The 56,205-nt window shown below is 41.1% G+C and overlaps 4 protein-coding genes and 1 long non-coding RNA gene across 6 annotated transcripts; 2 read left to right on the top strand and 3 right to left on the bottom strand.

Annotated features, from left to right (window-relative positions):
- The first annotated feature begins 11,289 nt into the window (after nt 1-11,289).
- Nucleotides 11,290-13,013, top strand: LOC129853153 (octapeptide-repeat protein T2-like). Its single transcript, XM_055918889.1, has 2 exons — nt 11,290-11,407; nt 11,703-13,013. Exons 1-2 carry the CDS (start codon nt 11,325-11,327, stop codon nt 12,514-12,516), a joined length of 897 nt encoding a protein of 298 aa, XP_055774864.1. The 5' UTR covers nt 11,290-11,324; the 3' UTR covers nt 12,517-13,013.
- A 23,502-nt stretch (nt 13,014-36,515) lies between these two features.
- LOC129853152 (uncharacterized) lies at nt 36,516-43,305 on the top strand. 2 transcript variants are annotated; one of them, XR_008759087.1, is made up of 4 exons: nt 36,516-36,871; nt 38,581-38,627; nt 38,780-39,066; nt 43,168-43,305. It is a non-coding gene; the product is annotated as an uncharacterized LOC129853152 (long non-coding RNA). The 2 variants fall into 2 exon arrangements; XR_008759086.1 differs by having other exon boundaries at nt 36,519-38,627.
- LOC129853150 (uncharacterized) lies at nt 38,615-40,521 on the bottom strand. The gene is made up of 2 exons (XM_055918887.1): nt 39,764-40,521; nt 38,615-39,266 (listed from the first exon to the last, which is right to left on the bottom strand). Exons 1-2 carry the CDS (start codon nt 40,347-40,349, stop codon nt 38,755-38,757), a joined length of 1,098 nt encoding a protein of 365 aa, XP_055774862.1. The 5' UTR covers nt 40,350-40,521; the 3' UTR covers nt 38,615-38,754.
- LOC129853151 (translation initiation factor IF-2-like) lies at nt 40,546-43,233 on the bottom strand. The gene is made up of 2 exons (XM_055918888.1): nt 43,149-43,233; nt 40,546-42,853 (listed from the first exon to the last, which is right to left on the bottom strand). Exons 1-2 carry the CDS (start codon nt 43,229-43,231, stop codon nt 42,124-42,126), a joined length of 813 nt encoding a protein of 270 aa, XP_055774863.1. The 5' UTR covers nt 43,232-43,233; the 3' UTR covers nt 40,546-42,123.
- Nucleotides 43,306-51,473: 8,168 nt separating the features above from the next.
- LOC129853149 (trichohyalin-like) lies at nt 51,474-55,695 on the bottom strand. The gene is made up of 3 exons (XM_055918886.1): nt 53,091-55,695; nt 51,697-52,198; nt 51,474-51,545 (listed from the first exon to the last, which is right to left on the bottom strand). The coding sequence occupies exons 1-3, from the start codon at nt 55,693-55,695 to the stop codon at nt 51,521-51,523; spliced, it is 3,132 nt and encodes a 1,043-aa protein (XP_055774861.1). The 3' UTR covers nt 51,474-51,520.
- Nucleotides 55,696-56,205: the final 510 nt, after the last annotated feature.

Below are 56,205 nucleotides of genomic sequence, written 5' to 3'. Positions count from 1 at the left end.
AAGAGAGGGAATTAAAATTTGTCTTCTGACAAATTTTATCCTTTAGTTTTGTGTTTTTTATATACTTTTATGTCACGTCTCTTGTGAGACGTGAAGAGAGGGATTTGTAAGAAATTGTAATAGAGACTGGAAACTAGTAATAACTACATTTCAACATAAGCCATATTTTATACAAAAATACACATACTCCTCATTTCTCTTGGACATATGCTGGACTTATTAAGACACCAACTACAGACACACATAATTCTTGAAACTATCTCTTTCCCGGACGATTCAATAGGAATCAGACAGAAAGAGCCTTGCTGCAAGATTTTACTAAGATATCTTTACATGTGATTAAACGGCCTTATTATAAAATTATCCACCTCGTCCTATTGTCTCCTCTTGTTCTCCTGTCAACAGTAAACGTTTTACTAACAGACTTGGTAAGCAGAGGATGGTTAAAACATATTTGAATTCGGCCCAATAGAAAATCCATCGGACAGGAGACGAGAGGGAGAAAGATTCCAGAGGAGAGGTGACCTTTTCGAGGGAGAATCGCGATTCAACCCACCCAGGAAACTGATCAGAGAGCTCGATAATAAAGGGTGAGCAGATACCTGTTTAATCAAAATCTGTATATTGTATTATAGTCAATATCTAAATTCATTGATCAGTACTACTGTGGTGAGTGTGAATTGTTGCTAAATTTATGTGGAATTGTTTAGAATTTAAGGCATTGTGTACAGATATCTAAGTATTAATAGGTCAAAGACTTATTCACATAGTCTGACACTACGTGGTATGCTGATCGCGTAGGTGTACAGTGAAGGATAAGCTTTATAACGATTCACACAGTCGGGCCATATTTGACAGTCGATCAGATAGGGGTACCGTGAAGAATCCATAATTAATATAATACGATTCAAATAGTCGTGCAGTAGCTATATTTAGCTAGGTGTTACGTGAGAAAACTAATGTGATATTGCATGTGTAAGTTGTGTTGTAATTGTATGTGTAAGTTGTGTTGTCGCAATGTGGGGGATTGAACGTTCCACGAGACCGAATGCTACTAATTAGCTATATGCTAAGTTCAGGCTGCAGTTCATAGTGACCGCCGAGTCAGAATCTGTGGGCCGCGTTGAAGCAGCCATTTACGGCTGATGAGTTGACCTGGTTTTCCTCTCTTGTGCTGTTGGTAAATCCTTAAGGGTTAGAATTAATTTGAAAATTATTATAGAAGCGCGTGAATTACTAGTATATTGTCCCCAAAGGAAATTTCTGAAATGTTTTGGCAAAGTATTTAATTACTCGGAAAAAGTTCAAATTAATCGGAAAAGTTAAAAGAAATAATATCTTTCGAATTAAAGATCTTATAATTGCCATTCCAATTATATCAGGAGCGCCTGAATTCATTAGTATATTGTCCCCAAAGGAAACTTCTGAAATATTTTGCCAAAGTATTTAATTAATTAAATAAGCGAAAAGCAATAATATTTTTTTATTATAAGTACCTAAAACTGTCATTCCAATTATAACAGGAGCGCGTGAATATATTCGTATATTGTTTCAAAAAGATATAGCTGAAATATTGTTGGAAAACGAAAATAATTCATCGAATACACGGCAATAAAATTCTTTGTTCACGCGAGTCGGACACGAGACTGGGGGAGGTTAGAGGAAGAAAAATACATCGCTGGTTTCGATCAGTGACGGGCTAAAGTATACAAAGATAATAATAGACCCAGACATAGCTTAACGACAAAATGACCACGACTATCGTCCCCAAACACAAATTCAACAAATATTTAGATCAGAGAATGAAAGACAGAGCAGGCGGGAAATTACACTACAAACCCGTTAAAAGAATTTGGGAGGAAGTGAGGCTGAGATGGACTCAAGCAGGTTTCCTTAGTGGAGTCGCCCCATCAAAAGGGCAACTCCTCATTATGGAGAAAGAATTGGAGGAAGCAGTGAAGCAAGGGATAGAATGTGAAGTTGATAAGAATAAGAGTCACTTATTTAAAAAGGAAGGGACAAAGCAAAAGGAAAAAGGCAGAGGCTGAGATGAAAATAGGATTGTGGGCGATTGAAGAGATCAGAAGGGCACTCCCCTACGGAAAACCTGACACGTTGGGGGTGGGCACTGGAGCACCAACTGACACCAAAGAGGGCAGGCCCAACAATAATGACGCCCCACCTACCACCACAGCAACCCCATCGGCCCCCACCCATCTATACCCAGAACTGCCACAGGGAGAGAAAAAAGCACCACCTCCCTATTTTCAAAATCCATTCACTCAGCAATCACCTCCCCCTTTCCAGGGCATGTCTGACGAATATGCCCCATGGCCCTGAAGCTGCTCACCACTAACCTACACTCATCATTGACCTGGACTACTGAAGCATCAAAGGCTTTTGCACTCTTGAAAACAGATCTCTAAGTGGCAGTAGCCTTAACAGCACCTGACAAAAGAAAAACAAGTTCCATCTGGATGTTTCTGAAAAGGAAGGATTTACATCATCCATCCTTTTCCAGAGCCTAGAGGGGGAGAGTAGAGTGTTGAGGTATCACTCCTCCAAACTGGGCCACATTGAAGAAGGACAAACCACATGCTCCAGGTATGTGGCTGCAGTGGCAAAAGCTATTGGAAAAACAGCCCACATGATAATGTGCCATCCATTGAAAATCCACACCCACATGGGGTTGCAGCATATCTGATGAGCAATGGTTATACACAGATGGATGTCGCTATAGAGGAGAAGAAGGGAACATAGCAGCATACACAGTGGTGCAGCAGCTCCCGGATAGATCACATGTGACTTTGGAATCTGCCATCATCACACACCTGCATCAGCCCAGTTAGCTGAAATCATAGGGTTGACACAAGCTCTGGAAAGAGCTGAAGGGAAGACTGTGAACATCTACACCGACTCAGCTTATGCTCATGGAGCAGTCCATACGAATGGATCACGATGGCTGAGACGCAACGTCATCACCACAGGAAACCTTCCAATCAAACACAAGACACAGATGGAAAAACTGATTAAATCGGTCTCACTACCTGAGAAGGTGGCCATCATGAAGTGTAATGGACATCAACAACTGAAAAACAGAGTCAGCGAGGGAAATGATGCAGCTGACAAAGCAGCCAAGAAAGCTGGTGGATACACCCCGAGACAAATGGTACTACGGACCCAACCAGCTCGGACTGAGCTCACAAAGCAACACATAAAAGAACTCCAGTTCACAGCAGGACCCTATGAATACTCAGTATGGGGACAGAAAGAGGCCACCAAGGGAACTGATGAACTGTGGAGATGCCATGATGGCAGACTAGTGGCCCCAGCAAACCTATGTCCAGAACTAATATGAGAAGCTCATGGGCACACACACGAAGGCAAACTAAAGACTTTACAGAAGGTGTCCCACATCTGGTGGCACCCACACATGAAAGACATGACAGATTTATGTTGTGACGAGTGTAGCATTTGTGGTAGCCACAATCCAAAGAAACCATACCAAACGCCCATGGGCTCATACCCAGTCCCAAATGCTTGTTTTCAGGACATCAGCATAGATTACACAGATATGGGGAAAGACAATGTGACAAATGGAAAAAGGTACCTGTTAGTTATGGTAGACAGGTTCTCTAAATGGGTTGAGGCAATACCAACAGCAGGGGAGGATGCAAAATAGGTAATTAAGTGGCTGCAAACCGAACTCATGTGTATTGTTTAATGACAAACGCTCCATGTACCAATAGGGTCGGATGTGTAAATGTCAACTGATTAATGTGTATTGTTTAATGACAAACGCTCCATGTACGAATAGGGTCGGATGTGTAAATGTCAACTGATTAATGGATGTTGTTTAATGATGGGGTTAGTGTACAGGCCACAATCTCATAAGTCTCTTGGAACGCGCCAATCAAATGTATGTGCAGGTTTGAAGTTGATTTGGGTTGAAGTCCTGCCCCTGGCGTTGCTGGCCATGAGAGCCTCTCCAGGTGCAGGCACCCATCTCTCTCCTCATGAGACAATGGCTGGAGGAGTCATGCTGGGTTCACCAAGGGAGGGAGGTCATATGCCCGCCCTTGATGTACAACAAATTGTAATGTCTGATAATTGACGGAACTTTCTGCAGCTCTCTCCACACAGATTCACAAGGTCCAACGGGGAGCTGACGGGAGATCTGGCACCACTGAAGGTAAAAATTGGTGACTGGGTGGGGTGAAAGTCCACAAGAGAAAGTGGCTAGAACCCAGGTGGACTGGACTGTACGAAGTGAGGGAGGTTACTTCACACTCAGTCCAGGTCAAAGGTAAATCAGGCGCACCTTGGCACCACCTCACACATTGCACTCCAGCCCCAATCCCTTCTAGAACACTGACAGAAGTCAGAGCTGATTTAAACAGCTTACATTCGATTCCAAATGAAGACATTCCTGACTCAGGTGATGCGGATTCAAACTCCGCCTCCCCTGATAAAGGAACCTCGCCCAGTTAGAGGGATATTTCTCCCTCCCTGGGCAAGGCTAGGGATACCTGGCCCCTTATTTGTGATATTCCTACTGATATTTGGGGTGTCCCTGGGCACTTTCACATGGTTAATAGAATAACTATAACCGGATCCCCATGGATGCATGTCACGGACACTCTAGTCTAACTAGGTAATAATAGATTAAAAAAAAAAAAAAAAAAATTTTTTTAGAAAACAATAGTTAAAATAAGAAACTAACATGGCTCAAATTGAGAAGGTTGAATAAGAGTGGGTGGAGAGCTGTGCAGAGAATGGACAGAAGATGGCAGTATTGCAGCACCCAATGGTCTCCCAGCCGACTGGTTGAATGCTGGTGACATAATTTTGTTTTTTGGAGTAAACATTAAGGTTAAGGGTTTCCGTGTACCCAGAGATAAGATATCTTAAAAGAATACACTCATATGGGAATAGGAGTTTTACTTTCTGAGTTTTATTTAGGCAAGGGACTTTGAGAAGATAAAGGGTTCTTTTGGTATGTCTAGATATGGAACACGAATGTAGGTGTAACATTTTGACCTGTTTTCTGTTTTCATTGCATTTTCCGGCAACTTGATCACTCGCGGGGAAATGTAGTGAGAATAATGAGATTGTGTCATTTGGGATACTAGTTTTGAGGTAAATTGATTATAATAGAGTTTATAACTCTTGACCATAAGGTAAGCATTTGTATTGGCCATTAGAAGATAGAGATAGGTTAATTTAGGTTATGTTAGGACTTTAGAGATTGACACTATAAGACCTGTTGTTATTTTTAAATCCATGCAGATAAAGTCAAAACAGTGAGACACTTAGTTAATATTGTAAAGGAACACATAGTTGTTATTGACTATTATTAGAAAAAGGCAGACAGATGGGTCTACCCCGCACTGTTGAGACCTTGAAGGTTTGAGAGCAGAGTGGGGAGGGTGGACCAGGAAATGAGCAAGGTGGGCTGTGAAATAAGATAGGAGAGAAATGGGTTAACATATATAAGCAGCACAGATACATTTCAAAGTAGATAGGTCACTTGACAGAGAATTGGAAAAGAATAGATATGGATGTGCGCCCAGGGGAGAATTGGATATGCGGGGAATAGAAGGGACGTTCCTATAATATGATGTACTAGGTTATTATTTAGAGTAGGTAAGGTTGATACCTGGCCAGAGCCAGGTATCAAACGAAGGAGGGTACATTGTGGTCTAGGAAAGGATGGGGCCTATTGGATAATAAACGTATTTAAAATTAAAAAATTCTAGTTAACCAAACCTGTATGTCCAAGAGTTTATGCATTGCAGGTGAATTAAGGGAGAAGGTGAATCACTCGACCTGGGGGCATATCGCACTTGGAGGGTGAGACACACTGACACTGCCGAATGATCACAGAGTTAAGGAGAAGAACTGTTGCTAATAGAGCTCGGGGATCAACTCCTTAATGAAGAATTCCCTGCCCCCGACCTTTCCTCACTGTGTACGTTCATATAAGTGAAAGTGTGGCTTGATTTCTGGCTGATGATGTGTTCTCTGGGAGAGGATGGGGTTTTACAGGACTGCTTGTAGTCCTGAGCTGTCTGATCAGGATACGATGGGGATGTTACCATCGCAGTGCTGCCAGAACCACCACCAGTTCCAACGGACCAGGGTTCAGCCGGCCTCCTCCACCACTTCAAGACCAAGTCCCACGCCATCACTTAAGCTCTCCAATCTGGTACAGATAATAAACATAAAAGACATCTCAGATAGTGAACATTTGGGGACTGAAACTGTTTATGAGGAAAGAGAGAATATGTGGTTGGCCTACAAAACACTTAATAGAAAGGACTGTGTCGTATGTGGACATGCCAGACCTATTCTGGCTGCTCACCCATTTGTCCTAAGTAATGGGGAAGGTTGGATGTGCATATTGGAAAGTTCAAGCCAAATTTAACCCTGTGTAAAACTCTGAGTCTTGTGTTCCCAGAAGTCCCTCCCCAGAAGGTACCGTGGGGAGTTAAGGCATATGGGGGACATAACAGCTGTAACACTGGTACAGGTAGAGGTATAAACTATGGAAGGCTCCCTGCTACTACCTGCATCACTAATACCACTATTAACTAGAGGTGTTGCTGATGTATGGTGGATGTGTGGACCTGCCAGGCGGTTGACCCCATTTTTGAAAGGAAATTGTCGTTGCTCATGTGTTTTGGCCAGTCTGATACCACCATTGCCTATTATTATAGCTAATCAACTTCTGGGAGCTACACATGACACAGAGGCTTGGGACCAACCCAGGAGACGGCAGAAACGTGACGCTCCTTGGTCCGAGGGTACAGATAACATGCACACCAACCTGTTGGGGTCCCAATAGGGGTCCCCCACGAATTCCAGACATTAAACAGGAATGATGGCCTGTGGCATCTGATGCCCATCATTGGCCCAGCTATTGTTGATGCTAAACAAAAGGTCTGGATCAATTATATCTACTATAATTAATGATGATTTGTGAAACACACCCACACAGGACTTACAGGGATGGCTGAACAATTGGATGCTACCTCACAAACCAGTAGACACAATAGACTAACACTGGACATAAGTCTGGCCAACCAGGGAGGTGTATGTAAAATGATTGTAGAACAGTGTTGCACGTTTGTTCCTAACAATACTAGTCCGGATGGGAGCATTTCAAAAGCTCTGAGTGGGTTGGCAAGGTTATCAGTGGAGATGAAGGGTCTTGCAGGTGTGGAGGAGAGTGGACTGTTCCCCTGGCTGGGTGGTTGTTTTGATAAGTACACTGCAATGATGATTACTGGATTTCTGACACTAGTTGTGGTTTTTCATTTCTGTGTTGCCTGTATCATACCTTGTTTGAAGAAGTTTGTTACAGATGTGTAAGGGGCCTCTGGTATGATGCCGTTGCTTGATGCTCCAGTTGGAGAGGCTGATACGAAAACGAGCTTCCGCAGGAGAGTGGGCTGACAGAGGAGGACCCTTGGTTTGCTGTAGATGATGTTGTTGAATGAATAAAAAGTGATGTTTGTCCTCCCTGTTGTGAAGGTTTGAAGTTCCCGGGTGGCGACGAGCCCACCTGGTACAGGTTGTATAGAGGGATGGACCGGAGGGTTTAACATATTCTCGTTTTTTGGTTTACTAATGTGTGGTTGGCCACTCCAGGTGTAGTTATTGGAGTGGTCTCCTTTTTGGTCCTTGCTCAGTTACGACTCAACTTACATTGATGCTATTGGTGTCCCTAGGGGGTGCCAGATGAATATAAACTGGTGGACCAAGTGACAGCTGGGTTTGAATCTTCTGTCTGTTGGTGGTGTACAGTTAGTAAAAATGTGGACAGAATGAACTACATTCATCTTAATGTCCAGAAACTGGGCAATTGGACTCAACAAGGCTTCGAGGCGCTCCATGGACAATTGGCAGCTACGTCCCTGAAGGCATTTCAAAATAGAATCGCGGTTGATATGTTATTGGCTGAACGGGGGGGGGGGGGGGTGTCTGTGCAATGTTTGGTGAACAGTGTTGTACTTTCATTCCCAATAACACAGCTACGGATGGGAGTCTGACTGTAGCATTGGAGGGACTTCGTACCCTTAATGGTAAGATGAAACAGCATTCTGGAGTGGACACTACTATGTGGGACTCATGGATGGATGCTTTTGGTAAATATAAGACGCTGGTTTCCTCCATCCTAGTATCAATTTCTGTTTTTGCGGCCATTCTTGTACTTTGTGGATGCTGTTGCATTCCATGTGCGCGCACGCTTGCTAGCCGTGTTATAACTGCCGCCATAGACCCTAATCAGGAAAGGGCCCAAATGTTCCCATTGCTTGATGATGGGGAAGCTGGACCTGTCTATCTATTTGAGGACGAAGATACTTTTATGTCACGTCTCTTGTGAGACGTGAAGAGAGGGAATCAAAAATTTGTCTTCTGACAAATTTTATCCCATAGCTTTGTCTTTTTATACTTTTATGTCACGTCTCTTGTGAGACGTGAAGAGAGGGAATCAAAAATTTGTCTTCTGACAAATTTTATCCCATAGCTTTGTCTTTTTATACTTTTATGTCACGTCTCTTGTGAGACGTGAAGAGAGGGAATTAAAATTTGTCTTCTGACAAATTTTATCCTTTAGTTTTGTGTTTTTTATATACTTTTATGTCACGTCTCTTGTGAGACGTGAAGAGAGGGATTTGTAAGAAATTGTAATAGAGACTGGAAACTAGTAATAACTACATTTCAACATAAGCCATATTTTATACAAAAATACACATACTCCTCATTTCTCTTGGACATATGCTGGACTTATTAAGACACCAACTACAGACACACATAATTCCCCTCCCCCATAATAACCACAGAACACACCCAACACATGCTTGGAGCTCAGGACAAAGAACTATCTCAGGAACCAATGGAACGTGGACACCAGGCCTGTTCAGGACTACCCAAGACCCAGATCGACCAATCGGAAGGCCAGACTCGCAGATCTACCTACTTTGCTTGTTGTCTATATAATACTGTACGATTCTTGAAACTATCTCTTTCCCGGACGATTCAATAGGAATCAGACAGAAAGAGCCTTGCTGCAAGATTTTACTAAGATATCTTTACATGTGATTAAACGGCCTTATTATAAAATTATCCACCTCGTCCTATTGTCTCCTCTTGTTCTCCTGTCAACAGTAAACGTTTTACTAACAATAGTGAAGAAGGAAAAGATCCCACCTCTGACGCACAGCAGAGAGACATCGCTGCTGAGATTTCCCCTGGAGCAAGAGTCCCTCAAGAATTTATTAACAGTCATTGCGTTACAATAAATGTTCTCCCTAAACGCTTGTTGCATCGTAAACTATCCTCCCAGTCCCTTGGGAGTTCAGCGGATGGATGATGCGCCGCTGTCATTTACTTGGATGAGAAGTTGGACGAACGCTCCTCCAGCTCACGATACGCAATGGTGGAGAACTACAGTGTGGTGATGTGTCGTTCACGAACGAACGGCTCTTTTTGAACGGATCTTTTTGTTGTATGTCTGGAACCAAATTGCATCGGTGAAAGAGTCATTCATCTGGCTCTCTGATTTGCATACTGCTAGTACTGCTTGTTGAGCTCAGAACAACGTTTATCTGTAGATAAATTACAACATCACTATCTAAAGGGGGTGAATCCTCACTGCAGAAACAATAAATAGTGGGGAGAGCGGGTCAATCTGGTCCACGAGGATTTATTTCATGCTTAAAAACGAATTCTTCTTTTTTTAAAGCGCATTTCACGATCTGACTTAATGGTAGCCTACCTTTTGGCTTTTACTTTGAATATTTGTAATTTTTTCATTGTTCTATATTGATTCAAGCATTTTGAAGGAAGATCTGTTTATGAGCTAAATGAACCCGCTCTTTTACTTGAACGGAGCCAAATGTGCCTTCTCACCGAATAGACTCAGAAAGCCCATCACTACTACAGCGGAGAGATTAGATCCAAACAGAGCACCACACTCAACAGGCAGTTAGGGCGTTGGGATTTGACTGTCACAGGGACAAACTAATAAGAGGTTATAATTCATTGGAATAGGCGGTTCTTGAGGTAACGGTGGTCAATTGAAAACGGATCAACTGGATTCTTGTACCCCGGGGAACAGGCGTAGTCCAGCAGTTGGTGATGATGACATACTGAACAGTTCGACCTGGACAGTTGCACCAGAGTTGTGATTGTGTGTTTGTTTGTACAGTTATGGCTGTCCTGTTATTATTTTGTGTTCTCACTAAACACCCACATTTGTATTTGTGTGGGAAATGTTTGCAGGCTATGGTTGCTGTTTGTATTTAATTGAACTTTAGGCCCATACAAAGACAAATCACACAACATAGACTACCAAATAACCTTAGGCAAAAATACACGAAATAAAAGTAAAGTGGAAAATAGTTAAAAATGTCTTGATCAATTATGAGTATCTAAACATATCGACTTTTGGACACCGATGCGCAGGAGAACCCCTAGCTGTCAATCAAGCAGGCGCGGTGAACGGATTATGACGCTCAAGCGTTCCAAATGACGCAACAATACAGTTCCAGAACAGAGAAAGTTAATGCCGAAGATGTTATTCGGTTAAACACTAAAACTGCGCTTTGACAAGTGTGATTTGAGGTGAGTCAAATATTTACAAAAGTTTACAATACATTAACCATCCGCTAGCCTACTTAGCCTATAATTCTGTCATGGTAAGATACCACATGTGAACGTTAATGTATTTGAAATATGTTTTCTTTCTGACATTACCTAGCTAGCCTTATAAAACACAATTATTAATTATGGATTCGTTTTTTTCTGTTGCTATCAATCACTCTATCTGTATTTACTCTTCTGTCTGTCTGTCAGACTATCTGTCTGTCTGTGTACTGTCTAGCCAGCATATGCCAGAAAGATTCTTTCACATAGGCTCATATTCACAAAGTCTCATAGAAGGAGTGCTGATCAATGATCAGTTCTGTCTTTTAAATCAAACTGAATACGTTTTGATGGACAGGAGGGGACCTGATCCTAGATCAGCACTCCTACCCTGAAACACTTTGTGAACACAATCCAGGTGTACTGTGATTATGAAGTTGTGATGAGGTATTATTATATTAGTCGTGCTGATGCATGATGGGTTGTAGGCTAGAGTTTGAGTACCGTTGTCTGAAGGCTGTTTCTGAATTCACTGACCTGGTGAGTAAATGTTGTTTACAATGGCGCCATCTAGTGACAGAAACATAGAAACACACATTGTTGCTGAAAGAAGGCATCTCTTTATTTTCCAGAAATACAACTTGTAGACCTTTCCTGCAGTCTCTGAGGAGATGGACACCTCTTCTTCTTCTGGACGATCTCCGTCTCCTACTGGGACTGTCTTCTTACCCCCTCCTATCATGTGGAACAGTCTGTAAGTCATTCATCACATAACCTAGCTCTGGTCCAGGGCATTATGTGCGGCTTGCTGAAGGAAGGCTCAGTGTCTGCAAGCTGTACTTAACGCCCTGGACCAGAGCTACACATTACCCACCTCTGGCCATCATGGACAGTCAACTCATCACATTCACGTACTGTAAGTCACAGTTGAGTGAGTTGTGTGATTAAAGGCAGTTTGATTGATCAGAATTGTAATTATTATTGTAGTATTGTAGTAAATTGTCTGAGTTCACTTCCTAAATGATGTGTTGACATTCCTTCGCTCCCAGCTACAAGCAGGCAGAGATGGAGGTTCAGTTCCTGAGGGAAGAGAAGAAGACCTGTACAGAGAAGGAAGCCCACATGCTTGAGTTGAGGGGGAAGGATCGAACGATCCGAAATCAGAAGAAGGAGATGGACAGACTTCAAGTGTGCCTCTGGGAGGAGGAAAAGAAGAAGAGGAATGGTGGAACGGAGAAGGACGAGATGATTGAACAACTACAGTCTGAGACAGACCATCTCAGAGCCCTTTTGACAGATGAAAGGAGGAGAAGAGTAGAAAGGGGTATTATGAAAGAGTGGAAGGCTGAGATCCTGAGACTGAGGGAGGCAGAGAGCCAGAGGGAGGCAGAGAGACAGAGGGAAGCAGAGAGCCACAGGGAGGCAGAGATACAGAGGGAGGCAGAGAGACAGAGGGAGGCAGAGAGACAGAGGGAGGCAGAGAGCCACAGGGAGGCAGAGAGACAGAGGGAAGCAGAGAGCCACAGGGAGGCAGAGAGACAGAGGGAAGCAGAGAGCCACAGGGAGGCAGAGATACAGAGGGAGGCAGAGAGACAGAGGGAGGCAGAGAGACAGAGGGAGGCAGAGAGACAGAGAGAAGCAGAGAGACAGAAAGAAGCAGAGAGACAGAGGGAGGCAGAGAGAGCCACAGAATGGGAGGACAACCAGAGAAAAATGCGGGAGATCAACAGACTCAGAAAACTGCTGGAGCTGCTGATGGTGGACCTACAACTGGCCCACGTAAGACATGTCATTGTTATTATTAAAAGGCAGTGTATATTCACCCGGCTGAAAATGAATGGCAGTATGCTAACCCAATGTTAACTTTTATGCCTTTTTTAAACTTTAACCTTTACCTTAACCTCACTGAAACTATACCTAACCTTTACCATAACCCAACCCTAGGTCCTAAACCTAACCTTCATTTATCTCAACCCCTACGCCTTTCCTCTGCCGGTTGAATATCCACTTCCTTATTAACGTCATTACTGTTATTGTTGTTGATAACTGTATCTGTGCAGGTTGTAAATAGTTGCATTAGTGAAACATCATTTGTAGGAGTAATTTCTACAAGCATAAACATCAGAGGCAACATTGTTGTAACATCACACAAATTGCAATGGGAATTTCTCAAACCCCTAACTGAATGGGCAAGCTAGTTGTGTGTTTGTATTTGTACACATTTTGGACATAATTTATTACATAAAATGTCTCATAATTTTTTCAAACCATGTCAATACATTAACTGACAATGAATTGTCCAGATGAATTGATCAAAATGACTCTGCTATTGATGCTGTTTGATTCAATTACCTAGGTCTAAGTTGTATTTCTATGTATCATTCTCTGCAAATCCTTTGAAAGTATGTCTTGGTCAAAGATTATCACTAATTTAACCTTTTAAATTTAAGCAAGAGATAGAGAGATTGAGGCTATGGCAGAAAGTCATGGAAGATCAGCGACCAAGACTGGCCTGGAACAACAAACCTATTGAGACAGAAAGAGAGAGGGAAAGAGAAAGAGAAAGGGAGATGGAAAGGGAGAGAAAAACAGAATTGGAAAGACAAGAAATGAAGAAGAAAGTGAAACAGGCAGAAGAAACAATAAAAGCGTTAGAACGAGAGATTGAGAGATTGAAAGAGACTGAAAAGGAAGTCATATTTGAAAGAGAAAGAGACATGCGTATTGCAGAGAATGAGAAAGTCAAACTGGTTAACGAAAAGGTGAAAGAGTTAGAGAGAGAGGTTGAGAGACTGAACGAAGATATGACAACAAAAGAGATTCAATACAAAATCAAATTTGAAAGAGCAAAAGAAGCGTATAGAAGACAGAATGAGAGAGTGAAACAGGTTAACCAAAATGTACTAGTGTTAGACAGAGAAGTTGCGAGAATGAAAGAAGAGATTAGATTGAAAGAAGAGACTGAACCAGAGAGAACATTTGATAGAGACAGAGAGAGAGAAAATGATTGGAGACGAACTGAAGAGGAGATGAAAAATAGAGTGGAGAGCGAGACGGAGATGGAGACAGCCCTCATCAATGACAAAAAGAAGTCTGAATTGGAGGAAGTCTTCAAGAAAATCAAGGAACAGCTGATAGAATTCGAAAATATGGAAACAGACAAATATAAATGGAAACAGAACCAAATGGACATGGAGGAGAAGATGGAGGGTGAGAACAACAAACAGAAAGAGGTAGAAAGAAAGAGAATGGAGAAAATACCAAAACAGAGACAACAAGAAGATGAGAAGAAGAAAGAGATGGAGAGAGAAGAAGAAGAGAGACGCAAACAGAAGCAAATAGAGATGGAAGAGGAAGAACGTGAGAGGGAGAAAGAGAGACAGGGAGAGATCAAAAGGAAGAGAATGGAGAAGAGACAGAAAAATATGGAAAGAGAAGAAGAGAGACAGAGACAGATTGAAAGAGAGTATGAAGAAGAAAGATGTAAACAGAAGCAAATAGAGATGGAAGAGGAAGAACGAAAAGAAGAGAGACAGAGAGAGATTGAAAGAGAGAATGAAGAAGAAATATGTAAACAGAAGCAAATAGAGATGGAAGAGGAAGAACGAGAGAGGGAGAAAGAGAGACAGAGAGAGATCAAAAGGAAGAGAATGGAGAAGAGACAGAAAAATATGGAAAGAGAAGAAGAGAGACAGAGAGAGATTGAAAGAGAGAATGAAGAAGAAAGATGTAAACAGAAGCATATAGAGATGGAAGAGGAAGAACGAGAGAGGGAGAAAGAGAGACAGAGAGAGATTGAAAGAGAGTCTGAAGAAGAAATATGTAAACAGAAGCAAATAGAGATGGAAGAGGAAGAACGAGAGAGGGACAAAGAGAGACAGATAGAGATCAAAAGGAAGAGAATGGAGAAGAGACAGAAAAATATGGAAAGAGAAGAAGAGAGACAGAGAGAGATTGAAAGAGAGAATGAAGAAGAAAGATGTAAACAGAAGCACATAGAGATGGAAGAGGAAGAACGAGAAGAAGAGAGACAGAGAGAGATTGAAAGAGAGCATGAAGAAGAAAGATGTAAACAGAAGCAAATAGAGATGGAAGAGGAAGAACGAGAGAGGGAGAAAGAGAGACAGATAGAGATGGGAGAGAAAGAGAGACGACAACAACAAGAGGAGAGAAAGAGAACGTTTGAGAGAGATCAAGAAGAAGAAGATATATTGAAGCAGAAGCAAATTGACATGGAGAAGGAGGGAAGAGAGAAGGAGAACAAGAGACAGAGAGAGATAGAAGAGATACACAGAGGACAACAACAAGAGGAGAGACAGAAACAAATGGAGAAAGAGAAAGAAAGGGAGAAAGGCAATGAGAATCAGAGAGAGATGGAATTAAAAGATCAGCAACAGAAAGAGATGGAGAAAGAAAAGATGATTATGAGAGAGAGGGAGGAAGCAGGAAGAAGAAAGGAGGGGCAGAAAAATATTTTGGGGGAAATTGAGGGACAGAATGAACTGGAGATAGAACATGAGAGAGAGATGGAAGAAAAGCATGAAGTGATTAAGGAAGCAGAGGAAGAGTACAGGGAAAGAGAAGAGAGAGGAAAGGAAGTAAGCATGAAGAAACATGTAGTAGTTAATGTTAAAGCAAAAGCACGGGAAGTCTTCAATAGACGTAAAGAGAGGAGGTTAGAAGTGTTGAAGGGGGAACGAGAACACATAGAAAGAGGACAACAAATCAGGAGGGAGAAGGAGGAAAGACGGCTGGAGATGGAAAGAAAACAGGAGAGGGCAAGACAACAAGAGGAGCAGGATAAAAAACGAGACATTGAAATTGCTAGACAGAAAGAAATGTTCAGACTAAGAGAGGAGGAGAGACAGAGAGAGGAAGAGAGAGAGGAGGAGAGAAAGAGAGCCATTGAAGGCCATTTATCTTTAATCAGAGAGAGAGAGATATTAGAGGCAAACAGAAGAGAGGAGATGGTGGAAGAGGAAAGAAGGGAGATCCTTGAAAAGCACAAGAGGGGTGACTTAGAGGAGGAGGAGAAGGAAGAAGACAAGGAGGACATTCTCCCACCTGATAAAAGTATCCGAAGGAGAGCTGTGGGCTGGGTAAATAAGAAGTGGGAGGAGAGGAACCTCAAGAAGATCGAGAGAACCTATCAGAGAGAAGCTGAGGAGGGCTGTAAGATCGTCAACAAAGGTAAGACCTGTTTTCCCTCTGCTTTTATGACATCATCCTCTTTAGTCTCCTCTACACACATCAGTTCCACACCAGTCATCATGTTGCATCATTGTTTCAATATAAAACTACTGTCCAAAATGGTCAAGCTGATCTGTTATCAACTTAAATGTAATGTACACAGGGAATTCAGAATGGAAAACCCAACTGGATCTCCATGATCCTGGTCTAAAGTAGTGCATCATAGCCTTTTGGGGCCCTAAGAAACATTTTGTTCAGGTTTTTGACTACATTTCCTCCAAATCTACACTTTGCAATGAGGCGTAGAGAACATGTTGCAGTTTTTAAACCAGTTTGCTGCAATTCTACACATTTTCCCATGGGGTGGAGAGAAGAATTAGCAGATTTAAACCTAATTTCCTTAAATTCTACACATTTTCCCATGGGGTGGAGAGAAGAATTAGCAGATTTAAACCTAATTTCCCTCAATTCTACACATTTTCCCATGGGGTGGAGAGAAGAATTAGCAGATTTAAACCTAATTTCCTTCAATTCTACACATTTTGCCATGTGGTTGAAAGAAAATGTCGTCCCTTTTGAATCTATTTCCTTCAATTCTACACATTTTGCCATGACTTATGGCATGTTAAGATAATATCTGAATGAAAGTGACTAACAAAATCAATGGGGGCTCACTGTAGGTCAAGGCCCCTGGGTAATTCGACCCAAAACGTTTCTTTTGGGGGGTGGGGGGGGTCGGGGCACCCCTAGTTGCCATGGGACCCTAAGCAATCGCATATGCCTAGGGCCGGCCCTGGCACTATACAAAGAATAGGTGCCATTTGGGACTCATGTTAAACTTAGGGTCAGGTCAATTCGGGATGGGAATTATTTCACTTTATTGACAAATTCCATGCCTTGCTCAACTGAGAAGAGTAAAGAATCATTGAGATCCAACTGGGTTTTCTATTCCTAATTCCCTGTCCATTACATTTAAGTTGATACCAGATCCACTAAGTTTAATGTGAACTCTACTTCTTCTCCCCTCCCAGTCATCCCTGGACCCATAATGCTAACCATGACCCGGGCAGAGAGAGAGAGGGAGAAGAGGAAGGAGCTTTTGAAGGCTGAGGAGAAAAGGAAGAAGATGGAGGATTTTAATAAGCAGTTGAGAGAGCAGTCCCTGCTTAAAAAACAAACTCATCAGAAACTGATGGAGGAGAGGGAGAGGATGAAGGAAAAGTACCTGGAGCAGATGAATCTGGAGGCTGATGTTCAAATCAACACCCGGTGTCTAACCACCCAACACAGCCACGATTATCTGGAGACAACACAGCCCACTGGATCTGGAGATGGCCACCAGGAAAGGCCAAGGAGGCAACAGGCATGGGCAGAGAACCAGGAGGGGAGTTCAGAGAACCAGCAGGAGTGGCCGGAGAACCAGCAGGGGGGGCCAGACAGCCAGCACCTAGAAGCTCCAGAAGAGGCTGAAACATCAGAGCCAACCTCCAAGAACAAGAAAAGGCCAGGCATCTGGAAGAGAATTAAGATGGGGTAAAGAATGTTTAAACATCTATTCATGTTTTACACTGTTAATATATATGTTGTCACTTTAAAAAGTGACATTATCCAAATGTGAGGGTTTAGTGTACATGCAACACACATAGATACACACATGTAGATACTTACCTGTCTCTGATGTCTTACAGCATTCCTGACCTGCTGTCTGCCTAGAGCTGGAACTCGAAGAAGCCACAGTTCCACTGAGGTTACGTTGGTCATTAAAAGTGTCGCCCAATAATTCCTCCTCCTCTTTAAGTCATCAAGCCACATTTCCTCCACAAAACATTATCGTCTCCTCAAGCCAGCAAGTATCCTCTTTATCAGGCAACAAACCATCGAAGGTCAGTGACCCTCCTCCCCAGAGCAGAGGTTCTCATCTTTATCCTAATTAAATTAATCTCTGCTCACCACCTCTACTGTCCTAGAAAATATCCCCAAATGGACATGGTTTAAACAGAAGTCCTCCCCTCAGACCAGTGGCTCCACAAACCAGAGTTTCTCATCTTTATTAAAGTTGAACACAACTCTGATCATTTCCACCACCTCGCCTGTTAAGGGGAGGTCTGGGAGGAGGTCTGCAGGTAGCCTGGACCGGACCGGTAGCAGCTAAGTTGCTGGCTCCATCCCCAGGCAGAGATGCTCAAGTCAGGCCAGTGATGTTTGACAATGACAATTATTTGACATTGACAATTATTTCACCTAATTCTAACATTCTGTCATTAAGAGCACATGTTCGACTTAATAAAACACATTTTTCCCATCTCAAAAGTAACAAAATACATAGTATAGCAAGTGCCTATTAAGTGCCAAATCAAGTGACAGGGTTGACTGTAACAGAGTTGACTATTTCATTTAGAATCAACCATAGATCCCCATGTGACAGGGGGAATGGAATGCAAGCTTACCAAACAAATGTAAATTGTTTCAACATTTCTAGACTGTCTATCTATAGGTAACAGGGTTGATGTGTTATAATTCACCCAGTGGTGATTGCAGCATGTACATCTTTGTGGGGAAAACTCCCCCAAAATGTTTTAGATGAATGCCAGCAAAGCCACTACACAACACAACACTAAACAATACATTATTGCACTATAACTTTGACAAACGTTGCCCACAAACTGTTAGGGTCGACATAAAGCTGTCCCAACAGCAGAGCTTTCTTTTCAGCACCAAGGAATGAATCTTTTTTTAAAAACATAGCTGATATGGCTGACTTGCTTCAACAAATGTGGTTTCTACTGACACTTGAGGGGACAACGAGTGGATAACAGGCAATCCGTCATTTTGATTAAGACATTAATGAGAGAGCTAGGATGGACGTAGTCAATATATATAGTCTACATGTGCACCACCAAGTCAGAGCAGTAGGCTAAGTTATGAGAGGGGAAAGGCACAAAATTATTAGGGTGAGACACATGGGCTACTAACAGCTTACTACACAACATACACTTAGTATTACTTTCTTAGCTACAGTATACATATCTCCCTGGCATATTACATAATTTGTAGAGCAGCATAAAATACGTCTGTCTGTCATTCTCTAGATTTAAGACAACTGGGAACTCGGAAAAAAATGTATAATAATAATACAAGTCCATGGAAGGTCAGTTCCACAGTGTTCATTATTTGCCATAGAACTCATAGTCCCTTGTTGATTATCCCTTACATAACTTTATGAGCTGGATTTGCCTTTCTTTGCAACAGTGGAAGCTGCTGAGGAGGCGGTGACTCATAATAATGGTTGGAATGGAGTCAATGGAGTGGTATCAACCACATCAAAGATGGGGTTTCCATGTGTCTGAGACCACTCAATTGACCTCATTACAGACATTATTATGCGCTGTCCTCCCCTCATCAGCCTCCACTGCTTTGCAGTTAGTTTGTTCGTTTTCAGTTGTTAGCATTTAGCTAACAGCGTCTATGTGAATTTGGTATCAGTTTGTGCTAATTTGTTAGCATTCTGGTAATAGATGCCCATAGGTTTTTCTTGTGTTTTTAGCACCCCCTCATGTGCTATGCCGGTAATACTGTAAATCCCAGAATGAGAGAAGGATGGTATGACAATATGAAAATCTGGATATCGCCCAAGCCTAATCACCACAACTACCACACCTACCACACCTACGTACCACATCTACCACACCTACCTACCACAACTACCACACCTATCATCACCATACCCACCATATCTAGCATCACCACAACTACAAAACCCACCATCACCAAACTTACCTAACACAACTTCCACACCTACGTACCACAACTACCACACCTACCTACCAAAACTACCACACATACCTACCACAACTACCACACATACCTACCACAACTACCACATCAACCTACCACAACTATTACACCTACCATCAACACACCTACAATCCACAAATACCACACCTACCACAACTATCACCAAACCTACCATCACCACACCTACTATCACCATACCTACCAAACCTACCTACCACATCTACCACAACAACCTACCACAACTACCACAACTATCATCACCATACCTACCATATCTATCATCACCACACCTACCAAACTTACCTACCACACCTACCATCACCACAAGTAACATACCTGCCATCACCATATCTATCACACCTACCATCACCACACCTATGACACCTACCATCACCTCACCTACCATCATCACACCACACCCACCAAACCTACCTACCTACCACAACTACCTAACACAACAATCACACCCATCTACCACAACTATCACACCTACCTACCACAACTGTCACACATACATCACACCTACCATCACCAGACCTACTGTAATAAATACAATTTTAAATAACACAAGCATATTGCTATTACATTGTTATAATTAACTTCTTTCTAAAACAGGGTTTCTCACATACTCATAAGCAGAAACTGAGACCCACACACACCCAGAGACAGATGGCTGACACAGACCATTCATAAACACTGATAAGGCAGGAAAGGCCTTGATCAAGAGTGCTTGGGTCTGCATTTCACGAGATAATGAGACACACACATAACCAAGGACAGAGGGCTGACATAAACCTTTCATAAACACTGATTAAATAGGAACATCTGCGCACACACCTAATCTCCTGTTTTAGCTGAACATTTGGTAACAAAGAACTTTTGCTGTAAGACTCAGAAGGATGACGCCCAGCTCATCAGGACCAATCTGAGAAGACAACAACCTGATCAGGACCAACCAGAAAACCAGATCTACCAGACTCAACCTACTTTCTGTCCTGTATAAAATGTCTATGTATTTCTGTTATCTGGGCTCTGTCTGCAGGTTCCTTACGAGCTGAATGAACGAGTCCATGCACGCTTGTATCAGATATCTTTACCTCTGAATAAAACTACTTTTTATTATACGAATATCCACCCTGTCCAGAGTCTCTACTTCGTCTCAGTTCTCCAGTAAACTTGTGACATCAACAAATTGGTAGCAGAGGATGGTTTTCTTCTCTGAATTCGATCCATAAAAGTTGACAGAGAAAAGAGACAAGTGAGAGACGGATCAGAAAGGAAGGGTGACCGGTCCGACGGAGCAGCCGGGAATCCAGCTCGCCTCAGGAAACTGATCTAGACGGCCGTCAAAACAAAGGTAAGCAGTACCTGTTAAATCAAAAATCTGCATATTGTATAATAGGAAAATCCAAATTTAAAGATCAGAAGTACTGAGGTGGAGTATGGATTACTGTTAAATTTATGATAAATGTCTATTGTAAATGTAAAAGCAAACATGTAAAGATATCTGAGATATAGAGAGTCACATATTCGGGTAGAAGCCGTGAGAATCCAAGAAATTGTGTTATAATTGTAACTGACTTGATAAAAAGATTCAGATAGTCGGGTTGAGTGAGAATTCCGTGAGAATCCAAGTCTAGAAAAGGTTCCCCAGACTTAACAACATTTGATTGGTTAAAACACTTGGAAGTTACCTAGGGGGAATCAACAAAATAAAAATTAAAATACGAGTTCAGATAGCGGGCAATAGTTGACTTGGCACTTAACTAGATGCACTGTGAAGAACTTAACTTGCGATCAATGTATTAATGTTGTTATGTAATAAAATACAAATGTGGAAATGCTAATTTGAATGCTGTGTAAGATTGGCCTTTTCACGAGACTCACTAGTTGATAACTTTTGGGAGGACAGCTGAGGGTTCTTTTGGCCCGTGGTACAGCCGCCGAGCTGAAAACTGACTTGTATTTTTCCTCTATTGTGATGTTGGTATTTCCATAATTCCTAAAATTGAATTGATAATTGGTTCAGAAGAGCTTGGGTTTGTTAATATATTGTTCCGGAAGGGCGATTCAGACACCTTCTGGGAAAATATGTAACAAATCGAAAAACTGAAAAGCGATAATAACTATTGCAAAATAATTCTTAAAATTTTATTGACAATTGGTTCAGAAGCGCTTGGGTTTGTTAATATATTGTTCCGGAAGGGCGATTCCTGTTTTACTTTCTGAGTTTTATTTAGACAAGGGACTTTGTTAAGATAAAGGGTTCTTTTGGTATGTCTAGATATGGTATGGAACACGAATGTAGGTGTAACCTTTTTGACCTCTTTTCGTTGCATTTTCCTGTCAAAAATATATAACAAATCGAAAAACTGAAAAGCGATAATAACTATTGCAAAATAATTCTTAAAATTGAATTGACAATTGGTTCAGAAGCGCTTGGGTTTGTTAATATATTGTTCCGGAAGGGCGATTCCGACACCTTCTGGGAAAATATATAACAAATCGAAAAACTGATTAACAGTAATAACTGCTGTAAATAATTCTTTGTGTGCGAGGGTGAAGTGCAAGAGATAAGTCTGCACTTGCACCGAGAATTCATCTCGGGTTTTATACTCAGAGACGGGCTAAGTATACAAAGATAGTGGATAGATTACACACACATAGTACTTAATTTATAAGACAGAGAGGGTCTCGTGTAACGCGCCAATCAAACCCTTAAGGCTAAGATAGCTAAGGTATGTGCAGGTTCGAAGTTGATATGGGTTGAAGCCCTGCCTCTGGCGTTGATGGCCATGAGAGCCTCTCCAGGGGCAGGCACCCATCTCTCTCCTCATGAGATAATGACTGGTCCACCAAGAGAGGGAGGTCATATGCCCGCTCTTGATGTAATTATGTGAAACAACTGACGGAACTCTCTGTAGCATTCTCTACCCAGGTTCGCAAGGTCCGAGAGGGGAAGCTGCCAGGAGGCACGCCACCACTGAATGTAAAATGGTGACTGGGTGGGGTTAAAGTCCACAAGAGAAAGTGGCTGGAACCCAGGTGGACTGAACTGTACGAAGTGAAGGAGGTTACTTCACACTCAGTTCAGGTCAAAGGTAAATCAGGCGCACCTTGGCACCACCTCACACATTGTACTCTAGCTCCAATTCCTTACAGAAGTCAGAGCCGATTTGAGCGGCCTAAATCGATTCCAAATTAACTTCTTCAGAATACAGGGGGTGCTGTTTTCGCATTAGCATAATTGCCTCTACAGATTAAACTGCCTCTTATTCAATTATTGCTGTTACTATATGCATATAACCATATACCATTGGATAGAAAACAAGCTATGGTTTCTAAATCCGTTTCAATTTTGTCTCTGAGTGAAACACAGGTCATTTGACAGCACTTTCCCTGAGCCAGAAGAAGATTGCAAGATGTGTATGCTCGCTTCAACGCTCTGCCTATATATGGTCACGCCACCTATGACCCGAAACACACTTCATTCGTCTTCCTCTGGGTGTCAGGAAGACGTCAGAGGAGAAATTTTTTGTTTATCTTGTACTGACGTGAAATAAGACCTATTTCTTTAGCGTGACCGACAACTTCCGGTTTTCTGAAACGCGCGTTTTAGAGGTGCAATTGTCTTTTGTTATGCTGACGTTACGGATGAAAACTATCTCCGTCTCGAAGTTTGTTTGATACATGTGACCATATCATCGTAATGTATGTTTTTTCAATATAGTTTAATCAGATTATTTGAATTTTTTCGGGAGTTTTGCCGTGTTCCGTTCTGTGAGTTTTTTAACTTTGGACAGAATCGTGCCAGTCGACCAGTACCCAGGCTAAATGAAGAGGAAAAGTTGCCATTGTGAATGGATTGAACGACTCATCAGGACTAAGGACACCTTGATCAACATTCTGATGAAAGATCAGCAATAGTAAGACCCAATTTACGATGTTATTTCATATATCTGTCGTGCATGTGAACTGGTCGGGCGCGCCCAGCTGGTTCTGGCTGGCGTGGCTATGCTAAATTAGCGCTACATTTTGTTTTCGCTATAAAACATTTAATAAATCTGAAATATTGTTTGGATTCACCAGATGTTGGGCTTTCAATATCTGTACGCTGTGTATTTTTTCTGAAATGTTTTAAGACAAGTAATTAGTTATATAACGTTGGTCTCTGTAATTGTTCTAGCTGCATCAGCACTATATCAGATTGCAGCTGCAATGTAGAACTGTGATTTATACCTGAAAAATGCACATTTAAAAAAAAAAAACTATGCTATACCATAAATATGTTATCAGACTGTCATCTTATGAATTTGTTTGTTGGTTAGTGGCTATCAATATCTTAGTTTAGCCGAATTGGTGATAGCACCTGATGGAGTAAGAAACTGATGGAGTTAGAAAAGTGGTGTCTTTTGCTAACGTGGTTAGCTAATAGATTTACATATTTTGTCTTCCCTGTAAAACATTTAAAAAATCTGAAATGGTGGTTTTATTCACAAGATCTGTGTCTTTCATTGGGTGTCTTGGACTTGTGATTTAATGATATTTAGATGCTACTATTTAATTGTGAAGCTATGCTAGCGATGCTAATCAGTGTGGGGGGGGGGGGGGGGGGGGGTGCACCCGGACCCGGGTTAGGTACTCGGTAGAGGTTAAGACACTCCTGATTCAGGTGATGCGGCATCAAACTTCGCCTCCCCTGAAGAAGGAACCTCTCCCAGTTAGAGGGACATTTCTCCCTCCCTGGGGAAGGCTAGGGATATCTGGCCCCTTATTTGTGATATTCCTTCACACACTCATAACTCTTAGAGCTGTACAGAGAATGGACAGAAGATGGCAGTATTGCAGCACTCAACGGTCTCCCAGCAAAACGGAGAGCCTGTTTGAATGCTGGTGACAGAAAAAACTTAGAACCAATTCGGAGTAGAGAGAATACATTTAATAACTTATTTAGGTTAAATTTACAGACTAATGATATTATTGTTATGGATTGGCTGACATGCGATATAAATTTAGCGAAGTATATGGTAAGTTTACACTTTGGAATGGAAAGAGTTGAGAAGTTGATTTTACTTATACGATAGTTTTGCTGCTAAACTTAGTTGGAGTAACTAGATGTTTTGCCTAGAGGCATGAATAAGACAGTCATTTTTGGTATTATATTGGCTAGTTGCTGCGTTCTGAACACAGGTTGAGCGCTAGTAAACGCATATCTTTATTTGAACTATACTAATCTATTTGATAAAAGTACTAAACCTGTATATTTAACATTTGATAATGATTTATCGGGTGTGGCCGTATTAAATTATGCTAGAGAAAATTGGTTGTGTCATTTAGAGGGAAAATGTGTACATTATAGCTTTGAGATACTTTTCAAAAGTTGCTGAAAGTTATTGGTTTTTGATTTAGGTAACACCAGAGAATTCGAACAATAAGTAAACGTATTCTAAACGTGATCTGTTTTCATTATGGGGAACAAAGAACGACTCGCAACCTGGTATGGCTGGCATGAGAGTTTTTAAAGGGACAGTGTACGTTTATCACAGTTGTATGGATAGTACATGAAACATCGGGGAAATTTAAAACGAATGATTTAAGGGTATTATCATAATTATTAGGTTTTGTTTTTGTGGTAAACGTTTTGGGTTAAGGGGTTTTCCGTGTTCCGAGAGACAAGATAATATTAGGTGTTTTACTTTCTGAGTTTTATTTAGACAAGGGACTTTGTTAAGATAAAGGGTTCTTTTGGTATGTCTAGATATGGTATGGAACACGAATGTAGGTGTAACCTTTTTGACCTCTTTTCGTTGCATTTTCCTGTCAATCACGGGGGGATCAATCACGGGGGGATGTAGTGAGAATAATGAAATTGTGGTCATTTGGGAATACTAGTTTTGAGGTAAATTGATATAATAGAGTTTATAACTCTTGACCATAATTGTAGTTTTAACCACAGAGGAGTCAGGATTCTGTTTTTAAACATTGGCTATGACGGTTTTGAATGGGCTGTTATTGAATTGGTTTGAACAGGAGATATTTTAAGCCTATAGGGCATGGAAATAAAAGTGATAGAGAGCTTATTAGTAAAGAAAGGAATTTATATGGTTAGCATTTGTTTTGGCCATAAGAAGATAGAGATAGGTTTATTAAGGTTATGTAAGGACTTTAGAGATTGACACTATAAGACATGTTGTTAATTTTAAATCCATTTGGGATAGATAAAGTCAAAACAGTGAGACACTTAGTTAATATTGCAAAAGAACACATAGTTGTTATTGACTATTATTAGAAAAAGGCAGACAGATGGGTCTACCCCGCACTGTTGAGACCTTGAAGGTTTGAGAGTAGAGTGGGGAGGGTGGACCAGGAAATGAGCAAGGTAGGCTGTGAAATAAGATAGGACAGAAGGGGGTTAACACATATAAGCAGCACAGATACATTTTAAAAGTAGATAAGTCACTTGACAGAGAATTGGAAAAGAATAGATATGAATGTACGCCCAAGGGAGAATTGGATTTCTATATTATAATGTACTAAGTCATGAGTAGGTAAGGTTGATACCTGGCCAGAGCCAGGTATCAAACGGGGGAGGGGTACATTGTGGTCTAGTATAGGATGGGGCATATTGGATAATAAACTAATTTAAAATTAAAAATTCTAGCTAAAAAATAGGCATAGAAGTTAAATATATAATCAGATAGAACAAATGAGAAACTGTTTGTTAACCAAACCTGTATGTCCAAGATTTTATGCATTACAGGTGAATTAAAGGAGAAGGTGATTCACTCGGCCTGGGGGCATATCGCACTTGGAGGGTGAGACACACTGACACTGCCGAATGATCACAGAGTTAAGGAGAAGAACCGTTACTAATAGAGTTTGGGGATCAACTCCTTAATGAAGAATTCCCTGCCCCCGACCTTTCCTCACTGTGTTTGTTCATAGAAGTGAAAGTGTTGCTTGATCTCTGGCTGATGATGTGTTCTCTGGGAGAGGATGGGGCTTTACAGGACTGCTTGTGGTCCTGAGTTGTCTGTTTAGGATACGATGGGGATGTTACCATCTCAGTGCTGCCAGAACCACCACCAGTTCCAACAGACCAGGTTCAGCCGGCCTCCTCCACCACTTCAAGACCAAGTCCCACGCCATCACCTAAACTCTACAATCTGGTATAGGTAATAAATGTAAAAGACATCTCAGATAGTGACCAATTGGGGACTGAAACTGGTTATGAGGGAAGGGAGAATATGTGGTTGGCCTACAAAACACTTAATAAAAAGGACTGTGTCGTATGTGGACATGCCAGACCTATTCTGGCTGCTCACCCATTTGCCCTAAGTAAGGGGGAAGGTTGGATGTGCATATTGGAAAGTTCAAGCCAAATTCAACCCTGTGTAAAACTCTGAGTCTTGTGTTCCCAGAAGTCCCTCCCCAGAAGGCACCGTGGGGAGTTAAGGCATATGGGGGATATTACAGCTGTAACATTGGTATAGGTAGAGGTATAGACTATGGGAGGTTCCCTACTACTGCCTGCACCACTAATGTCACTATTAACTAAAGGTGTTGCTGATGTATGGTGGATGTGTGGACCTGCCAGGCGGTTGACCCCATTTTGAAAGGAGATTGTCAGGGCACATGTGCTTTGGCCAGTCTGATAAACACCATTGCCTAATATTGAGGTTACAGCTAACCAACTTCTGGGAGCTGCACATGACACAGAGGCTTGGGACCAACCCAGGAGATGGCAGAAACGTGACGCTCCTTGGTCCGAGAGTACAGATAACATCCACACCAACCTGTTGGGGGTCCCAATAGGGGTCCCCCACGAATTCCAGACATTAAACAGGAATGATGGCCTGTGGCATCTGATGCCCATCATTGGCCCAGCTATTGTTGATGCTAAACAAAATATCTGGATTAATTATATCTACTATAATTAATAATGATTTGTTAAATACACCCGCAGCACTTACGGGGATGGCTGAACAATTGGATGCTACCTCTCAAACCAGTAGACCAAATAGACTAGCATTGTACATGATTCTGGCCGACCAGGGAGGTGTATGTAAAATGTTTGGAGAACAGTGTTAGACTTTTGTCCCTAACAATACTAGTCCGGATGGGAGCATTTCAAAAGCTCTGAGTGGGTTGGCAAGGTTATCGGTGGAGATGAGGGGTCTTGCAGGTGTGGAGGAGAGTGGACTGTTCCCCTGGCTGGGTGGTTGGTTTGGTAAGTACACTGCAATGATGATTACTGGATTTCTGACCCTAAGTTGTTGTTTTTCGTATGCTCATGTGCCGTAATGCCTGTATCATACCTTGTTTGAAGAAGTCTGTTACAGATGTGGAAAGGGCCTCTGGTATGATGCCGTTGCTTGATGCTCCAGTTGGAGAGGCTGATACGAAATCAAGCTTTCGCAGGAGAGTGGGCCTGACAGAGGAAGACCCTTGGTTCGCTGTAGTTGATGTTGTCGAATGAATAAAAAGTGATGTTTGTCCTCCCTGTTGTGAAGGTTTGAAGTTCCCGGGTGGCGACGAGCCCACCTGGTACAGGTTGTATAGAGGGATGGACCTGAGGGTTTAACATGTTCTCGCTTTTTTGGTTACTAATGTGTGATTGGCCACTCCAGGTGTAGCACTTGGAGTGGTCTCCTTTTTGTCCTTGCTCATTTACCCATACTTGAGGGGGCTTATTGTTTTCATTATATCCTTATTTTTTTCTTTGCTTGCGGCAGACGAACCAGATCTTGCTCTACTATTGTCACATCTCTGGTGAGACGTGAAGAGGGGGAATTAAAACTTTATCGTCTGATAAAGTTTGCCCTATTCTGCCATTTATAGCTTTTGTCACGTCTCTTGTGAGACGTGAAGAGGGGGAATCAAAACTTTATCTTCTGATAAAGTTTACTCTAATTTTGCCATTTATTGCTTTTGTCCTAGCTTTTGTCACGTCTCTGGTGAGACGTGAAGAGGGGGATTTGTAATAAATACCATTTAAAATAACACAAGCATATTGCTATTACGTTGTTATAACTAACTTCTTTCAAAACAGGGTTTCTCACAAACTCATAAGCAGATACTGAGACCCACACACACCCAGAGACAGATGGCTGACACAAACCCCACACAAACACTGATTAAAACAGGAAAGGCCTTGATCAAAAGGGTGCTTGGGTCTGCATTTCACGAGATACTGAGACACACACACACCCAAGGACAGAGGGCTGGCACAAACCTTTCATAAACACAGATATGACAGGAACATCTACGCACACACCTAAACTCCTGTTTTAGCTGAACATTTCTGAAGACAAAGAACTCTACTCAGAGCCAATGGGACAGTGATACTAGCCTGAAGGGGACCTCGCCCAACTCATCAGGACCAACCAGAAGACCAGACCAGCCAGACTCAACCTACTTTATTACCTGTATAAATTACATTTGCACTATGTTTCGGGGCTCTGTCTGCAGATCCCTTACGAGCTGAATGAACGAGTCCGTGCACGCTTGTACCAGATATCTTTACTCTGAATAAACTGCCGCTTGTCATACAATCTACCACCTGGTCCGAATCCATCCTTGACCGACTCTCTCTTCTCCAATATCTCATTATCAACAGCTGCCTTGCACCATATTGTCCTCTCTTGCTATATCGTACACTTTATGCCCTTGTGCAGATCTTCTCTCTAAACAATAGTCATGATAGTTTGAATGAGTTGAGTAAACTACACTGTTGTTATCTTCTCAGTCTGTACTGTACTGTCCCTGGAAGACTATCCGCATAGTTCACCTAGATCCAGTCCCCTTTGTACCACTGGTCAACTAATCATCAAAACCTCTGATTAGTGAATCAGGTGTGCTGCTGGTGGAATACATGATATGAACTGGTTAGGGGGAGGACAGGTTTGAGAAGGGAAAGACAAAATGGACTTTTCAGACCAACATCCCATTGACAGCCCGTCTGGCCAAAACTTGAAACTGAATCTAACCTAAACACTAACAAATACCAAACCCTTAAAAGGTAGTCTCGGGCCTCTCGGGTGGCGCTTCGCAGTGCTAGCTGCGCCACCAGAGTCTCTGGGTTCGTGCCCAGGCTCTGTCGCAGCCGGAGGTCCGTGGGGCAACGCACAATTGGCCTAGCGTCGTCCGGGTTAGGCCGGTAGGGATATCCTTGTCTCATCGCGCTCCAGCGACTCATGTGGCGGGCCGGGCGCAGTGCGCGCTAACCAAGGGGGCCAGGTACACGGTGTTTCCTCCGACACATTGGTGCGGCTGGCTTCCCGGGTTGGAGGCGCGCTGTGTTAAGATGCAGCGATTGGATACCACGAAACTAGCGATTGGATACCACGAAAATTGGGGAGAAAAGGGGTTAAATAAATAATAATTAAAAATTAAAAAGTAGTCTCATCATGGGTGTGATTCAGACTGTAGTTTCTCCCTGTGTGTCCAGTAAACCTCCTCTCATCATGGGTGTGATTCAGACTGTAATTTCTCCCTGTGTGTCCAGTAAACCTCCTCTCATCATGGGTGTGATTCAGACTGTAGTTTCTCCCTGTGTGTCCAGTAAACCTCCTCTCATCATGGGTGTGATTCAGACTGTAGTTTCTCCCTGTGTGTCCAGTAAACCTCCTCTCATCATGGGTGTGATTCAGACTGTAGTTTCTCCCTGTGTGTCCAGTAAACCTCCTCTCATCGTGGGTGTGATTCAGACTGTAGTTTCTCCCTGTGTGTCCAGTAAACCTCCTCTCATCGTGGGTGTGATTCAGACTGTAGTTTCTCCCTGTGTGTCCAGTAAACCTCCTCTCATCATGGGTGTGATTCAAACTGTAGTTTCTCCCTGTGTGTCCAGTAAACCTCCTCTCATCGTGGGTGTGATTCAGACTGTAGTTTCTCCCTGTGTGTCCAGTAAACCTCCTCTCATCGTGGGTGTGATTCAGACTGTAGTTTCTCCCTGTGTGTCCAGTAAACCCTCCTCTCATCATGGGTGTGATTCAGCCTAAAGCTGGAAAGGCCAGAAGCAACCAACCCAACCACTTTATTACTAGTTGGGGATGGATAGCATCTCTAGAGTCACAGTAGGGCATTTCCATGTAAAAGGACCCAGGAGCACCAACGTGATGTTCATAGGAAGGAGCATGTGTAATTGGGTGTCAAATTAAATCTAAGAGTGTATATTTTTGGTAAATGTAATTCTAGAACCATTTTTCAACCAGTGAAGGCTTTGATTTCTGGGTAAACAGATGGAAAAGGGATCTTAGAAAACATCACCAGAAAAAGTCTTAAAAGGTCAAATATCAGAACTACATAAAAAAAGAATAATGTTGACGTAAAGACCCCTGACTACTAATATCAACACTTACATTTGGGTTTGGAGAAATTGTTTAACCTGTCTAAGATCAGCGTGGCGCTAGCGGCACCCCCCCCCCCCCCCCCACTGAAAAACCAGTGCCGCGAAATTCAAAAAAAATATTTTTTTAAAATATTTAACTTTCACACATTAAAGTCCAATACAGCTAATGAAAGACACAGATCTTGTGAATCCAGTCAACTTGTCCGATTTTTAAAATGTTTTACAGGGAAGACACAATATGTAAAGATGTACATCTATTACCTAAAAACACATTAGCATAATCCACCATCTTTTATTTGTCCACCAACACCAGTAGCCATCACCAATTCGGCTAAACTAAGATATTTATAGCCCCTAACCAACAAAAAAACTCATTAGATGACAGTCTGATAACATATTTATGGTATGGGATAGGTTTTGTTAGAAAAAAGTGCATATTTCAGGTAGATGGCATAGGTTACAATTGCACCCACCGTCACAAATGGAATAGAAAAACTACTTAGAGCAACGTGTTTACCTACTTACTAATCATCAAACATTTCGTAAAAATACACAGCATACACGAATCGAAAGACACAGATCCTGTGAATACAGACAATATTTCAGATTTTCTAAGTGTCTTACAGCGAAAACACAATAAATCGTTATATTAGCGTAGCACATAGCACATAGCAGCCCAGCATTGATTCTAGCCAAAGTGAGCGATAAAAGTCAACATCGCCAAAAGATATTAATTTTTTCACTAACCTTCTCAGAATTCTTCCGATGACACTCCTGTAACATCATATTACACATTCCATATAGAGTTTGATCGCAAATGTTTATATTTAGCCACCAAAATCATGGTTAGACAATGTGAAATGTAGACAAGCTGGTCAGAAAAAGTCCTTGCGCCACTTAGACAGTGATCTACTCTTATACATAAATACTCATAAACGTGACTAAAAAATATAGGGTGGACAGGGATTGATAGACAATTTAATTCTTAATACAATTGCGGAATAACATTTTTTAATTTATCCTTACTTTTCAATACAGTTTGCGCCTAGCGAAGCTACGTCATAAAACATGGCGTCCTAAGCCACTAAAATGTTTCGACAGAAACACGATTTATCATAATAAAAATGTCCTACCTTGAGCTGTTCTTCCATCAGTATCTTGGGCAAAGGATCCTTTCTTGAGAGCAATCGTCTTTTGGTGGAAAGCTGTCCTCTTGCCATGTGGAAATGCCTACTGCGTTCGGGATGAACTGAAAAGCGTGCCCAACTATTCACATCGTTGCAAAAATAAATGTCCCAAAATCGCACTAAACGGATATAAATTGCTATAAAACGATTTAAATTAACTACCTTATGATGTTTTTAACTCCCATAACGAGTAGAAACATGACCCGAGTAATATTACCCTCTTCACCAATGCTTGGAACAGGAGCGGGCCGGTGTCCTCTAGGCGCATGACGCAGCTCCAAAAGAATGACTAGCTTCAGGGTTTTTTCATTTGTGGGGCCTGTGAACGCGCAATCGACCCCATTGGAATCGTCATCACGTAAAGGCATCCAGGGGAAGACGTAAGAAGTGTCCGTATAGTCATAGCAATATCAGTGCCGTTTTAACTGACTTCAGAACAGTGGCCAACATTTCTGAAATCTGAATCCATGTCAGGGAAATTGCTGTAGAATGGGCTCTGTTCCACTTAGATACAAAATTTCAACTCCTATAGAAACTATAGACTGTTTTCTATCCAATAATAATAATAATATGCATATTGTACGATCAAGGATTTTGTGGGAAGCCGTTTCAAAAATTACCCAATTAGCATAAATAGTCTAAACAGCGCCCCCATCCCCAACAGGTTAAGGAATATTGACTTGTGCCTTGTAATTCCGTTACCAAAGACCCACATAACTTTCAGATATTTTCACATTTGGATTTGTGAGGGAGGATAATGAAAGTTCACAGAAGTAACAATTAGTTCTAGTGATTTTTCTGATATATATTTTGTTTGTGAATTATTATGTTATTAAAACTCGTAATTCCGTTACCAAAATGGTAGCGGAATTACCAAAAAATCTGTTACTCTGACCAGACTGACTGTTTTGTTGTCACGTTCCTGACCTGTTTTCCATTGTTTTTGTATGTGTTTAGTTGGTCAGGGCGTGAGTTGGGGTGGGCATTCTATGTTATGTGTTTCTATGTTTGGTTAAATGTGTTGCCTGATATGGTTCTCAATTAGAGGCAGGTGTTTGACGTTTCCTCTGATTGAGAACCATATTAAGGTAGGCTGTTCTCACTGTTTGTTTGTGGGTGATTGTCTTCCGTGTCTGTGTATGTCGCATCACACGGGACTGTTTCGTTTTCGTTCGTGTATGTAGTCTGTTCCTGTTCGTGCGTTCTTTGTGTTTATGTAAGTTCACATGTTCAGGTCTGTCTACGTTGTTTTGTAATTTTCCGAGTGTTTTTTGTGTTCGGCTTCATCTTTAAATATATCATCATGTCTTCAACCTACGCTTCAGACCTACGCTTCAGACCCTTACTCCTCCTCCTCGTCTGAGGAGGAATTAGACAGCCGTTACATTTGGTTTCTTTTCACAGACACTAGAATTGATTAACTGTCTATCTCAGGAGTCATATTGAGTTGGTTTAAGTCTCAGTGGTCACACTGCACATGATTCAGAGTCAAGCTTACTGATTCAGAATCAAACTGACTGATTCAGGATCTCTGTTAACACTAGAACCGCTGGGCCTCAAGACCCCCCCATCAAGCAGATGAGCAGTCATTTTGACTGCAGCATTCTAACAGTGTAATACATTTCATATATGCTATCGCAAAAATAATCATTTGGTTGTTTTTATGAAAGCCATGGGTAACATTAGAATACCATTTTAATTTGATTTACAATAACACTGTAGCTGGTTTCTTATGTACCACAGGAGAACCAAGAAATGAAGAGCGACACCACGGCTGTCTTTCAGGCTTTTATTTTGATCTGCAATAGTATTGTGAAAAGACAGGACAGGAACACATCAGTCTCCAATGCACCATCTGACAAGTTGTTCTACACAGGAGCATGAAGAAAGGTAAAACACATGTCTCACATCCCCAATACATTGCTAGGTGCTTTCAGTGTTGACAGTACCAAAATACAACAACTCATGTACAAAAACACTGCAACACAAACAAGTTACAACGTGAAATCGCCTCTATCCCATTCAGACCGTAGAGGACAAAACTACATCTCCCATAATGCAACGCCAGCACCAGCTCAGCTAACCGTCTGCATCACAGAAAGGCATGCTAGCTTGCAACAGCAGCACTTTTAGCACTCTGTAAACTATATTAATAACAACAATAAAACTCTGAAAGTTACATGTTTCAATAGTCTCACACTCCCTTATAACAATATCTACAGCATTAACCTTGGGATGTTTTATTTATTTCACGTTATGGACTTCTACAAAGGAGTAATCTGCAACACATACCTTTCTCAGACTGAGGAGAACGGGAGCTACGGGTAGTACCAGGGTATTAGTAGGTGACACAAGCACCCAGATGAAATAAAATACATTTAATGAAACAAAACCCTAAGATGTTAACATCATTCAGCTACTGTAGCTGCCTAGCTAACATCAACAGGCAGCACCAGTAGCACAACAATTAAAAATAGACACCAAATGTAAAGTTCCTGGTGATTATAGCGATCTGACTCCCCCCTTCTGTCTGAACTTGGAATATTCCTGTTCGCGGGCTTGGGCCAATGACCCCCAACCTGGTTGTTCTGTTCTGCGTTGTGTACTAGTCTAATAATTTGAAGTTTGATGGAATAACCATTTGAACTCTACTACATTTATTTGTAGATTATATTTTGGTTTTATATTTTATGATTGATGATTGGAGACAACACACATTATGTTAACCCTTGGCGCATAATGGCGCATCACTCAAACACTGTCCCAAGTACTCACAAGTTACAATAGATACCCTAGTTAGCGAGCTTTGTGAAACTTGTTAACATAAATCTTTGTATTATCCACATTGTAACAAACTTATGGTAGCATAACAGTACATTGTGTAACATTATGACGGTTTTATATTAAACAATATAAGAGCCAAGGACAACATACATCGCTAGCCGAAGATCAGGCAAAAGAGAACAATAAAGGGGTGCGGAAAGACAGATAACCCGCGATGGGCCAAACCAAAATATACAAATCTTTTACAATCACATGTATGTACAATATTGATATGAAAAAGTGTTTGTACACCAAAGGAAAACATTAGCTATGCAGCTGTAATTAAATTTAAAAAATACACTGAATTATTATTATTATTATCAAATTATTAACATCCCCTCTTGACCTGGCCTATTTGAATTGGTCCTTGTGTGCAACTTGGTGCATAATCTAGGGGAACAACATCACACTGCTACATTAAGTTGAAGGTGTGGTGATGGTAGGTGTGGTGAAGTAATTATGGTATGGTATTTGTGGTGATGGTAGGTGTAATAGATGTGGTGATGGTAGGTATGTTACTTGTGGTGATGGTAGGTGTGGTGGTAGTTGTGGTAAGTGTGGTGATGATTGATATGATAAGTATGATGATGATAGGTGTGGTAGTTGTGGTAGGTAGGTTTGGTAGGTATGGTGATAGTAGGTGTGGTGATGGTAGCTGTGTAGGTGTGTTGATGGTAGGTGTAATAGTTGTGGTAGGTTGATGTGGTAGGTGTGGTAGTTCTGGTAGGTAGGTGTGGTAGTTGTGGTACGTAGGTGTGGAAGTTGTGTTAGGTAATTTTGGTGATGGTGGATTTTGTAGTTGTGGTAATGATAGATATGGTGGGTATGGTGATGATAGGTGTGGTAGGTAGGTGTGGTAGTTGTGGTAGGTAGGTTTGGTAGATGTGGTACGTAGTTGTGGTGATTAGGCTTGGGCGGTATCCAGATTTTCATATTGTCATACCATCCTTCTCTCATACCGGGATTTACAGTATTACCGGCATAGCACATGAGCGGGTGCTAAAAACACAAGAAAAACCTATGCGCATCTATTACCAGAATGCTAACAAATTAGCACAAACTGATAGCAAATTCACATAGACGCTGTTAGCTAAATGCTAACAACTGAAAACGAATAAACTAATTGCAAAGCAGTGGAGGCTGCTGAGGGGAAGACAGCTCATAATAATGTCTGTAATGAAGTCAATTGAGTGGTCTCAAACACATGGAAACCCCATCTTTGATGTGGTTGATACCACTCCATTGACTGCATTCCAAACATTATTATGAGTCACCGCCTCCTCAGCAGCTTCCACTGTTGCAAAGAAAGGCAAATCCAGCTCATAAAGTTATGTAAGGGATAATCAATGAGGGACTATGAGTTCTATGGCAAATAATGAACACTGTGGAACTGACCTTCCATGGACTTGCATTATTTTCCAGAGAACCCATAAAACCTTGAGTTGATTATCCCTTTAATACCATTGCTATAATTTAACACATTTGCGGCTAGAAATGTGTTCAACATCCACTGAAGTAGCTAGCAAGTTTGCTTCAGTAGTTGCCTTGGTAACCAAACAAACATACTTGCTAGTTTAGATAACCAAACCATCAGTCCTAGCTTGAATTATGAAAATCTAATTCAACAATACCAATACTGTTTTCAATTTGACTTAATTTGTAATGTCCAAAAGTCAAAACGTATTTACCGTGGATTGGAGGGAAGAGGTCTGTGAACCAATATCAGTTTGTTCTATTCATAAAAGTAATATGGGGTGGAAGCTACTGAAGTTTTAGGGAAGCATTTTTCAGGTAAAGTCAATTCAGAGAATGACAGACTTTGATGCCAAACCGCCACTACACCTTCCTGTTCAAGAGAGCACAGCACAACAAGGTGAGTCCAAAAGTGTATTGAGTGCTGCTCTATAAATGATGTAATATGCCAGGGAGATATGTATACTGTAGCTAAGAAAGTAATACTAAGTGTATGTTGTGTAGTAAGCTGTTAGTAGCCCATGTGTCTCACCCTAATAATTTTGTGCCTTTCCCCTCTCATAACTTAGCCTACTGCTCTGACTTGGTGGTGCACATGTAGACTATATATATTGACTACGTCCATCCTAGCTCTCTCATTAATGTCTTAATCAAAATAATGGATTGCCTGTTATCCACTCGTTGTCCCCTCAAGTTTCAGTAGAAACCACATTTGTTTAAGCAAGTCAGCCATATCAGCTATGTTTTTTAAAAAGGATTCACTCCATGGTGCTGAAAAGAAAGCTCTGCTGTTGGGACAGCTTTATGTCGACCCTAACAGTTTGTGGGCACCGTTTGTCAAAGTTATAGTGCAATTAATGTATTGTTTAGTGTTGTGTTGTGTAGTGGCTTTGCTGGCATTCATCTAAAACATTTTGGGTGAATTTTCCACACCAAGATGTACATGCTGCAATCACCACTGGGTGAATTATAACACATCAACCCTGTTACCTATAGATAGACAGTCTAGAAATGTTGAAACAATTTACATTTGTTTGGTAAGCTTGCATTCCATTCCCCCTGTCACATGGGGATCTATGGTTGATTCTAAATGAAATAGTCAACTCTGTTACAGTCAACCCTGTCACTTGATTTGGCACTTAATAGGCACTTGCTATAGTATGTATTTTTTACTTTTGAGATGGGAAAAAATGTGTTTTATTCAGTTGAACATGTGCTCTTTATGACAGAATGTTAGAATTAGGTGAAATAAAAGTTACACTCCCCAAAAGGTACTCAACTGGTGGAACGACCCAAGTACTGAACTTGAGGTGGGAGAGCTAACGATGCGTCTACTGTTGCTCTCTCCTCAGATTCTTAGAGAAGCTATTTCAATCTGATATTTCTCCTCTGGTCTAAAATAGATGTGTATAGAGGACTCCTCTCTAATATAACATGTCACACATTGTAGCAAACTGATGGAATGTTAGGTGTCTCATTGAAAGTCTAACATCTACCATGACTACTGGATGTTTCAATTCTAATAAATAACAAAACAATCCACACCCTAACAACAATATTGCTTTTTTAATAAATGCTTTTATTCAAACGTAAAACTTTAATAACAAAAATGACATTGTCAAACATCACTGGCCTGACTTGAGCAGCTCTGCCTGGGGATGGAGCCAGCAACTCAGCTGCTACCGGTCCGGTCCAGGCTACCTGCAGACCTCCTCCCAGACCTCCCCTTAACAGGTGAGGTGGTGGAAATGATCAGAGTTGCGTTCAACTTGAATAAAGATGAGAAACTCTGGTTTGTGGAGCCACTGGTCTGAGGGGAGGACTTCTGTTTAAACCATGTCCATTTGGGGATATTTTCTAGGACAGTAGAGGTGGTGAGCAGAGATGAATTTAATTAGGATAAAGATGAGAATCTCTGTTCTGGGGAGGAGGGTCACTGACCTTCGATGGTTTGTTGCCTGATAAAGAGGATACTTGCTGGCTTGAGGAGACGATTATGTTTTGTGGAGGAAATGTGGCTTGATGACTTAAAGAGGAGGAAGAATTATTGGGCGACACTTTTAATGACCAACGTAACCTCAGTGGAACTGTGGCTTCTTCGAGTTCCAGATCTAGGCAGACAGCAGGTCAGGAATGCTGTAAGACATCAGAGACAGGTAAGTATCTATATATTTACATGTGTGTTGCATGTACACTAAACCCTCACATTTGGATAATGTCACTTTTTAAAGTGACAACATATATATTAACAGTGTAAAACATGAATAGAAGTTTAAACATTCTTTACCCCAACTTAATTCTCTTCCAGATGCCTGGCCTTTTCTTGTTTTTGGAGGTTAGCTCTGATGTTTCAGCCTCTTCTGGAGCTTCTAGCTGCTGGCTGTCTGGCACCCCCTGTTGGTTCTCTGGCCACTCCTCCTGGTTCTCTGAACTCCCCTCCTGGTTCTCTGCCCATGCCTGTTGCCTCCTTGGCCTTTCCTGGTGGTCATCTCCAGATCCAGTGGGCTGTGTTGTCTCCAGATAATCGTGGCTGTGTTGGGTGGTTAGACACCGGGTGTTGATTTGAGCATCAGCCTCCAGATTCATCTGCTCCAGGTAATGTCCCTTCATCTTCCCCCTCTCCTCCATCAGTTTCTGATGAGTTTGTTTTTTAAGCAGGGACTGCTCTCTCCACTGCTTATTAAAATCCTCCATCTTCTTCCTTCTCATCTCAGCCTTCAGCAGCTCCTTCCTCTTCTCCCTCTCTCTCTCTGCCCGTGTCATGGTGGCTGTTAGCCTTGTGTGTCCAGGGATGGCTGGTAGGGGAGAAGAAGTAGAGTTCACATTCAACTTAGGGATCTGGTATCAACTTAAATTTAATGAACACAGGGAATGAAGAATAGAAAACACAATTGGGTCTCAATGATTGTTTACTCTTTTCAGTTGAGCAAGGCATGGAATTTGTCAATAAAGTGCAATAATTCCCATATGTGATCGCCACTAGTAGCCCCCGGATCCCCCCAAAACACGTATTTGTGTGTGTTTTTAAGGAACTCTTTCTGGGTCTCTACTTAGTCTTGAGAGTTAGACTAGTAGATGACACAATGTACCATTTAAACAGGTGGTTGTTACATCAGCAGTATTTTTCTTGTTATGTCAGTCAGTCACTCAATTAGCCATGTCAGCTAACATATTCTTTAGACAGTAGTTTTATATTGAAACAATGATGCAACATGATGACTGGTGTGGAACTGATGTGTGTAGAGGAGACTAAAGAGGATGATGTCATAAGCAGAGGGAAAACAGGTCTTACCTATGTGGACGATCTTATAGCCCTCCTCAGCTTCTCTCTGATACGTTCTCTCGATCTTCTTGAGGTTCCTCTCCTCCCACTTCTTATTTATCCAGCCCACAGCTCTCCTTCGGATACTTTTATCAGGTGGGAGAATGTCCTCCTTGTCTTCTTCCTTCTCCTCCTCCTCTAAGTCGCCCCTCTTGTGGTTTTCAAGGATCTCCCTTCTTTCCTCTTCCACCATCTCCTCTCTTCTTTTTGCCTCTATTATCTCTCTCTCTCTGATTAAAGATAAATGGCATTCAATGGCTCTCTTTCTCTCCTCCTCTCTCTCTTCCTCTCTCTGCCTCTCCTCCTCTCTTAGTCTGAACATTTCTTTCTGTCTAGCAATTTCAATCTCTTGTTTTTTATCCTGCTCCTCTTGTTGTCTTGCCCTCTCCTGTTTTCTTTCCATCTCCAGCCGTCTTTCCTCCTTCTCCCTCCTGATTTGTTGTCCTCTTTCTATGTGTTCTCGTTCCCCCTTCAACACTTCTAACCTTCTCTCTTTACGTCTATTGAAGACTTCCTGTGCTTTTGCTTTAACATTAACTACTACATGTTTCTTCATGCTTACTTCCTTTCCTCTCTCTTCTCTTTCCCTGTACTCTTCCTCTGCTTCCTTAATCACTTCATGCTTTTCTTCTATCTCTCTCTCCTGTTCTATCTCCAGTTCATTCTGTCCCTCAATTTCCCCAAAAATATTTTTCTGCCCCTCCTTTCTTCTTCCTGCTTCCTCCCTCTCTCTAATCATCTTTTCTTTCTCCATCTCTTTCTGTTGCTGATCTTTTAATTCCATCTCTCTCTGATTCTTATTGTCTTTCTCCATTTCTTTCTCCTTCTCCATTTGTTTCTGTCTCTCCTCTTGTTGTTGTCGTCTGTGTATCTCTTCTATCTCTCGCTGTCTCTCTTCTTCTCTTTCCATATTTTTCTGTCTCTTCTCCATTCTCTTCCTTTTGATCTCTCTCTGTCTCTCTTTCTCTCGCTCTCTTTCTTCCTCTTCCATCTCTATTTGCTTCTGTTTGCGTCTCTCTTCTTCTTCTCTCTCCATCTCCTTCTTCTTATCATCTTCTTCTTGTCTCTGTTTTGGTATTTTCTCCATTCTCTTTCTTTCTACCTCTTTCTGTTTGTTGTTCTCACCCTCCATCTTCTCCTCCATGTCCATTTGGTTCTGTTTCCATTTATATTTGTCTGTTTCCATGTTTTCTAATTCTTTCAGCTGTTCCTTGATTTTCTTGAAGACTTCCTCCAATTCAGACTTCTTATTGTCATTGATGAGGGCTGTCTCCATCTCCATCTCTCTCTCCACTCTATTTTTCATCTCCTCTTCACTTCGTCTCCAATCATTTTCTCTCTCTCTGTCTCTATCAAATGTTCTCTCTGGTTCAGTCTCGTCTTTCAATCTAATCTCTTCTTTCATTCTCGCAACCTCTCTGTCTAACACTAGTACATTTTGGTTAACCTGTTTCCCTCTCTCATTCTGTCTTCTATACGCTTCTTTCGCTCTTTCAAATTTGATTTTGTATTGAATCTCTTTTGTTGTCATATCTTCTTTCAGTCTCTCAACCTCTCTCTCTAACTCTTTCACCTTTTCGTTAACCAGTTTGACTTTCTCATTCTCTGCAATATGCATGTCTCTTTCCCTTTCAAATATGACTTCCTTTTCAGTCTCTTTCAATCTCTCAATCTCTCGTTCTAACACTTTTATCGTTTCTTCTGCCTGTTTCACTTTCTTCTTCATTTCTTGTCTTTCCAATTCTGCTTTTCTGTCCCTTTCTTCCTCTCTTTCCCTCTCTCTTTCTGTCTCAATAGGTTTGTTGTTCCAGGCCAGTCTTGGTCGCTGATCCTCCATGACTTTCTGCCTGATCCTCAATCTCTCTATCTCTTGCTTAATTGGAAAAGGTTAAATTAGTGATAATCTTTGACCAAGACATACTTTCAAAGGATTTGCAAAGAATGATACATAGAAATACAACTTAGACCTAGGTAATTGAATCAAACACTGGACAACATCAATAGCAGAGTCATTTTGATCAATTCATCTGGACAATTCATTGTCAGTTAATGTATTGACATGGATTGAAAAAATTATGAGATATTTTATGTAATAAATTATGTCCAAAATGTGTACAAATATAAACACACAACTAACTTGCCCATTCAGTTAGGGGTTTGAGAAATTCCCATTGCAATTTGTGTGATGTTAAAACAATGTTGCCTCTGATGTTTATGCTTGTAGAAATTACTCCTACAAATGATGTTTCACTAATGCAATTATTTACAACCTGTACAGATACAGTTATCAACAACAACAACAGTAATGACGTGAATAAGGAAGTGGATATTCAACCGGCAGAAGAAAGGCGTAGGGGTTGAGATAAATGAAGGTTAGGTTTAGGACCTAGGGTTGGGTTATGGTAAAGGTTAGGTATAGTTTCAGTAAGGTTAAGGTAAGGGTTAACGTTTAGGAAAGGCATAAAAGTTAACATTGGGTTAGCGTACAGCTGTCTGCCGCCATTCATTTTCAGCCAGGTGAATATACACTGCCTTTTAATAATAACAATGACATGTCTTACGTGGGCCAGTTGTAGGTCCACCATCAGCAGCTCCAGCAGTTGTTGTAGTCTGTTGATCTCCTGCATTTTTCTCTGGTTCTCCTCCCATTCTGTGGCTCTCTCTGCCTCCCTCTTTCTCTCTGCTTCCCTCTGTCTCTCTGCCTCCCTCTGGCTCTCTGCCTCCCCCTGGCTCTCTGCCTCCCTCAGTCTCAGGATCTCAGCCTTCCACTCTTTCATAATACCTCTTTCTACTCTTCTGCTCCTCCTTTCATCTTTCAAAAGGGCTCTGAGATGGTCTGTCTCAGACTGTAGTTGTTCAATCATCTCGTCCTTCTCCGTTCCACCATTCCTCTTCTTCTTTTCCTCCTCCCAGAGGCACACTTGAAGTCTGTCCATCTCCTTCTTCTGATTTCGGATCGTTCGATCCTTCTCCCTCAACTCAAGCATGTGGGCTTCCTTCTCTGTACAGGTCTTCTTCTCTTCCCTCAGGAACTGAACCTCCATCTCTGCCTGCTTGTAGCTGGGAGCAAAGGAATGTCAACACATTATTTAGGAAGTGAACTCAGACAATTTACTACAATATTACAATAATAATTCAACATCTGCTCAATGAAACTGCCTTTAATCACACAACTCACTCAACTGTGACTTACAGTACGTGAATGTGATGAGTTGACTGTCCATGATGGCCAGTGGTGGGTAATGTGTAGCTCTGGTCCAGGGCGTTACATACAGCTTGCAGACACTGAGCATTCCTTCAGCAAGCTGCACATAATGCCCTGGACCAGAGCTAGGTTACGTGATGAATGACTTACAGACTGTTCCACATGATAGGAGGGGGTAAGAAGACAGTCCCAGTAGGAGACGGAGATCGTCCAGAAGAAGAAGAGGTGTCCATCTCCTCAGAGACTGCAGGAAAGGTCTACAAGTTTTATTTCTGGAAAATAAAGAGATGCCTTCGTTCAGCAACAATGTGTGTTTCTATGTTTCTGTCACTAGATGGTGCCATTGTAAACAACATTTACTCACCAGGTCAGTGAATTCAGAAACAGCCTTCAGACTACAGTACTCAAGCTCTAGCCTACAACCCATCATGCATCAGCACGACTAATATAATAATACCTCATCACAACTTCATAATCACAGTACACCTGGATTGTGTTCACAAAGTGTTTCAGGGTAGGAGTGCTGATCTAGGATCAGGTCCCCTCCTGTCAATCAAAACGTATTCAGTTTGATTTAAAAGACAGAACTGATCATTGATCAGCACTCCTTCTATGAGACTTTGTGAATATGAGCCTATGTGAAAGAACCTTTCTGGCATGTGCTGGCTAGACAGTACACAGACAGACAGACAGATAAGTCAGCAAGACAAACAGACAGAAGAGTAAATACAGATGGAGTGATTGATAGCAACAGAAAAAAACTAATCCATAATTAATAATTGTATTTTATAAGGCTAGCTAGATAATGTCAGAAAGAAAACATATTTCAAATACATTAACGTTCACCTTCACATGTGGTATCTTACCATGACAGAATTATAGGCTAAGTAGGCTAGCGGATGGTTAATGTATTGTAAACTTTTGTAAATATTTGACTCACCTCAAATCACACTTGTCAAAGCGCAGTTTTAGTGTGGAACCGAATAACATCTTCGGCATTAACTTTCTCTGTTCTGGGACTGTATTGTTGCGTCATTTGGAACGCTTGAGCGTCATAATCCGTTCACCGCGCCTGCTTGATTGACAGCTAGGGGTTCTCCTGCGCATCAGTGTCCAAAAGTCGATATGGTTTAGCTACTCATAATTGATCAAGACATTTATAACTATTTTCACTTTACTTTTATTTCGTGTATTTTTGCCTAATGTTATTTGGTAGTCTATGTTGTGTAATTTGTCTTTGTATGGGCCTAAAGTTCAATTAAATACAAACAGCAACCATAGCCTGCAAACATTTCCCACACAAATACAAATGTGGGTGTTTAGTGAGAACACAAAATAATAACAGGACAGCCATAACTGTACAAACAAACATACTATCACAACTCTGGTGCACCTGTCCAGGTCGAACTGTTCAGTATGTCACCATCACCAACTGCTGGACTACACCTGTTCCCCGGGGTACAAGAATCCAGTTGGTCCGTTTTCAATTGGCCACCGTTACCTCAAGAACAGCTTATTCCAATGAATTATAACCTCTTATTAGTTTGTTCCTGTGACAGTCAAATCCCAACGCCCTAACTGCCTGTTGATTGTGGTGCTCTGTTTGGATCTGATCTCTCCGCTGTAGTAGTGATGGGCTTTCTGAGTCTTTTCGGTGAGCCGGAACATTTGACTCCGTTCAAGTAAAAGAGCGGGTTAATTTGGCTCTGAAACGGATCTACCTTTAAAATGCTTAAAATCAATATAGAACAATGAAAAAAATGCAAATATTAATTGTAAAAGCCAAAATGTAGGCGTCCATTAAGTCAGATCGTGAAATGCATTTAAAGCATTAAATAAATCCTCGTGGACCAGATTGACCCGCTCTCCCCACTTTTTATTGTTTCTGCAGTGAGGATTCACCCCCTTTAGATAGTGATGTTGTAATTTATCTACAGATCAACGTTGTTCTGAGCTCAACAAGCAGTAGTAGCAGTATGCAAATCAGAGAGCCAGATGAATGGCTCTTTCACCGATGCAATTCGGTTCCCGACGTTCAACAAAAAGATGCGTTCAAAAAGAGCAGTTCGTTCGTGAACGACACATCACCACACTGTAGTTGTCCACCATTGCGTAACGTGAGCTGGAGGAGCGTTCGTCCAACTTCTCATCCAAGTAAATGACAGCGGCGCATCATCCATCCGCTGAACTCCCAAGGGACTGGGAGGATAGTTTACGATGCAACACGCGTTTAGGGAGTACATTCATTGTAACGCAATGACTGTTTTTAAATTCTTGAGGGACTCCTGTTCCAGGGGACATCTCAGCAGCGATGTCTCTCTGCTGTGCGTCAGAGGTGGGATCTTTTCCTTCTTCACTATGCTTATTATACTGTAGATATCGGTCACATTAATGACATTGCACTCAGGAAAGTTGTCTGTCGGAGATTGGGGAGATGCGCATCGACGTTGAGTTGTCACGTTCCAGTCTAAACATGACCTGGGATGTGAGAAGGGAGCTTTTCTATAACACATGTAGATTACATGTAGGTCTTAATTAAAAAACTATCACCACACATCTACACAATTTATAACTCACTGTACTATCAGTGGCAATTTGGCAAAAGCTATAAATTACTGGAGGCCTGTGCTAAACGGTGCTACAACCATTATATTATAAACTACTAACATGTAAGCTAACATTGACTGAAATCAACTAGCCTAGAGCTAGCTAGCGCAAAGAGAAGCTAAATTTGGTTAGCATCAAGTTAGCAAACTTTTGAGCGCTATTTTTGTAGAAATATTAACACATTTTATCGTGACATCACATATTTACATATATTACCTGAACTAAACTGAGTCTTTGTTGATAGAAAATAAAATAAATAGGATCTTAAACTTTGTTGAGAAAAAGTACAAAGTTCAGACGCCATCTTGATCCCTTCTCTTACATGTAAACCATTAGCAACCTAGCCAACCTCCATTACTTACAATGGGGAAAATACCAACCAGTTTATCACTCTGTTAAAACTCTCTTTAATTGACCAAACTCATGGACTATGTAGTTAACCATGTTACCTCAATATTTTCAGAGTCATATTGCACTTTTGCACATTACGTAACTGAATTAATAGGGTCAAATGATGAGACGAAGAAACGTTATTAGTTTTCAGTAGTAGACATTCTCCAAGATTGAAGAAGAAACCTCTAAGACCTCACGATCTCACTAACGCTCCCCATTGACGTCACAGCGCCCCATAGCAGCAGTAATCATATACATTACTTTAAATGCAAATACCTGGGAGGCCTAGAAAATGATACAAGGGATGGCTCCATCAGATAACAATTTTTATTTTTATTTTATTTTCACCTTTATTTAACCAGGTAGGCAAATTGAGAACACGTTCTCATTTACAATTGCGACTTGGCCAAGATAATGCAAAGCAGTTCGACACATACAACAACACATAGTTACACATGGAGTAAAACAAACATACAGTCAATAATACAGTGAAAAATAAGTCTATATACAATGCGAGCAAGTGAGGTGAGATAAGGGAGGTGAATGCAAACAATATATAAATAGATAAAAATATTTTTAAAAGGCCATGGTGGTGAAGTAAATACAATATATCAAGTAAAAAACACTGGAATGGTTGGTTTGCAGTGGAAGAAAGTGCAAAGTAGAGATAGAAATAATGGGGTGCAAAGGAGCAAAATAAATAAATAAATACAGTAGGTAAAGAGGTAGTTGTTTGGGCTAAATTATAGATGGGCTATGTACAGGTGCAGTAATCTATGAGCTGCTCTGACAGCTGGTACTTAAAGCTAGTAAGGGAGATAAGTGTTTCCAGTTTCAGAGATTTTTGTAGTTCGTTCCAGTCATTGGCAGCAGAGAACTGGAAGGAGAGGCGGCCAAAGGAAGAATTGGTTTTGGGGGTGACCAGAGAGATATACCTGCTGGAGCGCGTGCTACAGGTAGGTGCTGCTATGGTGACCAGCGAGTTGAGATAAGGGGGGACTTTACCTAGCAGGGTTTTGTAAATGAAATAAAACATCAAAAATATGACCATACATATTTGTATGTGGCACATATACACATGGCATATGCTTGGGTGCCACCTTGACATCTCTGATCTGCTTGCCTCAATGGTGGAAAAAGTACTCAATTGTCATACTTGAGTAAAAGTAAAGATACCTTAACTTTGGGCTGCAAGCCCGAAGCCGGGCACAATATGACAACAGCCACTTCAAGTGCAGGGCGCGAAATTCAAAATATATTTTTTAGAAATATTTAACTTTCACACATTAACACGTCCAATACAGCAAATGAAAGATAAACATCTTGTGAATCCAGCCAACATGTCCGATTTTTAAAATGTTTTACAGCGAAAACAGCACGTATATTTATGTTAGCTCACCACCAAATACAAAAAAGGACAGACATTTTTCACAGCACAGGTAGCATGCACAAAACCAACCTAACTAACCAAGAACCAACCAAACTAACCAAGAAACAACTTCATCAGATGACAGTCTTATAACATGTTATTCAATAAATCTATGTTTTGTTCGAAAAATGTGCATATTTGAGCTATAAATCAGTTTTACATTGCAGCTACCGTCAGAAATAGCACCGAAGCAGCCAGAGTAATTACAGACACCAACGTCAAATACCTAAATACTCATGATAAAACATTTCTGAAAAATACATGGTGTACAGCAAATGAAAGACAGGCATCTTGTGATTCCAGCCAATATTTCCGATTTCTTAAGTGTTTTACAGCGAAAACACAATATAGCATTATATTAGCTTACCACAATAGCCAGAAACACAAGCCATTTACCAGCAGCAAAAGTTAGCGATCGTAACAAACCAGCAAAAGATATATAATTTTTGACTAAGCTTGATAAGCTTCATCAGATGACAGTCCTATAACAGCAGGTTATACATACACTTATGTTTTGTTTGAAAATGTGCATATTTAGAGCTGAAATCAGTGGTTATACATTGTGCTAACGTAGCATCTTTTTCCCACAACGTCCGGATATTTTTCTGACACTCACATATTCTGACCAAATAACTATTCATAAACATTACTAAAAAATACATGTTGTATAGGAAATGATAGATACACTAGTTCTTAATGCAATCGCCGTGTTAGAATTCTAAAAATAACTTCATTACGACATGCAGTTTACGTTATGGCGAGAGCGTGCCCAAAATCTGGGCGCAAACTACTAGTTCACATGTTCGACAGATATATGAAATAGCATCATAAAATGGGTCCTACTTTTGATGATCTTCCATCAGAATGTTGTACAAGGGGTCCTTTGTCCAGAACAATCGTTGTTTGGATTTAGAATGTCCTCTTCTCCAGTCAATTAGCACGGAAAGCTAGCAAAGTGGCGCGAAGCTCTCCTTCCTGAACATACGCAGACAAAGCAACACACCTAACGTCCCGAAAAAATGTCAATAATCTAATAAAACTATATTGAAAAAACATACTTTACGATGATATTGTCACATGTATCAAATAAAATCAAAGCCGGAGATATTAGTCGTCTATAACGACAGCTTTACAGAAGGCAATACCAGGTCACTTCTCGCGCGTTCCAGAAAACAGGAAATTGGGGTCGCGTCATGCCAAGAGCTTTTATTCGACCTCAGATCATGTTATACACTCCATTTCTTCTCTCACTGCCTGTTGACATCTAGTGGAAGGCGTATGAAGTGCATGTATACTAATAAATATCAAGCACATTTATAGGCAGGCCCTAGAACAGAGCATCGATTTCAGATTTTCCACTTCCTGTCAGGAAGTTTGCTGCAAAATGAGTTCTGTTTTACTCACAGATATAATTCAAACGGTTTTAGAAACTAGAGAGTGTTTTCTATCCAATAGTAATAATAATATGCATATTGTACGAGCAAGAATTGAGTACGAGGCCGTTTGAAATGTGCACCTTTTATCCAGGCTACTCAATACTGCCCCTGCAGCCCAAAGAGGTTAATAGAAAATGACTCAAGTAAAAGTGAGAGTCACCCAGTAAAATTCGACTTGAGCTAAAGTCTAAAAGTATTTGGTTTTAAATATACTTAAGTATCAAATGTAAATGGAATATCTCAAATGTACTTAAGTATCAAAAGTAAAAGTACAAGTGTAAACCATTTCAAATTCCTTATATTAAGCAAACTAGATGGCACAATTTTCTTTTTTTAAATGTATTTGATAGCCAGGGGCACACCCCAACACTCAGATATAATTTACAAACAAAGCTTTAGTGAGTCCGCCAGATCAGAGGCAGTAGGGGTGACCGGGGAAGTTCTCTTGATAAGTGTGTGAATTGGACCATTTTCCTATCAAAATGTAACAAGTACTTTTGGGTGTCAGGGAAAATGTATTGAGGAAAAAGTACCCCGAATTGTTTTCTTTGGGAATATAGTGAAGCAAAACTTGGCAAAAATATAATAGTAAAATAAAGTACAGATACCACAAAAAACGACTTAAGTAGTATTTTAAAGTAGTTTTACTTAAGTACTTTATACCAGTGGCTAGCCAGGATTTGTCACGTCTGCTCCCGCTCTTCCCCCCTGGTGCTTGAGGGCGCCATGCTGCCCTGCATCACGCACTCATATCATTCATTACGCACACCTGCCTTCCCTCGTCACGAGCAGCAGCGATATTGGACTCAGCTGGACTCACTCATCACCTGTTATTACCTCTCCTATATTTGTGAGTTCCCCAGCTCTGTTCCCCACTTCTGCATTAATCGTTTTTTGTTTGTGTTACCAGTTTGCTTATGCTGTTCCTGTCTCGTTCCATGTCAGTTCTTTATTAAATGTTTGACTCCCCGTACCTGCTTCGTCTCTCCAGCGTCATTCCATGTGACAGGATTAGCTGTTTGTATCTAGTCTCTAGTGTATGTTGTGTAGTAAGCTGTTAGTAGCCCATGTGTCTCACCCTAATAATGTTGTGCCTTTCCCCTCTCATAACTTAGCCTACTGCTCTGACTTGGTGGTGCACATGTAGACTATATATATTGACTACGTCCATCCTAGCTCTCTCATTAATGTCTTAATCAAAATGACGGATTGCCTGTTATCCACTCGTTGTCCCCTCAAGTGTCAGTAGAAACCACATTTGTTTAAGCAAGTCAGTCATATCAGCTATGTTTTTTAAAAAGGAATCACTCCATGGTGCTGAAAAGAAAGCTCTGCTGTTGGGACAGCTTTATGTCGACCCTAACAGTTTGTGGGCACCGTTTGTCAAAGTTATAGTGCAATTAATGTATTGTTTAGTGTTGTGTTGTGTAGTGGTTTTGCTGGCATTCATCTAAAACATTTTGGGGGAGTTTTCCCCACAAAGATGTACATGCTGCAATCACCACTGGGTGAATTATAACACATCAACCCTGTTACCTATAGATAGACAGTCTAGAAATGTTGAAACAATTTACATTTGTTTGGTAAGCTTGCATTCCATTCCCCCTGTCACATGGGGATCTATGGTTGATTCTAAATGAAAAAGTCAACTCTGTTACAGTCAACCGTGTCACTTGATTTGGCACTTAATAGGCACTTGCTATAGTATGTATTTTGTTACTTTTGAGATGGGAAAACATGTGTTTTATTCAGTTGAACATGTGCTCTTTATGACAGAATGTTAGAATTAGGTGAAATAAAATTTACACTCCCCAAAAGGTACTCAACTGGTGGAACGACCCAAGTACTGAACTGGAGGTGGGAGAGCTAACGATGAGTCTACTGTTACTCTCTCCTCAGATTCTTAGAGAAGCTATTTCAATCTGATATTTCTCCTCTGGTCTAAAATTGATGTGTATAGAGGACTCCTCTCTAATATAACATGTCACACATTGTAGCAAACTGATGTAATGTTAGGTGTCTCATTGAAAGTCTAACATCTACCATGACTACTGGATGTTTCAATTCTAATAAATAACAAAACAATCCACACCGTAACAACAATATTGCTTTTTTAATAAATGCTTTTATTAAAAGGTAAAACTTTAATAACAAAAATGACATCGTCAAACATCACTGGCCTGACTTGAGCAGCTCTGTCCGGGGATGGAGCCAGCAACTTAGCTGCTACCGGTCCGGTCCAGGATACCTGCAGACCTCCTTTTTAGCACCTCCCCTTAACAGGCGAGGTGGTGGAAATTATCAGAGTTGTGTTCAACTTTAATAAAGATGAGAAACTCTGGTTTTTGGAGCCACTGGTCTGAGGGGAGGACTTCTGTTTAAACCATGTCCATTTGGGGAAATTTTCTAGGACAGTAGAGGTGGTGAGCAGAGATGAATTTAATTAGGATAAAGATGAGAACCTCTGCTCTGGGGAGGAGGGTCACTGACCTTCAATGGTTTGTTGCCTGATAAAGAGGATACCTACTGGCTTGAGACGATAATGTTTTGTGGAGGAAATTTGGCTTGATGACTTAAAGAGGAGGAGGAATTATTGGGCAACCCTTTTAATGACCAACGTAACCTCAGTGGAACTGTGGCTTCTTCGAGTTCCAGCTCTAGGCAGACAGCAGGTCAGGAATGCTGTAAGACATCAGAGACAGGTAAGTATCTATATATTTACATGTGTGTTGCATGTACACTAAACCCTCACATTTGGATAATGTCACTTTTTAAAGTGACAACATATATATTAACAGTGTAAAACATGAATAGATGTTTAAACATTCTTTACCCCATCTTAATTCTCTTCCAGATGCCTGGCCTTTTCTTGTTCTTGGAGGTTGGCTCTGATGTTTCAGCCTCTTCTGGAGCTTCTAGCTGCTGGCTGTCTGGCCCCCCCTGCTGGTTCTCCGGCCACTCCTGCTGGTTCTCTGAACTCCCCTCCTGGTTCTCTGCCCATGCCTGTTGCCTCCTTGGCCTTTCCTGGTGGTCATCTCCAGATCCAGTGGGCTGTGTTGTCTCCAGATAATCGTGGCTGTGTTGGGTGGTTAGACACCGGGTGTTGATTTGAGCATCAGCCTCCAGATTCATCTGCTCCAGGTAATGTCCCTTCATCTTCCCCCTCTCCTCCATCAGTTTCTGATGAGTTTGTTTTTTAAGCAGGGACTGCTCTCTCCACTGCTTATTAAAATCCTCCATCTTCTTCCTTCTCTCCTCAGCCTTCAAAAGTTCCTTCCTCTTCTCCCTCTCTCTCTCTGCCCGGGTCATGGTTAGCATTATGGGTCCAGGGATGACTGGGAGGGGAGAAGAAGTAGAGTTCACATTAAACTTAGTGGATCTGGTATCAACTTAAATGTAATGGACAGGGAATTAGGAATAGAAAACCCAGTTGGATCTCAATGATTCTTTATTCTTCTCAGTTGAGCAAGGCATGGAATTTGTCAATAAAGTGAAATAATTCCCATCCCGAAATGACCTGACCCTAAGTTTAACATGAGTCCCAAATGGCACCTATTCTTTGTATAGTGCCAGGGCCGGCCCTAGGCATATGCGATTGCTTAGGGTCCAATGGCAACTAGGGGTGCCCCCCCCAAAAAAAATGTTTTGGGTCGAATTACCCAGGGGCCTTGACCTACAGTGAGCCCCCATTGATTTTGTTAGTCACTGTCATTCAGATATTATCTTAACATGCCATAAGGCATGGCAAAATGTGTAGAATTGAAGGAAATAGATTCAAAAGGGCCAACATTTTCTTTCAACCACATGGCAAAATGTGTAGAATTGAAGGAAATTAGGTTTAAAACAGCTAATTCTTCTCTCCACCCCATGGGAAAATGTGTAGAATTGCAGCAAACTGGTTTAAAAACTGCAACATGTTCTCTACGCCTCATTGCAAAGTGTAGATTTGGAGGAAATGTAGTCAAAAACCTGAACAAAATGTTTCTTAGGGCCCCAAAAGGCTATGATGCACTACTTTAGACCAGGATCATGGAGATCCAGTTGGGTTTTCCATTCTGAATTCCCTGTGTACATTACATTTAAGTTGATAACAGATCAGCTTGACCATTTTGGACAGTAGTTTTATATTGAAACAATGATGCAACATGATGACTGGTGTGGAACTGATGTGTGTAGAGGAGACTAAAGAGGATGATGTCATAAAAGCAGAGGGAAAACAGGTCTTACCTTTGTTGACGATCTTACAGCCCTCCTCAGCTTCTCTCTGATAGGTTCTCTCGATCTTCTTGAGGTTCCTCTCCTCCCACTTCTTATTTACCCAGCCCACAGCTCTCCTTCGGATACTTTTATCAGGTGGGAGAATGTCCTCCTTGTCTTCTTCCTTCTCCTCCTCCTCTAAGTCACCCCTCTTGTGCTTTTCAATGAATTCCCTTCTTTCCTCTTCCACCATCTCCTCTCTTCTGTTTAACTCTATTATCTCTCTCTCTCTGATTAAAGATAAATGGCCTTCAATGGCTCTCTTTCTCTCCTCCTCTCTCTCTTCTTCTCTCTGTCTCTCCTCCTCTCTTAGTCTGAACATTTCTTTCTGTCTAGCAATTTCAATCTCTTGTTTTTTATCCTGCTCCTCTTGTTGTCTTGCCCTCTCCTGTTTTCTTTCCATCTCCAGCCGTCTTTCCTCCTTCTCCCTCCTGATTTGTTGTCCTCTTTCTATGTGTTCTCGTTCCCCCTTCAACACTTCTAACCTCCTCTCTTTACGTCTATTGAAGACTTCCCGTGCTTTTGCTTTAACATTAACTACTACATGTTTCTTCATGCTTACTTCCTTTCCTCTCTCTTCTCTTTCCCTGTACTCTTCCTCTGCTTCCTTAATCACTTCATGCTTTTCTTCCATCTCTCTCTCATGTTCTATCTCCAGTTCATTCTGTCCCTCAATTTCCCCCAAAATATTTTTCTGCCCCTCCTTTCTTCTTCCTGCTTCCTCCCTCTCTCTCATAATCATCTTTTCTTTCTCCATCTCTTTCTGTTGTTGATCTTTTACTTCCATCTCTCTCTGATTCTCATTGCCTTTCTCCCTTTCTTTCTCCTTCTCCATTTGTTTCTGTCTCTCCTCTTGTTGTTGTCGTCTGTGTATCTCTTCTATCTCTCTCTGTCTCTTATTCTCCTTCTCTCTTCCCTCCTTCTCCATGTCAATTTGCTTCTGTTTCAATATATCTTCTTCTTCTTGATATCTCTCAAACGTTCTCTTTCTCTCCTCTTGTTGTTGTCGTCTCTCTTTCCCTCCCATCTCTATCTGTCTCTCTTTCTCCCTCTCTCGTTCTTCCTCTTCCATCTCTATTTGCTTCTGTTTACATCTTTCTTCTTCATGCTCTCTTTCAATCTCTCTCTGTCTCTCTTCTTCTCTTTCTTCCTCTTCCATCTCTATTTGCTTCTGTTTACATACTTCTTCTTCATGCTCTCTTTCAATCTCTCTCTGTCTCTCTTCTTTTCTTTCCATATTTTTTTGTCTCTTCTCCATTCTCTTCCTTTTGATCTCTCTCTGTCTCTCTTTCTCCCTCTCTCGTTCTTCCTCTTCCATCTCTATTTTCTTCAGTTTACATCGTTCTTCTTCATTCTCTCTTTCAATCTCTCTCTGTCTCTCTTCTTCTCTTTCTTCCTCTTCCATTTCTATTTGCTTCTGTTTACATATTTCTTCTCCATTCTCTCTTTCAATCTCTCTCTGTCTCTCTTCTTCTCTTTCCATATTTTTCTGTCTCTTCTCCATTCTCTTCCTTTTGATCTCTCTCTGTCTCTCTTCTTCTCTTTCTTCCTCTTCCATCTCTATTTGCTTCTGCTTACATCTTTCTTCTTCATGCTCTCTTTCAATCTCTCTCTGTCTCTCTTCTTCTCTTTCCATATTTTTCTGTCTCTTCTCCATTCTCTTCCTTTTGATCTCTCCCTGTCTCTCTTTCTCCCTCTCTCTTTCTTCCTCTTCCATCTCTATGTGCTTCTGTTTGCGTCTCTCCTCTTCTTCTCTCTCCATCTCTTTCTTCTTCTCATCTTCTTGTTGTCTCTGTTTTGGTATTTTCTCCATTCTCTTTCTTTCTACCTCTTTCTGTTTGTTGTTCTCACCCTCCATCTTCTCCTCCATGTCCATTTGGTTCTGTTTCCATTTAAATTTGTCTGTTTCCATATTTTCACATTCTTTCAGCTGTTCCTTGATTTTCTTGAAGACTTCCTCCAATTCAGACTTCTTTTTGTCATTGATGAGGGCTGTCTCCATCTCCATCTCTCTCTCCACTCTATTTTTCATCTCCTCTTCAGTTCGTCTCCAATCATTTTCTCTCTCTCTGTCTCTATCAAATGTTCTCTCTGGTTCAGTCTCGTCTTTCAATCTAATCTCTTCTTTCATTCTCACAACCTCTCTGTCTAACACTAGTACATTTTGGTTAACCTGTTTCACTCTCTCATTCTGTCTTCTATACGCTTCTTTTGCTCTTTCAAATTTGATTTTGTATTGAATCTCTTTTGTTGTCATATCTTCTTTCAGTCTCTCAACCTCTCTCTCTAACTCTTTCACCTTTTCGTTAACCAGTTTGACTTTCTCATTCTCTGCAATACGCATGTCTCGTTCTCTTTCAAATTTGACTTCCTTTTCAGTCTCTTTCAATCTCTCAATCTCTCGTTCTAACACTTTTATCGTTTCTTCTGCCATTTTCATTTTCTTGTTCATTTCTTGTCTTTCCAATTCTGATTTTCTCTCCCTTTCCATCTCCCTTTCTCTGTCTCTTTCCCTCTCTCTTTCTGTCTCAATAGGTTTGTTGTTCCAGGCCAGTCTTGGTCGCTGATCCTCCATGACTTTCTGCCATAGCCTCAATCTCTCTATCTCTTGCTTAAATTTAAAAGGTTAAATTAGTGATAATCTATGACCAAGACATACTTTCAAAGCATTTGCAGAGAATGATGCATAGAAATACAACTTAGACCTAGGTAATTGAATCAAACACTGAACAACATCAATAGCAGGGTCATTTTGATCAATTCATTGTCAATTAATGTATTGACATGGTTTGAAAGAATTATGAGACATTTTATGGAATCAATTATGTCCAAAATGTGTACAAATACAAACACACAACTAGCTTGCCCATTCAGTTAGGGGTTTGAGAAATTCCCATTGCAATTTAATGTTGCCTCTGATGTTTATGCTTGTAGAAATTACTCCTACAAATGATGTTTCACTAATGCAATTATTTACAACATGCACAGATACAGTTATCAACAACAACAACAGTAATGACGTTAATAAGGAAGTGGATATTCAACCGGCAGAAGAAAGGCGTAGGGGTTGAGATAAATGAAGGTT

The sequence above is a fragment of the Salvelinus fontinalis genome, chromosome 4 (assembly GCF_029448725.1).
Source record: "Salvelinus fontinalis isolate EN_2023a chromosome 4, ASM2944872v1, whole genome shotgun sequence".
Taxonomy (NCBI): Eukaryota; Metazoa; Chordata; class Actinopteri; order Salmoniformes; family Salmonidae; genus Salvelinus; species Salvelinus fontinalis.
The sequence above is the reverse complement of the archived record's forward strand: the minus strand, read 5'-3'. Positions and strand labels throughout refer to the sequence as shown.

Excerpts from the sequence above, each read along its gene's own strand:
- LOC129853153 (XM_055918889.1), top strand. The coding sequence starts at position 11,325 with ATGGACACCTCTTCTTCTTCTGGACGATCTCCGTCTCCTACTGGGACT. Across the intron at positions 11,408-11,702 it reads CCTATCATGTGGAACAGTCT|CTACAAGCAGGCAGAGATGG; the intron begins GTAAGTCATTCA and ends CTTCGCTCCCAG.
- LOC129853150 (XM_055918887.1), bottom strand. The coding sequence starts at position 40,349 with ATGAAGAAACATGTAGTAGTTAATGTTAAAGCAAAAGCACAGGAAGTC. Across the intron at positions 39,267-39,763 it reads CTATAAGATCGTCCACATAG|CCATCCCTGGACACACAAGG; the intron begins GTAAGACCTGTT and ends CTCCCCTACCAG.
- LOC129853151 (XM_055918888.1), bottom strand. The coding sequence starts at position 43,231 with ATGGACACCTCTTCTTCTTCTGGACGATCTCCGTCTCCTACTGGGACT. Across the intron at positions 42,854-43,148 it reads CCTATCATGTGGAACAGTCT|CTACAAGCAGGCAGAGATGG; the intron begins GTAAGTCATTCA and ends CTTTGCTCCCAG.
- LOC129853149 (XM_055918886.1), bottom strand. The coding sequence starts at position 55,695 with ATGGAGGATCAGCGACCAAGACTGGCCTGGAACAACAAACCTATTGAG. Across the intron at positions 52,199-53,090 it reads CTGTAAGATCGTCAACAAAG|TCATCCCTGGACCCATAATG; the intron begins GTAAGACCTGTT and ends CTCCCCTCCCAG. Across the intron at positions 51,546-51,696 it reads TGGAAGAGAATTAAGATGGG|CATTCCTGACCTGCTGTCTG; the intron begins GTAAAGAATGTT and ends GATGTCTTACAG.